The sequence below is a fragment of the Ochotona princeps genome, chromosome 16 (assembly GCF_030435755.1).
Source record: "Ochotona princeps isolate mOchPri1 chromosome 16, mOchPri1.hap1, whole genome shotgun sequence".
Lineage (NCBI taxonomy): Eukaryota > Metazoa > Chordata > Mammalia > Lagomorpha > Ochotonidae > Ochotona > Ochotona princeps.
Window position 1 is genome coordinate 49,691,970 of NC_080847.1, and position 60,948 is coordinate 49,752,917.

Sequence of the window (60,948 nt, forward strand, 5' to 3'; positions counted from 1 at the left end):
TTCCCAGGTGCGTGAGCAGGGAGCTGCCACTCCAGGATGGGCCGCAAGTGTCTCAAGTGGCATCTTAACCCATGGTGCCACAGCATACACTCCTGAACAGAGTTTTGCTAGATGGCTCAAACATTTACCTGTGGAAGGTAAATTATAGCATTGTTTCAGAGTTGCCACCTGTTAGCTCTGGCACTTTCTATGCAGCTCCCTGTGTACAGCAGAAGATGGCTCCCAGTGCCTGGGCCCCAGCCACCCACGTGGCAGACCTGGGCGTACTTCCTGGCTCCTGTAAGGCATGTGGAGAGTGAACCAGTGAGTAGAAGCTTCCTACCTCTATGCCTTTAAAGAAAAGCGAAAACAGGGACCACCATGATGGTCCAATGGGCTAATCCTCCCCTTGCAAGTGCCGGGGTCCCATATGGGCATTGGTTTGTGTCCTGGTGTGTTCACTTCCCATCCAGCTCCCTGCTTGTGACCTGGGAAGGCAGCAAGAACAGCCCAAAGCTTTTGAGAACCTGCACCTACATGGGAGACCCAGAAGAAGCTCCTGGCTTTGGATCAGCTCAGCTTCAACTGTTGCAGATGTTTGGGGAGTGAACCAGCAGAAAATATATTGCTGTCTGTCACTGCCTTTCCAATAAAAATAAATATTTTTTAAAAGAAAAGGCAAAAATAAAAATTTTTTATTTCAAATACAGGTTTCAGAATGGGAGAAAATGTGTATTTGCAAAGCCTCAACACAAATGAGATATTTTCTCTACAAGAAGAAGAGAAACCCGAACAGGAAAGTGGGTAAAGGCAGCCTAGAAGGCCCCCCAGCACGCCACCAAGGGTGTGCACAGGTGACCCATAGGTGACCAGAGAAAGGCAAAATCCAGAGAGCAGCAAAGCCAGTGTCGCCCACAGCAGGTGCTCAGGCCACGGGTGGGGAGTGAGGACACCTGAGTCCCCACTCCAGACCCAGGGAGGCAGGCAGTGGGGGAACCGGGGCTAGCTCCTGGCTCCCATCTCCTCGTCTGGGGAGCAAATTAGCAGAGAATTATGCTCTCCATGTTTTCGCAAACTTTTTTTTTTTAATCTTCAGAATCTTAAAAAGAGCTGGGGGACTGCTGAGTTAAATTTCCCTCTTTCATTGTCTCTGTCTCCACGTCTCTTCCAGCCTTCTGCTGAACCATGCTTTTTTTTGTTTGTTTCTTTGTCTTGTTTTATAAAGGATTTTTTTTTTAACCGGAAAGGCAGATTTCCAGAGAGAAGGAGAGACAGATTTTCATCTGCTGGTTTACTTCCCAAGTGGCCACAATGGTCAGAGCTGAACCAATTTGAAACCAGGAGCCAGAAGCTTCTTCTGGGTCTCCCATGTTGGTACAAGATTCCAAAGCTTTGGGCCATCCTCGACTGCTTTCCCAGGCCACAAGCAGGGAGCTGGATGGGAAGTGGAGCTGCTGGGATTAGAACCGGCACCCATATGGGATCCCAGCTCATGCAAGGGGAGAATTTAGCCACTGAGCCATTACACAGGGCCCTGAACCTTTTTTCAACAGGGAGCCAAAGCCCAGGGTACAATACATGAATAGTTTCAGGCACCACAAATTGGAAAGGCAGCCTCCCCCAGCTCCCAGCTCCCCTCCCCAAACATGCTGCCCTGGGTCCAAGGTCCCATGTCTCTTCTCAGGAAGAAAAACAGATGATCAGTGGATATGTCCTCAGCCCCAGTTCCCACAACGCGAGTGTCTCCGTAGCCATGACAAGCAACCTTGTTCCTGGTGCAGGATGCCCTGGAATAGCGTCCTGGGTGAATTTACTGGCAAGAAGGACAGCTGTGAGCTGAGCCCTGCACGGCGTCTGCCAGAGGAGACAGTGCCTGCACGGATTTTTGGTTTGCACGTAAAGAGTTAGGATTTAAGTTCACTTCTGCCAACTTCCTGAGGCCCCTTGTCTCTGAGCAAACAAGCCTCTTCGTGCTCCTCCGGCCCCCTCCGCTGCCCCTTCAGCTGTCCTCATAAACCACTCTACTCCGCTGGCCTTCAGGATCAAGGCCACCCACACCACCGCCTGTCTGGTTCCCTCTCTCCCTGCCCTGCTTTATTCCTGCCTCTCTCTCGCCCCCTGCAGGAGGAAGTTGGCCACAGCCACTCAAAGTTCTACAACCCACACTAGGGGTTCCCCTCCAAGCCTGGCTGCACCTCCGCAGGACTGGGCCTTGTGGAAGCCCACCCACTCCTGAGGTGGGAGAGCACCAAAAAGGGCCAGAACCACAGTCCAGGGGGCCACCCTGAGCTGGGGACCCACAGGGAACAGGTCTGCTCCGGGCATCTCCACTCAGCCAGGCTTGCAAACCACCCCGAGTGCCAGATGGTGAGGGGAGAGACCTGACAGCTTCCGGAGCCCCTCCCCATCCCTAGCAGAAGCGAGCAGTGCCTGAGACACATGCTTGGTCAGTAGCAGGGCTGTGCCCTGTGCATAGGTGAGCTTGGAGTGCAGGTGCAGGATGAGCAGCACCAGGAATAACCCGGTGGTTATAAGCATCCCACATGTGTCCTAAGTCTTGCCTTGTAGGAGATGAACAGTGAATGCCCCCACTGTTGCTGGGCTGAGGCAGACAGCCTGACCACAGCTCTCTTATCCAGGGCAGAGACACAGCCAACTGGACTTCCCATTGCTCTGGCTCCCTCCTGTCCTGATTCCTGGGACTCTGTGCTTGCCTCCGAGGGCATGAAAGCTGCTGGGATGTAACCAGGTGAATGGAGTACAGGCTGACTTGCAAACTGGGCAGAAACCCACATTGTATCCGAGGCCCTTGGAGGGGGTCAGGAGAGATTTTAAGGAGAGGGGAGCTGGGGTCACCCAGCTGACAAGAACCATCCTGAGAGCCAGACACAAGGAGCCAGGGTCCTAACCTGGGCTGTTCTTTCTGGGGGGTTGGGAGGGAACATCAGCCAGTTAAGAACAGGAACATGGGACCCAGGCTGCTGGGGCTCCCATCCCAGCTCCCCCACTTCCTGGATGTGTGACACTGGACAAGTCCCTTCAGCTATCTATGCTTCGGTTTCCACATCTGCCCAGTGGACATAACAGGGAGACCCGCCATCAGGTGTGGATCTGGCAGCTACACACAGAGCTTCAGCCCACAGTGAGCACCCCTTCACGGCTTTAGTATTTTGGTCACGGAAATGGTGACGCTCTGCAGCTTTGCGAGTGCCCAGGGCTGACTCTGAGCTCCAGCCTCGCACACCTAGCAACCCCTTGACCTGTCCACTTTGGAATGCTGGGCACTTGGCTCCTCCATGTGCAGCACTTAATGTCCACTCGCTGCCACCCCTGGAGCTCCCCACACACACTCTCATTGCCCCACATTCACTGTGCCAGCAGCCTTCTTGTTTTTGCCTAAGCAGCCTAGGCCAGAGCCTGCACATAACCAGCTCCTTTGTCTTCTCCAGGTGACTGCTCAGAGGCTGCCTCCTCTAAAGGGAATGCCCCCTGCCCTCCTTCTTCCTTGGCCACCACAACCAGAGCCTCCCCTGGCAAGTGCTCACCCCTACAAATCCACCAGCCATCTGGGTCTCCCACGTGGGTACAGGGGCCCAAGCACTCACTTGGCCATCCTCCGCTGCTTTCCCAGGAGCACTAGCAGGGAGCTGACTCAGAAGTGGAGCAGCAGGAACTCCAGTACGGGATGCCACTGTCACAAGTGCAGCTTAACCCATTGGGCCACCACGTCTGTCCCTTTCCTCAAAGCCCAGGTCTGGCCCCTGAAGACACCGAGTGCTGTGTGTGTGGTGACCAGGACAGAGGGCGTGGCAGATCCTCGTTGGCTCTCGTTGCTTCACACAAAGTGTGGCGTCTGTTCAGAGGAAGAGCGGCTCTCAAGGTGGGTGGGGTGCCCTTTCCTCTCTTGCCCGTCTGGGCTGCCAGCAGACCCCCCAGCCCTGAGGCACACTGCCTGTGTTTACACAGATGACAGCCTGGGAAGGCACTCCAGAAAGTTCTTTGAACTTCAAAAGACATTTCATAGGAAATCAGAGGTGCAGAGGAAGAGCCCCCATCTTCTGATTGACCCCCCGAGGCCTGGGCAGAAGCTGGGAGCCAGGAACCACCGCCAGATCTCCCCTGGGGGGAGTGTGGGGAGCAAGGACCCGAGCTCACCGCACAGGAGCAGGAAGCGAGTCGGGCGCTGCAGCTGGAATCAAACCCAGCTACACAGATTCGAATGCTTATGTCCCAGACTTTTTTTTTTTTAAGATTTATTCATTTATGGAAAGGCAGAGTTACAGAGAGCAGAGACAGAAAGATCTTCCACGCGCTCGTTCACTCGGTTACGATAGCTGGGGATGGGCCAGGGTAAAGTCAGGAGCCTCCTCTGGATCTCCCCGGTGGGTTCAGTGGCCCGAGCACTTGGGCCATCCTCCGCTGTCTACCCAGGCATAACAATAGGGAGCTGGATGGGAAGCAGGGCAGCTGAGATTCCAACAACTTAACCTATAGCACCATGATGCCACCCCCTACATAGAATTTCTTTTTTTAAAATGTTTGAGGGGGCTTGGCAGCGTGGCCTAGTGGCTAAGGTCCTCGCCTTGATCCCATATGGCCGCTGGTTCTTATCCCGGCAGCTCCACTTCCTCTCTATCTCTCCTCCTCTCAGTATATCTGACTTTGTAATGAAAATAAAATAAATCTTAAAAAAAAAAAAAAAAAAAAAGTTTGCGGGACGGGTGCAGTGGCCTAGCAGTTAAAGTCCTCACCTTGAACGTGCCGGGATCCCATATGGGTGTCAGTTCTGATCCTGGCAGCTCCACTTCCCATCCAGCTCCCTGCCTGTGGCCTGGGAAAGCAGTCGAGGACGGCCCAAAGCCTTGGGACCCTGCACCTGCGTGGGAGACCTGGGGGAGGTTCCTGGATCTTGGCTTCGGATTGGCGCAGCACCGGCAGTTGCAGCTGCTTGGGGGAGTGAACCAGCAGAAGGAAGATCTTCCTCTCTGTCTCTCCTCCTCTCTGTATATCTGACTTTCCAATAAAAATAAAATAAATCTTTGAAAAAACAAAGTTTTCTTCTCACCATCTGAAGACTGAAGGCCAGGACGGAAGGTGCCAATCAATCACATGACAACAAGGCAGGAGCCAGCTTCCTCTTCTCTCTGCTCACTAATCCTGTTGGGGAGCCCCACCTCGTCTGTCACCTAACATCTCAGGGTCAGCTGCCAGGTCAGGGGACAGACAGGAGTGAGTGAAACACAAAATCATGCGGCGCGACATGAATGAACAGAAGAGTCATGAGACAGAGTGACAAAGGCCAGGCTGCAGGGGCCCTCGCTGGGAAAGGCAAAACCAAGCCAGAGTCCAGGACAGCAGGTTGGTGAGGGGCCAGGGGCTCCGCTAAGCAGAGTGGAGTGAGCTTTCCGGGGGTGGGAGGGGTGGAAGATGGCTGTCTTCTGTCCTGGTCACTGCTGTCTGCATATGCAGTCACACGTCAAACTTGCGCAGTTCAAATGGATGGCTTCTGTGGCGGGTGATCCACACCTCCATAAGAAACGAAGCAGGGGGCCCGGCGGCGTGGCCTAGCGGCTAAAGTCCTCGCCTTGAAAGCCCCGGGATCCCATATGGGCGCCGGTTCTAATCCCGGCAGCTCCACTTCCCATCCAGCTCCCTGCTTGTGGCCTGGGAAAGCAGTTGAGGACAGCCCAATGCCTTGGGACCCTGCACCCGCGTGGGAGACCCGGAAGAGGTTCCTGGTTCCCGGCATCGGATCGGCGCGTATCGGCCCGTTGCGGCTCACTTGGGGAGTGAATCATCGGACGGAAGATTTTCCTCTCTGTCTCTCCTCCTCTCTGTATATCTGGCTGTAATAAAAATGAATAAATCTTTAAAAAAAAAAAAAAAAAAAAGAAACGAAGCAGGAAAAATACAACGATCTTTATATTAAAGAGGTAGAGACAAGCTCCCCAAACGTCCACCACAGCCAGAGCTGGGTCAGGCTGAAGACAGGAGCCTAGAAGCCAGGAACTTAATCGGGGTTTCCCACATGACTGGCAGGGACCCGAGGATGTAAGCCCTTACTGTTGCCCCTCAGGATCTGCCTTGGCAGGAAGCTGGACACGGGAAGCAAAGCCAGGACAAAGCCACGGCCCTCGGCCCTCTATCACAGCAGACAAAACAGATTGCACCCCCAAGCCCCGTCTGGCGGAGTAGACAGGGCTCATACATCGAACTGCCCACCTGTCCCTGGGACTGGGGCTGGGCCCCCGCATGGTACCCGGCTTGGGGCTTTCCCATCTGCTTAATGCCTGCTCAGGATACTGAGTGGGAGCGTGCTGGCTTTTACTAAGAATTTCCAAGTTTTTTCCAGGTGGGGAGAGCATGGTGCCTCCACGCTACCGTTCCAACACCGAGCGGCAGCATTTGTGTTTCAAGCAGGTGCCAGTGGCCTGGCTTCACCCCCCCAGGGAAGGACTGCAAGTACAAGCTGGTGGGGAGGAAGGGGAAGGTCCTAGGTTTGAGGAGTTGTGGGAAGGGAGGCAACAGGAGGGAAAAGCTTGCCTGGTGGGGGGCAAAGTTCCTGAGGGAACCAGAGAGCCCTGGAGGACTTCGAGTGATGGGGTTAGGTTTGGCAACAACCTCTGGCTGTGCGGGTGGGTGACATGGTTTCTGGGTCGGTGTCAGCCTGTAGTGCTCATCACGCTCCCGTCATGGTCTCCCCGACTCCCAGCCCCTCCCTGCCCTGAATTCTGACCTGGGCTCTGCTCTGACTGCGCCCGCCCCACGCCCCACACTCCTCCCCTAGGTGTCAGGGCTGAGGCAGGGAGGGCGGGCCCCAGGGAAGGGGTACAGGCTCCGGGGCTTGTGGTGGCCAGGAGCGGCTCTGGCTGAGTGTGTGTGTGTGCAGGTATGTTTGTGTACACGTGTCACGGGTTCCACCAGAGCTTATTGGGAATTTGCTGCCAACTTCCTAGTGCAGGGGGAGCTACACCACGTAGATGCATGAGTGTGTTGTCCCTCTCCCTTCCCCAGGCTCTGGTAAACCCCCAACCCTCCCCACAAGGAGGCTGCCCCTCCCTTTCCTGCCTCAGTTTACCAGTCCCCATTCTGCAGGGCTGCCAGGAGGTTCAACAAGTTCAAGGTGGACACTCATTAGCATAAGGCCATGACCACTTCCTGCTTGTGTCCATTTGCCAGCCCCAGTTTCTCCCTGGGGCCTTCTGTGTCCCTGTCTCAGCTGAGGCTGTGAGCGAAGGAATCCGGCTCACCCCGGCCAGCTGTGTGGCCTCCATTCAGTTGCTAGACTTCTCTGTGCCCATTTCCTCTCTGGCAGATGGGGTGTGATGCAGGCATCCACTTCCTAGGGTGGTCGTGGGCGGCAATGGAGCCTAAAGGATATGCAGGCACCCCCTGGAGTCCTAGGCACCTTGTCATGGGGTGCGGGCCCTGGGAGTGTCCCAGCACACATCCCCAGGGAATGTGGGCTGGCAGGTGCCCATGGGAATATCTGGGACAAGATGGGACCAGGCCAGGGAGGGCAGCCTTGTCGGCTTTGGCGTCTGTGAACCAAGCACAGCAGTGGCAGCCCCTGCAGGGTGGTGGCTGTGTAGGGGGTTGGAGCACATCAGGTGCCCAAGCATGTGCAGACCTGTTGCAGCCATCTCTAAAATGCCGAGCAGAGGATAGGGCACGCGCCGGCCTCTGTTGGGGCGAGATGACCAGGTGGCCGTGGCAGTGCTTGCCAAGGGCGCACCCCACTGCTCACCATCCTGGGGCCGCCCAGGCACTCCATTCTCTGAGCCAGGTGGGGCTGTGATCACAGCAGGAAGTGGTCATGGGCATCTGGCTCCACAGGTTCCACTGCACCCCGCAGCCTCCTGTCCCCACCATTGCCCCATTCCTTACCCCCTACACTGTGACCTCCAGGCAGAAGGGCAGAAGGCGAACTTGCAGAGAGAGACCCCGAGGGGTCGGTAATGTCTGCCCAGCTGGGCCTCCTAGGTCTCCCTGGCCCCTCATCACTGCTTCCTTGGATCTCCCACCAGGGTCCCAGGAGCCTGCGGGAGTATGGGGGGGCAGAGAGGGAGGGAAGAGGGGGAGCCTTTATTATTAACCGCCCCCGCCCGATCTGCCATGGATCTTAATGAGGCGGGTGAGCTTCATTAGAGAGATACAGGCCTGCCATTAGCCCCATTGTCTCAGCCTCTCCCACCTTCCGGCCTGGTCCTCAGTTGGCCCCGGAAAACTGGGGCAGGAAGTGGGGAGAACTGAGGGACAAGGTGTGGGGGCCTGGTCCCCTGGGTGAGAGAGAGGAGGGCCTGGACCCCTGGGTGTGAGGGAGGAGGGCCTGGACCCCTGGGTGAGAGAGAGGAGGGCCTAGACCCCTGGGTGAGAGAGAGGAGGGCCTGGACCCCTGGGTGAGAGAGAGGAGGGCCTGGACCCCTGGGTGAGAGAGAGGAGGGCCTGGACCCTTGGGTGTGAGAGAGGAGGGGTTGGACCCCTGGGTGTGGGGGAAGAGGCCCTGGACCCCTGGGTGTGAGAGAGGAGGGGTTGGATCCCTGGGTGTGGGGGAAGAGGTCCTGGACCCCTGGGTGTGAGAGAGGAGGGGCTGGGATGGACCCCTGGGTGTGAGGGAGGAGGGCCTGGACCCCTGGGTGTGAGGGAGGAGGGGCTGGGATGGACCCCTGGGTGTGAGGGAGGAGGGCCTGGACCCCTGGGTGTGAGGGAGGAGGGCCTGAACCCCTGGGTGTAGGGGAGTAGGGCCTGGACCCCTGGGTGTGAGGGAGGAGGCACAGGGTTTGTAATGTGGGAGGGGGCTTGATCTCCAAGTCTGAGGGAGGAAGGCTGTGAGTTCAGATCTAAGGGAGGTGTGGCTGACCCAGGGTCTGAGGGACGAGGCGGGGCTTGTGATCCACAGGGGGCCGGCCTCCCGAGTCTGAGGGAGGAGGCCCCCGAGGGCGCAGATCCTCCACCCTCCGCCCCGCCACGCCCCCTCCGCCCCCAGTTAACCCGGAGTCCCAGCGCAACCGGGCCAGTCGCCCAGGCCGGAGGGACGTTGGCATGGAGGAGGTGCGGGACGACGAGGTGCTGCGGACCGAGACGGAGCCCGCGGGACCCGCGGAGCCCCAGGAGCCGCCCTCGCCGCCCTCGCCACCGCCGCCGCCGTCGCCACCATCGCCCGCCGCCCCGGAGCCCGAGTCGCCGTCCGAGGCCGGCGCCCGGCAGCTGCTGCTGGACGAATGGGGGCCGCTGGGCGGGGGGCTGCAGCTGCCTGCGCGCCTCACCTGGAAGCTGCTGCTGGTGCGGCGGCCGCTCTACCGCAACCTGCTGCGCTCGCCCAACCCGGAGGGTGCGCGCCGCAGCCGGGGACCCGCGCCCTCGCCCTCCGCCCGCCCACCCTCCGGCTCCCTTCCCGCCTCGGCGCCCCTCGGTCTCACCCGCCTGTGCCTCTCGCTCTTCGTCCCTCCGGCTTTGGCTCACCTCCGCCCCTCTCCCTCCAACCCCTCCATCATTGGGTTACCCCCGGATCTGACTCACTCTCCCTGCCTGGCTGGTCTGGCCTAGCCTGAGCCGGTGCAGGTTCCTGCCCTTCCAGTGCCGCCCTGGAATTGGGGGTGGGGTGGAAGGAAGGGGCAGGGAGTTGGGGGTCACTGGCCTGAGGCTGCACCGCCCCTCCAGCGCATCCCTGCACCATTCCAGGCATCAACATCTACCAGCCAGCGCCTCCTACTGGTCCCACCAAGCAACCCCTGCAGGCGCTGGGTGAGTTCTGGGGGCTGGGCTACAGGACAGGCCCACCCTGTCCCCCCATTAAACTAACCCGGCCTGCCTCCGCCTACCAGGCAATTTCCGCGGATGGCACATTGGAACGGAGCAGCTCCAGCAGGGACTCAGGTGAATCCCAGAGCCCCCATGGTCCCCTTCACTCGGGCTAAGAGAGACTGACTTGAACCTCTCTGGAGCTCCATAGGTGGCTGTCTTCAGAGAGCCTACTGGTAGAGACCAGAGCACCAGTTCCTGCCTGCCACCCCCCACACACCGCAAGCAGACACCAGCGTCCCTGTTATTATTCTTTGGCTTTTTCCCTGGGAGGGGAAGGGTCACCCCAGGCCACTGTGTGTCCTCCAGGACACCTAGCCAGGCTCCTGTGAGAGGTTGCCATCAGGCGATGCAAAGCCACACACGCCCCAACCCACCCCATGTCCCCGGCTGAGACCCTGGCTCTGCTTCTCCTTTGCCATGTAACCGTGTGCACATCCCAGCCGTGAACATTCCTCTAAGCAGTGAGGGGTTCAGAGGGTAGGGCTTTGCCCCTGGCCAGGCTGGTGGGAGCAGAGATAACCAGCCAGCTGGGGCCCCAGGGGAGCGTGGTGACCAGGTCTCCGCCTCTTGCCCACAGCTGGACCGTGAAGCAGCAGTGCGTAGACCTCCTGGCCGAGGGCCTGTGGGAGGAGCTCCTGGATGATGAGCAGCCAGACATCACCATCATGGACTGGTGCGTGCGCCAGGGTGGCGCGGCCCCATCTGGGGCCCCTGTGCTCCGGGACTGTGGCCTCTCTCCTCTTCTCTCCTGGGCTTTGGGTGTGGAAACACCTCAGGGCTGTGACCAAGCCACTCCTTCCTCCTAGCTTCCTCTATCCCTTCTATGACTTCTCCCTGTCTTTGGGGGCGTCCATTACACCTGACTCCACCAGGAAGGCACCCTGATCACCCCCACCCCACCCCACCCTGGCTGCAGAGCCCATGCTGTCACTGGTGACAGATCCCCCAGTAGACTCACTCCCTTGAGGTCACTGCCTTGGGATGCAGAGTGGGTGCAGCGGGTATGTGTGGTACATGGGTGGGGTGTTGACACCATGGTAGTGGCAGGGGTGGTTAAAAGCTTCTGGCCCATCCCCCAGGTATGAGGACAGCCGGCTGGATGCATGCGTCTATGAGCTGCATGTGTGGCTGCTGGCCGCTGACCGCCGCTCGGTCATTGCACAGCACCACGTGGCCCCCCAAACCGGAGGGAGAGGTCCACCTGGCCGCTGGGTCCAGGTGAGGGTTATTGCCTCAGTGTCCCCTCCCCAGACATGGGGAGACCTTGGAGATGGGGGAAGGCGCGGGGTAAGGCTATTGCGGGTCCCTGACCCTACTTCTTCCTTCCTGACCTGGCTGCTGGCGCAGGTGTCCCATGTGTTCCGCCAGTACGGGCCTGGTGTGCGCTTTGTCCACTTTCTGCACAAGGCCAAGAACCGTACGGAGCCCAGGGGACTGTGGCGGACCAGGGTGACCGATTCCTCCGTGTCTGTGCAGCTCCGGGAGTGACCGCGTCTCAGCTGCCCTGCCCCTCCATACCTCCCTGTCCCCCCTCTTCCTGTGCTCTCAGCATGTCCTTGTTCCTGCTGCTCCCCCAAAGCCTGGCCCTGATGTCCCCACTCCTCCCTGAATGTGGTTACTCTCTGAACACCAAGAGGCAGGGGCCACCTGTTACAGGTGCTGCGCTGTGCACCTGCTCATGGCAAGTGCTCCATCAGCTTGTGCCGAAAGAATGAATAAACCCAGAGGCGTCGGAAATTGCTTCACTCCATTCCCATCCCACCAGGCTGCAGGCTGACCAGAAATAAGCACATGTGACCGAAAGTGTCCTCCAGGGGCATGATAGGGATAAGGGAGAACTAAAGAAACCTGGAGGCTTGGGGTCTGGCCACACCTTGATGAATGGGGCCCCTGCAGCCCCATGCACAGATCCTGAGAGGGTCAGGGGGCTCCTGGGTGATTGGGTCAGCTTGGGGAAGGAAAGGTTGTTTCCCTCAAAGCAAGGAAAATATTCCCATATCCAGCCCACAGCCAACAGTGCCCTGTCTGTGTGCACCCCACTCTGAGTGTGCCCATCCCTGGCATCGACCCGGGATTAGGCTGAGCCAGGTCTGACTGGGCTGCTCCCCATCCCACCCAGTCCCCAAGTCTGCTGGGTCCTGAGTGCACTTGACCCCACAACAAGCAGATGGCAGCCAGGGACAGCTTTGCACAGTCTGTATTTCAAGGCAGGCAGGGATGGGGCGCAGGAAGTCCTCTGCTCTGGGTCCCTGGGAGGGGACGGGAGGGGGCTGCAGCTGATGCCTCAGGCAGACGGGTGAGGAGCTCAGCAGAGGGACTGGGGATGCAGGGAGCACCACGCCATCAGGAACACCTGCAATAGAGCTTACAGTTAGCCTCCAGAGTTTACTAGGGGGCTTCAGGGTCCCAGCGCGCCAGAGTGAACCGTGGCCTGGGGAGGCTGGGGCCAAAGTGGGAGTCCTGGCCTGGGAGAGTTGGGAGCTGGACTAAAGGGTTGTTCTTGGAATTTCTGGGAGTAGGGCTGCCTGGGGCTGGCTTGGAAAAGGATCTCAGGGGCTGTGAAGGGTGGATGTGGGAGTGGGGGAAGGGCTGACCTTGAGGGTCTAGGTGGGTAGGGAGCATGTGGGAGATCTTGAACTCTACAGTTTCCAGTTTGGAGCTGGAGCTGGACCCGGCTCTGTCCCAGAAATGCACTTGCAGATGGGTGGGACCCCCCCCCCCGGGGAGATTTGGGAAGGTGTTGTGAGGGTGCTGGAGGCAGGGGAGAGATCCAAGGGGCTGGAGCCGAGGGGAGGAGGGCAGAAGGTCCGGGGACACGCACTTGCAGTAGAGCGCCGAGATGGCGTTGTTCCAGTTGCCAAAGAGGCCGCGGCGGTACTCCTCCAGGCGCGGGTAGGAGCCGGCAGAGAACTTGCGTGTCTTGCCCTCCTTGCCTTTCTGCGACCATACGGTGAGCTCGCAGCGCTGGCCCACGACCAGCGAGGATGCCTTGTTGGCCCAGCTGGAGGGCAGGTAGGGCAGGTCGGTGTCCGGCTCCAGCGACAGCTCAGCGCCCGCGCAGCAGTTGTCGTAGTAGGCGTCGCTCTTGTCGTAGAGTTTGGCGCACGTGCGCGTCCCGTCCTCTAGCTTGAGGTCGGCGGACGCGGGGCAGGCGCCTCGGGAGCCGGGGGCGGTTGCCAGGGCCAGGGCCAGGGCCAGCAGCAGCGGGGACATGGTGGCGGTGCTTTGGGGCCGCGGCCGCACACGCGCTTTTATGGACCTGACTCGTGGGAAGGGAGAAGCTGCGAGATAAGGACTCCTTGCTAAGATAAAGAAACCTTGCTAACCCAGCTTGGAGCTCCTGACCCAGAAACACGTGCGTGTTTACGTGGAACTTAGCGGGCCTTTGGGAAAGCTGGTGTCCCTTGGTGTAGCCTCTTATGGAATCCTGGCTCGGGGTCCTGCTTCGTGTTCATATGCATCCCGGGACGGAGTGGGTGATGGCTCAAGAACTCAGGACTCCCTCCCCACCGCCACCACCACCCACGTGGGAGACCCAGATGATTTTTTTTTTTTTAAGATTTATTTATTTTCATTACAAAGTCAGATATACAGAGAGGAGGAGAGACAGAGAGGAAGATCTTCCATCCGATGTTTCACTCCCCAAGTGAGCGCAACGGAGCCAAGAACCTGGAACCTCTTCTGGGTCTCCCACACGGGTGCAGGGTCCCAAAGCCTTGGGCCGTCCTTGACTGCTTTCCCAGGACACAAGTAGGGAGCCAGATGGGAAGTGGAGCTGCCGGAATTAGAACCGGCACCCATATGGGATCCCGGCGTGTTCAAGGCGAGGACTTTAGCCGCTGGGCCACACAGCCAGGCCCCCAGATGGGTTCTTGATCCCAGCTTTGGCCTGAATTAGACCTGTCCCAGGCGTATAGGAAGTGAATCAATGAATTAAAGACTGTCTCGATTTCTGTTTTTCAAATAATTACACAAATTTTTAAAATTACATCTTTTGGAGTAGCCACTGGATACAACAGGCTAGTTAAGTGCCTCCGCTTGCCATCATCACTTATGGGTGCTGGTTCATGTGCTGGCTGTTCCATTTCCCACCCAGCTCCCTGCTAATGCACCTAGGAAAGCAGCGGAGAATGGCCAAGTGCTTGAATCCTTGCACCCAGGTGGGAAATCCAGAAGAAACTGGTACCTTCAGTTTGGTTCAGTCCTGGCTGTTATGGCCATTTGGGGAGTGAACCAGTGGATGAAAGATCTTTCTCTCTCTCTCTCTCTCTCTCTCTCTCTCTCCCCCCATAACTCTGTCTTCCAAATAAAAGTACATATTTAAGACTAAAAGAATTCTGGGCCCCATGGTGGGTAAAGTCCTCACCTTGAATGCACTGGGACCTCATATGGGCATCAGTTCGTGTCCCGGCTGCTCCACTTCCCATCTGTACCCCTGCTTGTGACCTGGGAAAGCAGTGGAGGATGGCCCAAAGTCTTGGGAGCCTGCACCCATGTGGGAGACCCAAAAGAAGCTCCTGGCTCCTGGCTTCAGATCTGCTCAGCCAGACTGCTTTGGCCACTTGAGGAGTGAACCAGTGGATGGAAGATCGTTGTCTTTCCTCTTCTCTGTATATCTGAGTTTCCAACAAAACTAAATACGTCTTTTTTAAAAATCTGAAAGAACTTTGGCATAAGGAATGCATGTGTACACCCAAGCCCCAATGAGTGCTTGCCATCTTTGCTATAGCACCTGACGGGCAGGCAGGTGCATAGTGAGGCCTCAGTACCCACACAGCAATGACAGATGGCTCTGTCTACAGCCACCCAGCTGAGCCTGCTGCCCGCTGCACCCCGCGATGGGGCAGGGTGGTGCAGTGGTTACAAGCTGAAGGCTGGAAACACCTGCAGTTGGGTCTATGTTGTGGCTCTGAGCGATCTCCAGCAAGTGACCTGGCCTCCCTGAGCGTGGCAGGCTAACGGGAAGGAAGAACACAACAGAAAAGCAGTGGCAGCCAGGACACCGTGTTAGCAGCAATGCACGGCCTTGCTGGGGACAGAGCTTGGCACCACATTAACACTGTATACATTTTTGTAGTGTGGATGTGACCATTGGAAGTCCACAGCAGGTGTCGTGTGAACAGGTGCTGGCCCCGCCCCTCCTGGAAGGATCCCCAAACCTCAATCCTTTTTTCATTTCCCCCTGTGACCCCACAAAATCTAATCTGCAGCCGCTGACTTCCCAGAGCAGCCTCTTGAACCCCAAGGTCACACAGCCCCACCCTCCTGTTACAGAGGGCAAGTGGCTGACTGCAGCCGGGTCACCCCACCCCTGCAAGGAGCCAGGCGGCAAACCTGCAGTGGCAGTGAGGGTGGGGAGGCTCCAAAAGGGAGGCAGAACCAGGGGCATGATGCAGCTGGCATCACACAGGGCCCAAGGAGACCCCAGTGCCGGCCCTACATCTGCAGTCCAGGGACATACACGTGGACAGGCGAAGGACGTCCCTCCCTGGTGGTCATCCCTCACTGGTGGAAGAGACAGACGCCGTACCCCACCCCCTGCAGCCAGTGTCCCCCACAAGCCCCCAGGCGTCCTCTCCTCTTGCCTTACACACTCACAGGTGTGCACTCACATGGCGTCCTCACAGCGCCAGGACATCCTTGCTACTCGTTAGCACACAGGGCAAACAGCAGGTAAGTCAACAGTTTCTTATTACACAGGCTTTTTTTTTTTTTAGGAATGTTCTGCCCTGAAGGGCCTAGGAGCCCTTGAACAAGTCAGATAGCAAATCAGTCACGGGAACATGGAGTTCAGAAAGGACTGTTTGCAAAGGCCTCTGGGAATGCCAAGGGGTGACCCGTTGGTGTGGGCTTCATGGGGTGCCTCTAACAGGAAATCCTCTTCTGGGCTCTCACAACCTGGTTCAGCTTGTCTCAGCCACCCACTGGCAAGGGAGAAGGCTACATGGGGAAAGGCCCCCAAAAGAAGAGAGAAACTTGTTTCCACCTGCAGGGAAACAATGTAAGAGGTCGGTGGTGGAGGAGGCATACTGGATGTGTCAGTGTGTGTCAGTGTGTCTGGAAATTCAGGCAGAGATTCCCACTAGGTCTAAAATTCACACTGAGAGGCTCATGACAGCTGCACAGTGAACTGGCCCTGGATTGTGCCTGTGTGCCTGTGTGATGGAGGGAAGTCACACCCCCTAACAGCGGCCGGTATGCGATCCAAAGTCCGCTTCCCAGGGCTAGGGTCTTCTGGGAATTTCCCACAAGCTCAAATCCTCGGCCCACCCTCGCGTTCTCCAGCGGGGCTGAGTCTCAGGGAGCCTGCCTGGGGATTCTGATGCAAGTTCAAGATTTGATAAGAACCCAGGGCTTTGGGTCAGGAATTTTCAACCTTGGTCCCTCCATTTCAGAATACATATGTGTCCTTTTCCTGCTTGCAAGAGCATTCTTTTTGCAGTTACTAAATTTATTTGAAAAGCAGAGCTACAGAGAGAAAGACGGAGAGAGAGATCTTCCATCGATCAGTTCAAACACAAATGCCTGAAATGGGTGGGTTGGGCCAGGCTGAAGCCAAGAGCTAGGGTCCTGGAGTTTCATCAAGGTCTCCCACATGGTACCAGGAACCCAGACACCTTGGGCCATCTTCTGTTGTTTCCCCAGGACATTAGCAAGGAGCTGGAATCCGAAGTGGAGCAGCTGGGAGTCAGAACCGGTACCCACATGGGATGCTGGTGCTGCAGGCAGCGGCTTAACTCACCGTGCCACAGCACCAGACCCAAGTAATACATGTGCTATTATTTTTTAAATTATTCATTCTTACTTGAAATTTAGAGTTACAGAAAGAGGGAAATAGAGAAATAGAGAAAGAGAGATCTTCCATCTGCTGGATCACTTCCCAAATGGTCACAAGAGCCAGTGCTAAGCTGGTCCAAAGCTAGGAACTAGGAGCTTTTTCCAGGTCTCCCATGTGGATACAGGAGCTCAAACACGAGGGACATCCTCCACTGCTTTTCCAGACCACGGAGCAGAGAGCTGGATTGGAAATGGAGCAGTTGGGACACGAGCCAGCAACCATTTGGGATGCCAACGCCACTGGTGGGAGCTTAGCTATCATGCCATGGCACCAGCTCCTCGCTCCCCACTCCCCAGAGAATCTCTCATAGCAGCTTTTAGCCTGCCATTCACGACTCTAGTATCCCAGATCTGAGTCACTGGGTTGGGTAAACAGCTCTGGCTCCTACTCATGTGTACCCTGGGAGGCAGCAGGAGTGGCCAGAGCACTCATGGGAGACCTGGAGAAAGTTCCTGGCTCCTGACTTCAGATCGGCGCAGCTCCAGCCATTGCGGCTGCTTGGGGAGTGAATCATTGGACAGAAGATCTTCCTCTCTGTCTCTCCTCCTCTCTGTATATCTGACTTTCCAATAAAAATAAATAAATCTTAAAAAAAATAAAGAATAACTATTTGGGAGTCTGTTGTGGTGCCTGGTGAAGCCATACCTGGAGAGAAATGGGGTCTTTTCCAACCCATGAAAGGTTGAGGGTCATCTGGTTTCAGGGCGTGGCTGGCCCCCACTGTCTCAGCCGCACCTGTGACAGGTGAAGCGCATTGTCTCTAGCCTTTTGGTCTACACCAGAGCTGCTCAACCTTGCAGGTGCTTGTAAACCCCCTGCTGGGAGAGGAGCAGTGTGGTCTTGAGGTTGGGTTCTGCTACCCGTGTGGAGGGCAGGCCTGGCTGCTGGAGGCCATTGAAGAGAAAGGCGCTCTTTTCTTGCACAATGAAGCAAGAATTCAGCCCAGATTTGGAACCTGCCATGGACAGGGCCAGAGAGCGGGGAGTGGCAGGGACCCCTGGGGTTGGCAAGGGCAGAAGAAGGATCAAAAAAAAAAACACAAAAAAACACCAGTGAACAAAGGAGCCCATTGGTCGCTGGGCCTGGGGCTCCCCCAGCGTCTGGCACAAGCTGTGGTGCAAGGAGCCCTGTGGGTGGGCCAGTGGCACCCTAAGCCAGCTTGGGAGGCAGAGAGGCAAGGTGGGTAGCATCTCCCAGGAGCCAGACCCCAGGGAGGCAGCGACAGAAGAGCTTGCCAGAGATCAGCCCTCCCTCTCCCACCACTGCTGCAGTCAAGGGAACCAGGTTCGGATCCTACCTCTGGCGCCTGTGTGCTGTGTGCGCCTGGACAAGCGACTTGGCCTCCCTCATAGGGAAAACAAGCTCAGCCACGCCACGACCAGGTCAGCGGTAGGGTCACAGAACCTGAACTCTCCTGCAGGGCTCTCCCCCTTTTTAAGATTTATTTATTTTTATTGGAAAGTCAGATATACAGAGAGGAGGAGAGACAGAGAGGAAGATCTTCCTTCCACTGGTTCACTTCCCAAGTGGCCACAACAGCTGGAGCTGCGCTGATCCGCTGATCCGAAGCAAGGAACCAGGAACTTCCTCCAGGTCTCCCACAAAGGTGCAGGGTCCCAAGGCTTTGGGCCCTCCTCGACTGCTTTCCCAGGCCACAAGCAGGGAGCTGGATGGGAAGTGAAGCTGCCAGGATTAGAACTGGTGCCCTCATGGGATTCCTGCGCGTTCAGGGAGAGGACCTCAGCCACTAGGCCACCACACCGAACCCAAGGCTCGCTTTTTTGTTTTTGTTTTTTACACTTGTTTGATATTGGCTGCTGGTGCTGTCTCTGGTTTCCCTTCAGCTCTAAGTTCCAATTGCAGTGCTTTGGTTAGTCTTTTCAAATGCCTGCTGATACTCAACATTTAGCTTTAGGGAACCTTTTTTTCATATGTGACTTTATTTTATTTTTATTTTTTAAAGACTTATTATTTTTTTTTAAAGATTTATTCATTTTATTACAGCCAGATATACACAGAGGAGGAGAGACAGAGAGGAAGATCTTCCATCCATTGATTCACTCCCCAAGTGAGCCACAATGGGCCGGTGCGCGGAACCTGAAACCTGTTCTGGGTCTCCCACGCAGGTGCAGGGTCCCAATGCATTGGGCCGTCCTCAACTGCTTTCCCAGGCCACAAGCAGGGAGCTGGATGGGAAGTGGAGCTGCCGGGATTAGAACCGGCGCCCATATGGGATCCCGGGGCTTTCAAGGTGAGGACTTTAGCCGCTAGGCCACGCCACCGGGCCCTAAAGACTTATTTTTTTATTGCAAATTCAGATACACAGAGCGGAGGAAAGATTGAGAAACTGGGCAAACAGAGACTCATAGATGGACTATGTGAATCAGTGGATTTTTCAATGACTTCATCGAGCTTGAAGCGGCAGGATTAGCAGCAATTCATGAGTTTTGAACTATCAAAGCCACTTGAGCAAGACCCTCGGAGCATGCCCCACATCGGGGACCTGGGGTGGGTGGGAGACTGGGTGGGGCTTCTCCCTTAAAAATCCCTCTTTACCTCACATACATGAAGGAAACAATGTGGAAATAACAGTCTTACCCACTTACCTGTAGCCCTTGAACCTTTTTACCCCAATTAACTATGTAAAGATTGTCAAAAATAATAACTTTTTAAAAAAGAAAAAAAGTTTCTACAAACAAAAATCTAACATGTTTGTTCTTGGAATCAGAATCCAAGGCTGGGTCAGACAACTCTACTGCTCAAAACTTCCTGCCCAAAGAGGGAAATGCATCTCAAGGAAAATGACCAATGTCTGCCCTCCTTCTGCTGCCCCCAGGCGTGGCCATGTCCCTAGTGATGAGCCCAGAACGGGCATGCAGCCAGCTGTGCCTGCCAGTGTGAGGTTCCCCCATGGCTCTCTCCAGGGCATCCAGACAGGGTCTTACCCTGCATCTCAGTGCATAGCTGTCACCGCCACACCACAGGCGTCCCCTGCTAGAGGCAGAGCTGGGATCAAATCCGGGAACTCCCATGCAGGATGCAGACAGAGCAGTTCGCCTGCTGAGCCATTCACTGCCCTTCTCTGCAGTGTTTCAAAATTGCCAGTGTCATGGGACAACAAGTTAAGCCACCACCTACAGTCCCAATATCCTGGATGGCAGAGTTACAGCAAGGGGAGAGAGGAAGACCTTCTATCTGCTGGTTCACTTCCCAAATGGCTGCAATGGCAGGAGCTGAGCTGATCTGAAGCCAGGAGTCAGGAGCTTCTTGCAGATCTCCCACATGGGGTACAAGGGCCCAACGACTTGGGCCATCTTCCACTGCGTTCCCAGGACATTGGCAGGGAGTTGGATCAGAAACAGAACAACCAGGACTCAAACTGGTAACCATATGAGATGTCAGCCCTGCACGCAGAAGCTTAAAGTGCTATGCCACAGTGTCAGCCCCAGGAAATGAATCTTTTTATAAGCCATCATTCAGCTCAAAATAGCACAGCGGGGTGAGAGCCAGGTCTGTACCCTCCCTACTCCCACCTGGTTCTTTGATTTAAGCACAGTGGTTGCTGTTGGACCCTGCGGGAGAGTCCTCTTAGCTCTCCCTGCTTTAAGTCCTCTACTAGGAGACTGGAAACCAGACCAGGAATGGTAATGCCGGGCATAGCCGCGAGGGGGCAAGTCTGGTGGCAGGGCCGGCCGAGGTGCACCTGCTACAGCGCCCATCTGTGGGAGCCAGTGGCTTGGACCCCACCCAGGTCCTGATGACAGCTGACAGACGCCCTTCCCCACCCTCACCTTGAAACCAGGGACAGCCCACAAGCAGAGGCGGCCTACAAGCGGAGCCTCCCCTTGGACAGATGGGACCTAGCCTGCCTTTGGCTGTGCCTACCGAGGGCTTCTCAGATCACGATTCAAAAACAGATCCTGAAGATGCTGCAGCTTGAAGCCATGCGCCTTGCTGGTTTGTTTCAAAGGCAGAGAGCTATTGGGCAGGGAGTGGTTGGGGGTACTGGGGCTGCGACTGGGTTGGGCCCAAGTCGGGAAGGAGCTCCCAGCACTCGGGCCATGCTCTGCTGCCTTCTCAGGTGGGTTGGCTAGGCAAAGCCTCCAGGACTTGAACAGACACCCAGATGTGGGATGCTGGCATCGCCAGTGACAGTTTAGTTCACGTCCCCTCCACGGAGGCCCATCTTGCATGCCGTGGTGGATTCCATGTTGGGGTGCAGGGGTTGCAGGGGGCTGTGTGGGCCATGCACTTGAGGTCCCAAGAGAAGAGGCAGAACAGGTTGAAAGTGACAGAGGCCTCCAGGCAGTCAGGGTTTTCCTGTGGGGTAAAGGGCAGGGGTCAGTGGCTGTCTGCCATCTCCACCAGCGCCATCACCCTACCATCCATCTCCACCACCTACCATCACTCCCACCCTCCATCTCACACACCCACCATCACCCCAAAGCTACATATGCCCCTCCCTCCATCTCCGCTAACCCCCACCCCTCATCCCAAATCTGGGTTCCACCCCTCCCCCACCTTGCCTTCTTAGAGACCTCCTGGAGTTGGTGCAGCCACTGGGGGAGGCAGCCTCGGGGCCTGGGCCCAGCCAAGGGCTAAGGAGGTCTGTCAGGGAGCTGAGGGCAGAAGAAGAGGACTATGTATGAAACAGGGCCTAGGGCGCAGGGAAGGGCAGGAGGGGGCAGAGCCCTGTCCACAGCCAGGCTGCTCCCCTCGACTCTCCCAAACTCTCACACAGGCCCGGATCTGGGTGTGGATGTGCTGCAGCATGTGGAGGGGCTGGTCCAGGACATCACTCAGGGCCGAGTCCTCTTTGGCAGTTGTGGTTTCTAGAACATTCTGTGTTAGGGCCAACTCAGTCTCCAAGGCCACAGGATACTCCCACTGCTGAGGAAGGAGACATGCAAGACAGAGGGCTCCCAGGGAGGAAGAGCACATGGGGGAGGGGCAGGGGCACAGAGAAGGAGGAGGGGGCAGGAGAGGGACACAACTGGTGTGGCCACTGGGAGTCAGTGAGGACAGTGAAGGCTGTGGCCTCAAGGGCATGAAGAGGAGAAGCTGTGGGGCCAGGTGAGGACTGGCCTACCTCTCCCTGCCTGCCCACCTGTGGCTGCTTGGAACCTGTGCCACTTCATCAGCAGCCAGCGCCCAGAGCAGGTAGGAGGGCAGGGCACAGAGCCCAGGGGCATCCCTGAACATTCCCCTTAGACACCCAGATGGGACTGGGCACCCCAGGAGGGTGCCATAGTCCAGAGCACCCCACTGCAAGGAGAGCAGGAGACAGCCACGGTTGGAGGGTGCAGATTATCCCACAGCACGTGGGGGCAGGCTAGCCCATGAGAGGGGGTGCAGGATAGCCCACATTGTGGGGTTGCAGGGTAGTACACAGCATGAGGATCTAGCACATAGAGGGAAGAAGAAGGTTAGCAGGTTAATCCATATTCCTTTACCCAGGAATGGGTATCCTGGGGCCCCCAGGAAGTGCTAACATGTGTCCAGGGCTGGGACTGGCCTAGCCAGAGGGGCAGAAGTCCATCACTGTAGTGCCCTCTTGTGGGCCACAAGGGGACAGAGGCTTGCGCTAGGGCTCACAGCAGCCCCTGGAATTGGGGCATGGAACTGCATGGCATGGCAGGGCTGTGCAGGTGCACCCCCGAACAGGTAGAAGCCCTGAGACTCCTGGTGGTGCCAGGTGACTCAGCAGGAGACTCATGATGACTTGATGACATGCGACCCCCCACAGTCCACTAGTGCCTCCCCTCGTAATGATGACAAACAGCAGAAAATACACAACAAGTATTTTTTATTAAACGACAATAAATAACCCAGGAGGTAGCATGGCCATGCCACTCAGAGCATCAATCTCGTTCTCTTTCTCTCTCTCTCTCAGACACACACACATTCAAGTAACAGTATCCAGGGGTAGAATAGCAGATGACTGACAGGACATTTCCTCTTCTGATCTCTCAGGCACCTGAAACCCACCCCGGGGCTCCCACCGCAGCACATTCAACCATCCACCCTGAGGGTTCCTCAGTCGCCCAGAGCAAAGCAGGATGGGGAACAAGGACTGTTGGTGCCTAACAGGCAGAGTCAGGTGAGGATGGACCGCGCCCTCCGGAGACCCGCCTTCTCCTCCTGCAGCCCCAGGAGCCACACTGCCTCGGCCCGCCCACGGCACCAAGACGGGGCGCCGCTCACACGCACGGCCCGTCCTGCGCCACCAGCCTGAGGTCCCAGGTGAGCAGCCGCAGCAGGTTGAACACGACAGCGGCCTCGTGGCAGCGAGGAGGGTCCTGGACAGGGGACACAGGCACAGTCAGGCCTGGTGGGCTCGGGCGCGCGCGGTCCCAGTCCTCGTCCCCGCTCCGACACTGCTTGGAGGCCAGGTGCGGCTCCCCGGGGCTGACCTGGCGCCGCAGGCACTACCGCACTCACCGCCCTGCGCGTCTGGGCTCGCCTCCGCGTCGCTCGGGAGGACTTCCTAGAGGAGCGTGGTCGCACCAGCTCGACCTGGAGGTGCACGCGAGGGAGTGAGGCTCTGAGGCTCGGCCAGCCTTCCGCAAGCTCCCCGCGCGCTCTGCCCGGCACTGCCGCCCACAGAACCCGACCCGGAGCCACACTGGGGGACCCTTTCTGGCGCCAAGCAGCCAGGGGCTCTGGGTGCAGGCGTCACTTACGCAGGCCGCCACGTCTCTCCTCGCCGCCACCAGCAGCTCCAGTGTCGGGCCGACGCCAGGGAAGCGCTCGAGCCGGTGCAGGCTACTCAGCACGGCCTGGGCGTCAGCGAGGCCGCGGGCCACGTGTCGGAGTCGGGCGCACGACTGCGGGGAGTGGCGGCGGTTAGCTCGGGCCGCGCCAGGTGCCCACGCCCTCCCTGCAGGCCCCGCACTCACCGACGGCCTCGGCGGATCCCGCCTCACTCGGAGGGAGCAGGTGCGGAGTCTCCAGCCCAGCGTCTCTTCCTCCTGCGGGTGGAATGCCGGCTTACCGTCCTGGGTCATCAGCCCGGGACCCCAAGCTCGTGCTCGGGACCCGTGCCGTCTGGGGTTCCTACAGCCCAACCCTGAAGGCCGCTTGTTCTCCATCGTGTCCGCACCAACCCACGCGCCCTTCCAAAGTCGATCGGGGCCAAAGGCCTCTGGGACCCTCTTTCCGATCCTGCACTGGGTCCCCCAGCCCCAGGTACCCCGCGCTGGCCGAGCGCCCTGTTGTGCGTGTTCTGAGCTGTGACCCTGTTTTGGTGGGAAGAGCGGGGTATCTCTCAGGCCGAGCTCAGTGTCCTGGGAGAGGAGCTGGCGACCCCGGAACCCTGGGCCCTGGGTGGGGCTGTTTGTGACTCACGTAGCTGTTTCTCAGCTCCTGGGTGGCCTTCAGCACCTTGGGATCCAGGGAGCGGTAGTGCGAGAGCAGGCATCGTCGGGGTGCCATCTCCACCGGCTTTGCCGTCACGACCAGCAGCACCCACAGGAAGCACAGCCCCGCGGCCACCGCCGCCGCCGCACCGCCCGCACCCATCTCGGCTCCTGCGGGAGGCCAGGGGGCACGTGGGCCTGGGGCTGGAGGCACCCCGGGGAATCCCGCCCTCCGGTGGTGTCCTGGGACCCCCTGGGCTGGTGTTCGGCCTTGCCCCCGCACCTGCTGAGAGTGCTCACTGGGTGTCGCGTTCTGCAGCAGGTTCTGTCTGTCAGTGTCCTCTGGCCTCTGGGTAGAGCAGGGACCACGTCGAACTGTGGCTGTAGTCTGTCCATGGTTGCTTTTAAGGTCCTGGGAGATTTACCGCGCTTTCGTTACGTTGCTAAACCAAGACACCATTTCGGAACGTCAGCGCGGGCTGCTGGCCAGCTCCTGGCAGAGCAGCTTCAGAACTTTCCTCTTTCGCCACCGTGTTCATCAATGGCTCATTCCAAGCGCCTGTTGAGTAACTTGGGATGAGTAATGTCTAAGTCCACTCTTCTGTATGTATCTGCATTCCGGTGATGAACCAAAAATGCACCTTTTGCTCTTCCTGCGCAGCTGCAGCCTGGCCGAGCCCTCACTCCCTGCTCTGCCAGGCAGAGGCTCCCCAGCTGCTCCCTGCAGCCTGTTCCCTTCCATGTGGCCCTGCTTCAGTGTTCCTATGATGCACTTCTGCCTTAATTTTTTTTAAGATTTATTTATTTATTTTTAATTGAAAGACAGACATACAGAGAGGAGGAGGGACAGAGAGGAAGATCTTCTGTCCGATGGTTCACTCCCCAAGTGACCGCAATGGCCATTGCTGAGCCAATCCAAATCCAGGAGCCAGGAGCTCTTCCGGGTCTCCCACATGGGTGCAGGGTCCCAAGACTTTGGGCCGTCATGTTCTGCTGCTTTCCCAGGCCACAAGCAGGGAGCTGGATGGGAAGTGGAGCACCCGGAATATGAGCTGGTGCCCATATGGATGTCAGCCTTGCAGCTGCAGAAGCTTAATGTAATACACCACAGTGCCAGCCCCCAAAGATTTCTTTTTTTTTTTTTTTTTTTTTTTAAGATTTATTCATTTTATTACAGCCAGATATACACAGAGGAGGAGAGACAGAGAGGAAGATCTTCCATCCGATGATTCACTCCCCAAGTGACCACAACGGGCCGGTGCGCGCCGATCCGATGCTGGGAACCTGGAACCTCTTCCGGGTCTCCAAAGCATTGGGCCGTCCTCAACTGCTTTCCCAGGCCACAAGCAGGGAGCTGGATGGGAAGTGGAGCTGCCGGGACTAGAACCGGCGCCCATATGGGATCCCGGGGCTTTCAAGGTGAGGACTTTAGCCGCTAGACCACGCCGCCGGGCCCCAAAGATTTCTTTTTTAAAAACACACATCCTGGAAGGTTGTGATGCCCTTAGCCACTGGATCAAGCTGTAGCCTTATCTCTAACCCTGCCCTTTTCAGTGTTCTAGACTCCAACTGTTCTTGCCATCGTGAAATCGGTCTTGAGTCATTTGCTGCCAGAAGTGTCCTAATAGATATACACTATGGGACTGCAAACAAACAAAGTAACAAAAAGCACATGTGTCCAGAAACTGAAGGGCTAGAAGTTGGTAATGGAGGGAATGGGATGCTGGGATTTGTCTGGCTCAAAGAAAGTTCCAGATACAACTTCTTGACAATCATGGTTCAGCTCTGAGCAGGACGCTTTGGATTGTTGACCTGAGTCCAACAAAGAAGTCGAAAGTTGCTTCACGACTGTCCTAATGGATTCCTCTGCACCTTCTGTGAGCAGGATTGTGGGAGTTTAGGAAGTAACATGGAAAGCTGCCTCTTGTGCGGGGTTTGGAACTCCCGCTTAGCAGCCCATATCCCTCCTGTGTCCTGTATCAGACAGTGCCCTGCAGGGGAGCCGGTGATGGCCCAAGTACAGGGGAGCCCTGGATGCAGGCAGCAGAGTGAATGGCCTGGCATTGCTGGTGCCGGCGTTTGGAGAGTGAACCACTGGATTGAAGATGGCTGTTCCTCTCGGCCTGTCTCCCTGCCTGTCAATTTGTTTTCTGGAAAAACTCTCTGGAGAGCACACGTGTGGATAGAACTCAAAAATGGTCCAGATTCGAGGCTGTGGACACCATCAGCTGCCTCCCAGGGTGTGTATGAGCCGGAAGCTGGAGTTGGATCAAACCCGAGCTTTCCAGTGTGGGGTGTGGACACCCCAACTGGCCACCTCACCACTAGGTCAGACACCCACTGTTCGCTTTCTTTCTCTCTCCACCCTCCCTCCTTCCCATCCTTCCTTCTTTTCTTTCATATGTGTTTATTTGAAAGGCAGTGTGACAGAGAAAGAGGGAGGGACAAAGAGAGATCTTCCATCTGCTGCTTTACTGCATAACCTCAAAGGCCTGGTGACAGTTTCCCTGAGACATGCTACAAGGTAAGGGTAAAATGAGAGACAAACTAGCAGAAGAGGAAGGATGATGCTGCCAAGACTTTGGCTTCCGTGGTAACTTTCTGAATGCAACGTGAAACCCATTACCTGTGAAAGAAGATGGAAGGCAGATTTTGTTGGAATGACCTATCTTTGCTCTTTTTGGGGAAGACCACTGTCCCTCCCTCCCCCTGAGAGCCAAGGCCCCAACACGGGGAAAATGTTTTGTCTGGCCAAGAGGGGGCTGGTGGTGCCGTAAATGCCTTGGGGAGTGGTGAGGGGAGCTTTCCTGGATGGCCCCTCATCCCTCTCCGCACTCCTCCACTGCTCTGAGCTGCTGTTTGCTGCTGTTGTCTGTAGCCAACTGTGAGCCCAGAGGTCTGACCAGGAAGAGGAAGGGATGAGGTATTCTCCGCACCCCCCTCACCATCACCACTTGCTTCCAATCAATTTTTCTGTTTTCCTGGGCCGCTCGTTTCCATACCCTCCCTCTCCCCTTCCTGTCTGCCCCTCCTCCATGCTGACCCCAGGACCCCCGTAGTCACTTCTCCCATCCCTTTGGAGATGCGCCTAGCATCATCTACCTCCAAGTCATACTAAATGGCCCCTCTGTTTCCTGCTGAGCCCTGACTGATACATAACAATTAAAACTTTGGGGAAATGCAAATTGAGATGATAGTAAGACATTAAAAGCAAGCTCCCTGATTGTATGTAGCATGGTTCCAATTTGAGTGGAATTGCTAGCAGAATGGGTAACAAAAAAAAAAAAAAAAAAAAATTAAAAGGGGGAGGGTGCAGAGAAATCGTTACAGATAGTTTTTAACAAACTGACTTCCAGGAGGAGGGATTCAAGGTTTACTTTAACTCTCCAGGTTGTCTGTATTTTTTAATTCATGAAACTTTACATGGAAAAAGCACTACTCTCTAACCTAAAATGCAGAATAAATGAACATATGAAAATTCCTAAAAAAAAAATAGACATATGGACAAATTGCTCCAGGCATGGGGTAAGGAATACAGTTGTAAAGGTGTTATAGATCGCATTTCTTCTTCCTTTATACTTCTTTTGCTCAAGCTTTGGCCAATGAGCAACCATTGCTAGCTTGTCAGGAAAAAAAAATTTTTTTTTAATGAATTTTATTTTTTATTGGAAAGGCAGATTTACAGAGAGAAAGAGATACAGAAAGATCTTCCACCTGCTGGTTCACTGTGCAAGTGGCCACAACGGCCAAAGCTGAGCCAATCTGAAGCAAGGAGCCTCTACCAGGTCTCCCATGCAGGTGCAGGGCCATCCTCAACTGCTTTCCCAGGTCACAAGCTGGGAGCTGGATGAAAAATACAGCAGCTGGGACACGAACCCGGTGCCCATATGGGATTCCAGCGGGTTCAAGGTGAGGACTTTAGCCTCTAGGCCATCAATCCGGGCCCTTCAAATATTTTTCTTATAAAGGGTTGATTGAGGCCAATGGAGAAAAGGGGTATGTGTGTGACTCTGCCTTTAAAATCAATCAAGCAAGCAAGATTTTAAAGAATTGATTGGCACAGAAATGGTCTGAATGTTCACTGGGAAGAAAAATGAGGAAAAATGGAACTCACAAAGGCAGAGGGGGGCCCAAGCAGAAGGAGGAGACAGGGACACAAAGGAAGGTACGGGCGGGGGGTTTGGGGGACAGGGTAGGGAAAGTTCTGCACAGGCAACAGGCTGGGGTGCTATCCCACCTGGACGCGTTTGACAGGCTGTCAGTGGAACATCTGAAAGAAGGATTCAGCCTGAGTCTCCCTCCGGTCCCTCTCCAAAGCTAGGATGCGACAGGTGTGAATCAGAAAAAAAAAACAAAAATCAAGTCTGACTCAGAGTAACCCCCACAGACTACTTACAACAATATAACAATGAAAAATACCCCCAGGCACCAAGGAAGCAGGAGAGACTGGGAGGAGACACGTTGCCAGCAGGAGGATTGGCAGCAAGCCATCATAGCTGGCACCGGATCACAGGAGGATAAAGTCCATTGCCTGTCAGAGTTTTCGGCCCGAGGTCCACGCTGACGTTTGGAAAAGGTGTCCCGTGCAAGGGAAAGCCCGCGTCCACTTCGATAAATCTCCCAGGACCTAAAAAGCAACCATGGACAGAACACAGCCACAGTTCGACGTGGTCCCTGCTCTACCCAGAGGCCAGAGGCCACTGACAGACAGAACCTGCTGCAGAACGCGACACCCAGTGAGCACTCTCAGCAGGTGCGGGGGCAGGGCCGAACACCAGCCCAGGGGGTCCCAGGACACCACCGGAGGGCGGGATTCCCCGGGGCGCCTCCAGCCCCAGGCCCACGTGCCCCCTGGCCTCCCGCAGGAGCCGAGATGGGTGCGGGCAGTGAGGCGGTGGTGGCCGCGGGGCTGTGCTTCCTGTGGGTGCTGCTGGTCGTGACGGCAAAGCCGGTGGAGATGGCACCCCGACGATGCCTGCTCTCGCACTACCGCTCCCTGGATCCCAAGGTGCTGAAGGCCACCCAGGAGCTGAGAAACAGCTACGTGAGTCACAAACAGCCCCACCCAGGGCCCAGGGTTCCGGGGTCGCCAGCTCCTCTCCCAGGACACTGAGCTCGGCCTGAGAGATACCCCGCTCTTCCCACCAAAACAGGGTCACAGCTCAGGACACGCACAACAGGGCGCTCGGCCAGCGCGGGGTACCTGGGGCTGGGGGACCCAGTGCAGGATCGGAAAGGGGGTCCCAGAGGCCTTTGGCCCCGATCGACTTTGGAAGGGCGCGTGGGTTGGTGCGGACACGATGGAGAACAAGCGGCCTTCAGGGTTGGGCTGTAGGAACCCCAGACGGCACGGGTCGCGAGCACGAGCTTGGGGTCCCGGGCACGAGCTTGGGGTCCCGGGCCGATGACCCAGGACGGTGAGCCGGCGCTCCACCCGCAGGAGGAAGAGACGCTAGGCTGGAGACTCCGCACCTGCTCCCTCCGAGTGAGGCGGGATCCGCCGAGGCCGTCGGTGAGTGCGGGGCCTGCAGGGAGGGCGTGGGCACCTGGCGCGGCCCGCGCTAACCGCCGCCACTCCCCGCAGTCGTGCGCCCAACTCCGCCACGTGGCCCGCGGCCTCGCTGACGCCCAGGCCGTGCTGAGTAGCCTGCACCGGCTCGAGCGCTTCCCTGGCGTCGGCCCGACACTGGAGCTGCTGGTGGCGGCGAGGAGAGACGTGGCGGCCTGCGTAAGTGACGCCTGCACCCAGAGCCCCTGGCTGCTTGGCGCCAGAAAGGGTCCTCCAGTGTGGCTCCGGGTCGGGTTCTGTGGGCGGCAGTACCGGGCAGAGCGCGCGGGGAGCTTGCGGAAGGCTGGCCGAGCCTCAGAGCCTCACTCCCTCGCGTGCACCTCCAGGTCGAGCTGGTGCGACCACGCTCCTCTAGGAAGTCCTCCCGAGCGACGCGGAGGCGAGCCCAGACGCGCAGGGCGGTGAGTGCGGTAGTGCCTGCGGCGCCAGGTCAGCCCCGGGGAGCCGCACCTGCCAGCTGCGCCAAGCAGTGTCGGAGCGGGGACGAGGACTGGGACCGCGCGCGCCCGAGCCCACCAGGCCTGACTGTGCCTGTGTCCCCTGTCCAGGACCCTCCTCGCTGCCACGAGGCCGCTGTCGTGTTCAACCTGCTGCGGCTGCTCACCTGGGACCTCAGGCTGGTGGCGCAGGACGGGCCGTGCGTGTGAGCGGCGCCCTGTCTTGGTGCTGTGGGCGGGCCGAGGCAGTGTGGCTCCTGGGGCTGCAGGAGGAGAAGGCGGGTCTCCGGAGGGCGCGGTCCATTCTCACCTGACTCTGCCTGTTAGGCACCAACAGTCCTTGTTCCCCATCCTGCTTTGCTCTGGGCGACTGAGGAACCCTCAGGGTGGATGGTTGAATGTGCTGTTGTGGGAGCCCTGGGCGTGTTTTGGGCGCCTGAGAGATCAGAAGAGGAAGTGTCCTGTCAGTCATCTGCTATTCTACCCCTGGATACTGTTACTTGAATGTGTGTGTGTCTGAGAGAGAGAGAGAGAGAGAGAGAGAGAGAGAGAGAGAGACATGGCCATGCTACCTCCTGGGTTATTTATTGTCGTTTAATAAAAAATACTTGTTGTGTATTTTCTGCTGTTTGTCATCATTACGTGGGAGGCACTAGTGGACTGCGGGTGGTCGCATGTCATCAAGTCATCATGAGTCTCCTGCTGAGTCACCTGTTCATACATAAAGTGATGGAGGGGCCACACACTCCATTTCACGAACTTGCCATCAGTCCACCCTCCATCTCCCTCACCTGTGATCATCCTCACTTGCCATCACCCCAGCTGCCGTCACCTCCACACTCAATCACCCCACCCATCACCCCACCTGCCGTCACCTCCACACTCAATCACCCCACCCTTCATTCTTCCCATCCAGCATCACCCCCACTCTCCATCTCACACATATCCATATGCCCCTCCCTTGATCTCCCATTCCCCTCACCAGCCCCCTGCAGTTCTGGGCAACAAAACTTCCCCACCTTGCCCTCTTCCAGGACTCCTGGAGTCGGTACATCTAGTGGGGGAGGCAGCCTCGGGGCCTGGGCCCAGCCATGGGCTAAGGAGGTCTGGCAGGGAGCTGTGGGCAGAAGAAGAGGACTATGTATGAGACAGGGCCTAGAGTGCAGGGAAGGGCAGGAGGGGGCAGAGCCCTGTCCACATCTAGGCTGCTCCCCTCGACTCTCCCAAAGACTCACACAGGCCCGGATCTGGGTGTGGATGTGGTGCAGCATGCGGAGGGGCTGGTCCAGGACATCACTCAGGGCCGAGTCCTCTTTGGCAGTTGTGGTTTCTAGAACATTCCGTGTTAGGGCCAACTCAGCCTCCAAGGCCACAGGACACTCCCACTGCTGAGGAAGGAGACATGCAAGACAGAGGGCTCCCAGGGAGGAAGAGCACATGGGGGAGGGGCAGGGGCACAGAGAAGGAGGAGGGGGCAGGAGAGGGACACAACTGGTGTGGCCACTGGGAGTCAGTGAGGACAGTGAAGGCTGTGGCCTCAAGGGCATGAAGAGGAGAAGCTGTGGGGCCAGGTGAGGACTGGCCTACCTCTCCCTGCCTGCCCACCTGTGGCTGCTTGGAACCTGTGCCACTTCATCAGCAGCCAGCGCCCAGAGCAGGTAGGAGGGCAGGGCACAGAGCCCAGGGGCATCCCTGAACATTCCCCTTAGGCACCCGGATGGGACTGGGCACCCCAGGAGGGTGCCATAGTCCAGAGCACCCCACTGCAAGGAGAGCAGGAGACAGCCACGGTTGGAGGGTGCAGATTATCCCACAGCACGTGGGTGCAGGCTAGCCCATGAGAGGGGGTGCAGGATAGCCCACTTCATGGCCGGACAATGCAGGCTAGCCCCCAGCATGAGGGTACGATCTAGCACATGGCAGGATAGAGAGCGGTTAGTAGGTTAACGCATATTCCTTGAGGTAGGAATGAATATCACAAGGCTCCCATGGTGTGAGGTGCTAACAGGTGAACAGGGACGGCGGGTGGGCGAGATTGAGGGCAGGGAAGATGGAGGGAGGGTTGATGGCAGGCTAGGGAAATGGAAGGTGGGATGATGGCAAGTGGGGGAGATGGAGGATGGGGGTGACAGCAGGTCGGAGAAATGGAGTTTGGAATGGTGGTAAGTGGTGGAGATGGATGGTAGGGTGATGGCGCTGGTGGAGATGGCAGACAGCCACTGAGCCCTGCCCTTCCACCCCACAGGAAACCCCTGACTGCCTGGAGGCCTCTGTCACTTTCAACCGGTTCTGCCTCTTCCTTTGGGACCTCAAGTGCATGGCCCACACAGCCCCCTGCAACCCCTGCACCCCAACATGGAATCCACCTCGGCATGCAAGATGGGCCTCCGTGGAGGTGCCGTGAACTAAACTGTCACTGGTGATGCCAGCATCCCACATCTGGGTGTCTGTTCAAGTCCTGGAGGCTTTGCCTAGCCAACCCACCTGAGAAGGCAGCAGAGCATGGCCCGAGTGCTGGGAGCTCCTTCCCGACTTGGGCCCAACCCAGTCGCAGCCCCAGTACCCCCAACCACTCCCTGCCCAATAGCTCTCTGCCTTTGAAACAAACCAGCAAGGCGCATGGCTTCAAGCTGCAGCATCTTCAGGATCCGTTTTTTTTTTTTAAGATTTATTTTATTTTTATTACAAAGTCAGATATACTGAGAGGAGGAGAGATAGAGAGGAAGTGGAGCTGCCGGGATTAGAACCAGCAGCCATATGGGATTAAGGAGAGGACCTTAGCCACTAGGCTACACTGCCGAGCCCCAGGATCTGTTTTTGAATCGTGATCTGAGAAGCCCTCAGTAGGTACAGCCAAAGGCAGGCTACGTCCCATCTGTCCAAGGGGAGGCTCCGCTTGTGGGCCGCCTCCGCTTTTGGGCTGTCCCTGGTTTCAAGGTGAGGGTGGGGAAGGGCGTCTGTCAGCTGTCATCAGGACCTGGGTGGGGTCCAAGCCACTGGCTCCCACAGATGGGCGCTGTAGCAGGTGCACCTCGGCCGGCCCTGCCACCAGACTTGCCCCCTCGCGGCTATGCCCGGCATTACCATTCCTGGTCTGGTTTCCAGTCTCCTATAGAGGACTTAAAAAGCAGGGAGAGCTAAGAGGACTCTCCCGCAGGGTCCAACAGCAACCACTGTGCTTAAATCAAAGAACCAGGTGGGAGTAGGGAGGGTACAGACCTGGCTCCCACCCCGCTGTGCTATTTTGAGCTGAATGATGGCTTATAAAAAGATTCATTTCCTGGGGCTGACACTGTGGCATAGCACTTTAAGCTTCTGCCTGCAGGGCTGGCATCTCATATGGTTACCAGTTTGAGTCCTGGCTGTTCTGTTCCTGATCCAACTCCCTGCCAATGTCCTGGGAACGCAGTGGAAGATGGCCCAAATCCTTGGGCCCTTGTACCCCATGTGGGAGATCTGCAAGAAGCTCCTGACTCCTGGCTTCAGATCAGCTCAGCTCCTGCCATTGCAGCCATTTGGGAAGTGAACCAGCAGATGGAAGGCCTTCCTCTCTCCCCATTCTGAAACTCTGCTTGTTGCCCCTTGACATTGGCAATTCTGAAACACTGCTTGTGGCCTGGGAAAGCAGTCAAAGATGCCCCAAGGACTTGGGACCCTGCACCTGTGTGGGCGACCTGCAAGAAGCTCCTGCTTCCTGGCTTTGGACTGGCCCACCTCTGGTTGTTGCAGCCATTTGAGGAATAAACCAACAAATGGAAGCTCTCTTTCTCTGCTTCTCTTGGTAACTCCTTTATTAAAAAGTAAAGATTTATTTATTTTTATTGGAAAGGCAGATATACAGAGAGGAGGAGAGACAAAGAGTAAGATCTTCAATCCGATGGTTTACTCCCCAAGTGAGTGCAACGGCCAGAGCTGAGACAATCTGAAGCTAGGAGCTGCTCTGGCCCTCCTGCATGGGTGCAGGGTCCAAGGCTATGGGCCATCCTCAACGGGATTAGAACCGTCGACCACATGGGATCCTGGGGTATGCAAGGCGAGGACCTAAACCACTAAGCCATCCAGCCAGGCCCCTCTGGTTAATTCTTAACTGTCTTTCAAATTAAAAATACACATAAGTCTTAAACATTAACACCTTACAGGTCCTCTTTCTGAGACAGCCTTTTGCCACTGCAATTCCAAAGTGCGGTGAGCAACACCCAAGACAGATTTCTCTCCAGCAGAGAGAAGGTGCCACACTTCCCACAATAGCACCACGACACATGCTTGGTACACTGGCTTGGGTCCCACGCCCATGATAAACCAAAGGGGCCAGGGACACAGCTGCAGGCCAAAGCAGTCACATGACATCATCATCCAAAATCACATGAATGCCCACTGCAGCGAGGGGTGCTTGGGCTGTGGGGGGGATGTGCATGCCATGCAGGCTCCTCCAGGGCTGCCATAGGAGCTCTCCTGGGCCAGCTTGAGATTCTTCATTCTCCCTGATGAAAATCCGGCGTGTCTGATTCAAGACAACATGGGATGGACAGTCACAGGTTCCTGGGCTCAGCGCTTTGGCTCAACTGGCTAATCCTTGACCTCCAAGTGCCAAGATCCCATATGGGCGTCAGTTCCTGTCCCAGCTTTCCATTCAGCTCCCTACTAGTGGACTGAGAAAGCAGTAGAGGACAGTCCAAACTCTTGGGAGCCTGCACCCATGTGGGAGACCCAGAAGAAGCTCCTGGTTCCCGGTTTGGCATTGGATCAGCTCAGCTCAGGCCATTGGAGTGGCTTGGGGAGTGAGCCGAAGACAGAAGATGTTTCTGTCTCTCCTCTCAACAAATCTGCTTTTTCAATTAAAAAAAAAATTTTAAATTGAAGCAGGAATGCATCATAGGAGCACTGAAGCAGGGCCACATGGAAGGAAGAGGTTGCAGGGAGAGCTGGGAGCCTCTGCCTGGCAGAGCAGGGAGTGAGGGGCTGGCGAGGCTGCAGCTGCGCAGGTGTGTTTCAGCTTCATCGCTGGGAAGCAGCAAATCACAGAAGGGTGGACTTAGGCATTACTCATCCCAAGTTACTCAACAGGCAGTTTTCAAAAACATCGCTGGCCCCACTGTATAGGAAAATTGTTTACTACAGGCTGTGTAATACAATTGGACAACAGCCAGTGTTACTATCAGGGTGTGGCAACGCTCCAGGTGAATTTTAAAACCTTAAAAGCAACCATGGACGGACTACAGCCACAGTTCGACGTGGACCCCGCTCTACCCAGGGGCCAGAGGACACTGACAGACAGAACCTGTTGCAGAACGCAGCACCCAGTGAGCACTCTCAGCAGGTGCGGGGGCAGGGCCGAACACCAGCCCAAGGGGTCCCAGGACACCACCGGAGGGCGGGATTCCCCGGGGCGCCTCCAGCCCCAGGCCCACGTGCCCCCTGGCCTCCCGCAGGAGCCGAGATGGGTGCGGGCGGTGCGGCGGTGGTGGCCGCGGGGCTGTGCTTCCTATGGGTGCTGCTGGTCGTGACGGCAAAGCCGGTGGAGATGGCGCCCCTACGATGCCTGCTCTCGCACTACCGCTCCCTGGATCCCAAGGTGCTGAAGGCCACCCAGGAGCTGAGAAACAGCTACGTGAGTCACAAACAGCCCCACCCAGGGCCCAGGGCTCCTGCCCGCCAGCTCCTCTCCCAGGACACTGAGCTCGGCCTGAGAGATACCCAGCTCTTCCCACCAAAACAGGGTCACAGCTCAGGACACGCACAACAGGGCGCTCGGCCAGCGCGGGGTACCTGGGGCTGGGGGACCCAGTGCAGGATCGGAAAGGGGGTCCCAGAGGCCTTTGGCCCCGATCGACTTTGGAAGGGCGCGTGGGTTGGTGCGGACACGATGGAGAACAAGCGGCCTTCAGGGTTGGGCTGTAGGAACCCCAGACGGCACGGGTCGCGAGCACGAGCTTGGGGTCCCGGGCACGAGCTTGGGGTCCCGGGCCGATGACCTAGGACGGTGAGCCGGCGCTCCACCCGCAGGAGGAAGAGACGCTGGGCTGGAGACACCGCACCTGCTCCCTCCGAGTGAGGCGGGATCCGCCGAGGCCGTCGGTGAGTGCGGGGCCTGCAGGGAGGGCGTGGGCACCTGGCGCGGCCCGCGCTAACCGCCGCCACTCCCCGCAGTCGTGCGCCCGACTCCGACACGTGGCCCGCGGCCTCGCTGACGCCCAGGCCGTGCTGAGTAGCCTGCACCGGCTCGAGCGCTTCCCTGGCGTCGGCCCGACACTGGAGCTGCTGGTGGCGGCGAGGAGAGACGTGGCGGCCTGCGTAAGTGACGCCTGCACCCAGAGCCCCTGGCTGCTTGGCGCCAGAAAGGGTCCTCCAGTGTGGCTCCGGGTCGGGTTCTGTGGGCGGCAGTGCCGGGCAGAGCGCGCGGGGAGCCTGCGGAAGGCTGGCCGAGCCTCAGAGCCTCACTCCCTCGCGTGCACCTCCAGGTCGAGCTGGTGCGACCACGCTCCTCTAGGAAGTCCTCCCGAGCGACGCGGAGGCGAGCCCAGACGCGCAGGGCGGTGAGTGCGGTAGTGCCTGCGGCGCCAGGTCAGCCCCAGGGAGCCGCACCTGCCAGCTGCGCCAAGCAGTGTCGGAGCGGGGACGAGGACTGGGACCGCGCGCGCCCGAGCCCACCAGGCCTGACTGTGCCTGTGTCCCATGTCCAGGACCCTCCTCGCTGCCACGAGGCCGCTGTCGTGTTCAACCTGCTGCGGCTGCTCACCTGGGACCTCAGGCTGGTGGCGCAAACGGGCGGTGCGTGTGAGCGGCGCTGGCGCCGCCGCGAGAGGGACTTGGTGTTCTGGGCGGGCCGAGGCAGTGTGGCTCCTGGGGCTGCAGGAGGAGAAGGCGGGTCTCCGGAGGGCGCGGTCCATTCTCACCTACCGCTGCAGCCTGGGCTGCAGCAGTCCTGGATCCCCACTGTACTTTGCTCTGGGCAGCTGCGGGCCCCCGCAAGGTGGATCGGGGAATGTGCTGCTGTGGGAGCCCCGGGGTGGGTCCTGGGCTCCTGATCGATCCGAAGAAGTGTCCTGGCAGTCATCTGCTATTCTACCTCTGGATACTGTTACTTGAGAGAGAGAGAGAGAGATGCTCTGAGTGTCATAGTTATGTTGCCTCCTGGCTTTTTAATTTCTGTTTATTAAATCTCTTTGTCGTGTACCTGATGCTTCCTTGCTCCGACCAGCAGAGCCAGTAACGTGGACAGGGAGTGGGTTTGGGGATGAAGCACTGACAGGAGACCTGTGATAGTAAAAATCTCTGCGAAGTCTCTCTTCATTGCTCCGTCACCTCTCCTTATATACCCCCCCTCCACAAGTCCTAATGTAGCCAGGAAATTAGTCTAGGTGTTTTAGCCACAGTAACTCCTTAGCCCACAACACTTCCTGATCATCTTTGCGGTGTTTGGGGTGATACTAATAAGTGGGGGTGTTGATGATCACACCAGCAGGTCATCAAGTCATCATGAGTGTCCGACAGCACCACTTGTTACCCTTGATGCTCTCCCATGTGTTCATGAATTCACCTGTACAGCCCAGCTCAGCCTGCCAGGCACAGATGTACACTGACGTCAGCTACACGTTTTTATACTTGATCTTAGGCAAATGGCACAGAAGCAATACATACACATTTTTAAATCGTGCTTTAGTTCTGTACCTGCTTAAGCACAGAGACCAAGAATACCTTCCATCCATTGTTTATTCCTCAAGGCTCCCATCAGGCAGATCTCAGGGACCAAGACTGAGCCAGGGTACCCCACATGGGTGGCAGGAGGCCACCTGTTTCAGCCTTCCTATGCTGCCTCCCTGCTGGGCTTCAGCTGGAGGCCAGAGAGGGGAGCAGGGCTGGGCCTGGACCAGGTTCTGCCTCATGGGATGCATGGGCCTGTGGGGTGGCCTAAGCTGTACCCCAAGGCCCTCCCTAAAGTCAGGGTCACACCACACCCAAGCTCGGGAAGGGTTAATAAGTGGTCTGCACCAGGGAGTCAAGCGGAGAACAGCCATAGCTGTGGCATGACTGTGTGTGTAGGAATGTGTGTGTATTGTGTGAGGGAGTGTGTGAGAATGTACCAGTGTGTGTCCCAGAGAATGTGAGTGTAACCTGTGGATCCGCATCCTGCCACTCGTTCAGCCAGCCCCTCACCCAAGCTCCGGTCTGAGGCCCCAACCAGGCCACTGCACAGCCGCCCTTTCTGCTGTGCCTGGGTGTGTCCAGGCAAAGCTCAGTGCGATGTCGAGGGATTGTAGGGGTCTATCCCTCCAACCTGTTGCGGCATGCATGGGTGTGACCAACGGATACAGCTGGGGCCTGACTCCTGCTCTTCATGACGTGGGGTGTTCCTGTGTTGCGTCCCTGTGGCTCAGGCTCTCCCTGCAGCTGGGATGAGGGGGGGAGAAAGTCAGGGGGTCCTAGAGGACTTTGTACCCTCTCGCCCAGGATGTCGCCTGGGTGTTGGGGCAGCTTGTAGGAGGCTGGGCTGAGAATCCACCTCCGGGTACCTCCCTACTGACTGGCTGTGTGACCCAGAGTGTCCCCTGACCCCTGAAGGTCATGGAGGCCTCTCATGCCCAGTGGCTGTTGGCGGTACTGAGTGCCACCAAACAGAGCCTCGCAGAGCCCGGACAGCCTGCAGTGGCTCTGACCTTGGCCTAGAAGGCTCCACAATCAAGCTGTGCCATCTTCACCCCAAAGCCATCATGTCACCCAGTACCACCTCTGGGTGCACACTGCATCCTGCCCTCTCTGCTGTATTGCCTGACAGGTGCCACACACACACACACACACACACATACACACACAGAGTAACTGCATGACACTTCTGGAAAGGGTGCTGGCCCTGATCCTGCTTCCCAATGCATAGGCCCTGCTGCCCCCTCCGCTCCCACCAGCTGTGACTGCCACACAATAGGGCTGGAGTGCACCACCCCAAGCCAGGGGACTTTCACATTCTAGTGAGGGCCTCAGACTCCCAGGTCCTCAATTGCTTTCCCAGGCCACAAGCAGGGAGCTGGATGGGAAACAGGGCAGCCAGGATTAGAACCGGTGACCATATGGGATCCCGGTGCGTTCAAGGTGAGGACTTTAGCCGCTAGGCCATCACGCCAGGCCCTCAATTAAACAAATATTTTATGGGATTCAGTGACCACCTGCCCTGTAGGCATTCCCTACAGGAGACTTTCCTAGTGCCAGCTGCTTCAAAGATCCAGCTCCCCAGGAATGCACATGAGGCCAACTCCTTGGGCTCCTGCACCACATGGGAGACCCAGATGAAACTCCTGTCTCTCCTAACTTCAGCCTGGCCCAGCCCATTTCTGGAGTGAATCTGTAGCTAGGTTTTCTCTCTCTAACTGTGCCTTGGAGTTTCCAGCAAGCTGTGGGGCACCTGCACCTTCTTCATAGGTGGGAGACGGTGGGGAGCTGCTCTGCTGCAGTCTTCCACCTGTTGCCTCCGCTCCCCCTAGACTCCCCCTGCTCTTTGAGCCTCCTGTAGCAAGCTCCCGCACCTCAAGATAACAGCACCCGCTGGGATCCCAGCACCCTCACCCCCAGCCCGGCTCCCTACCACCCTCGCCCCCAGCCGAGGATACCAGCACCCTCGCCCTCAGTCCGGGATTCTGCCACCCTCACCCCCAGCCCTGGCGTCCTGCAGGAGGCAGAGCGAGGGCTGGTTCCCCGCCCAGCCCTGGACTCCGCCCTCCGGGGCAGGCACCCTCCCTGACCTGGAGGCTAAGCTCTCACCTGAGGCCCACTCTTTTTCTCCCGCTACTCCGGATTCCCGCGCCCTGCTCTGCTGCGGACTCCGCGCCCCCCCTCCCCCGGCCGGGCGCTGCTGGCGGCCAAGCACTGTCGGATTTTCACATTTCCTGCATCAGCCAAGCCCGCGGTGTGCGCAGGCTGAAACTTGTACCACCGACCTCTGGCAGGGCGCGTGTCCCCGCCAAAGCTCTAGAGCCAGACAGAAGCGGGGACGCTGCACAGGCCCCATTCGCCAGGGAGACCAAGGCTGGAGACCCCAACAACACCGAGACAGACCCCAGGTCACATCCTCAGCCTGGTCGCTGGGTCTGTTGAGCCACAATGCCTACCTGTTAGTGCCTGTCAGCCTGGCCCAGTCCTACTCTTGGAACTATTTGAAGAGTGAACAACAAATGCCAAGTGCGCTCTCTCTCTCTCTCTCTCTCTCTCTGTATAAGTATGCTTTTCAACGAAATCAATAAATATTTTTAAAAGAGCACAGCTCCACCTTTGGGAACGATGCAGGTGCCTCGTGACAAGGAGTGGAGCTGGGCTGTGGGCATCCCTGGGCGTCACAGCTGTGCCCAGCATCGGTCAGCAGCAGTCCCTGTTGCCCTATGACATTCTGAGCGTATGTGGTGGCCTTGAGTGTCCAGTGCCCAGGGCCGTGGCTGCTCTTGATTTGGCAGGGTTTAACGAATTTGAGATTTTGACTTTCACAGTGGCTTTGACGAACCTTCATTGGCAGCTGGGGTAGGTAGAGGAGAAACAGGATCGCTATCCATGGTCCTGAATCCGTAAGCCCGCCTGCGTCCCTGCCTGTTGGGGCAAGCAGGGAAGCCTTGGTCAGGTTTTGTTCATGAAGACAAGTCACATGAAGTGCGGTCACAGGACTGGGTTTAACAGTGACAAATGGCCAAAGAGACATCACGTAGCGCCGTATCTTTGTGGCTGCCCCAGGATCCCTGCTTGAATTCCCATAACCTCCCCCTGATGTTGGTGTTGTCATCCACACACAGCTGAAATGCAGGGAGACAGAGAACAGATGGGAAACCAGCCACCCAGAGCCACACAGCTTGGGGGTCAGGTGTTGAACAAATCATTTTTAGGCTTCTGAGTCCACATCCTTATGTGGAGTCTAAAAACAGACAACAGAAAGACCTACCTCTGAGAAGTAGGATTTGAATCCCCTGTGAAGTGAAACACACAGGGTCTCCCTCATGATGTAGGCAATTGTACCCCAAAACGCCTGGAGAAGGGGTGTTGGTTTCAATCCCTCTGGCAGGCCCAGCACACGCAGCCTGTGTGGGGTTTCCAGCCTGACCAATGATCCTGAGTGAGTGAATCTTGTATGGTTACCTCCAAATAGCCCAAATTAGGGGTTCTCCGATGGCTCAATTGGCTAATCCTCTGCCTCCAAATGCTGGCACCCTACATGCATACTGGTTCATGTCCCAGATGCTCCACTTCCCATCCAGCATCCAGCTTGTGGCCTGGGAAAGCAGTCGAGGACAGTCCAAAGCCTTGGGACCCTCCATCTGTGTGGGAGACGCAGAGGAGGCTTCTGGCTCCTGGTTTTGGATTGGTGCAACTCCAGATGTTGTAGTCACTTGGGGAGTGAGCCAAAGGACAGAGTGCTTTCTCTCTGTCTCTCCTTCTCTCTGTCAATCTGACTTTCCAATAAAAATAAATAAATCTTTTTAAAAAATAAAACAAGTGACCCCCAACACTGTTCACATCCCAAACCCTGGAACAGGTGAGCAGGGTCTTTGCACAGGCAATCATGTTACAGAATTCAAGGTGAGCAGAGGATGCTGGGTGCCATGGGCTCTAAGTGGAGTCACACATACCCTCCTGAGGGGGAGCCAGATGTGTGAGGATGGAGCAGGGAGCCTGGGGTGATGGAGTGAGGAGACCACAAATCAAGGGTTGAGGGTGGCTACCAGAGCCTGGCAGAGGGGAGGCAGGGAGGGTGCCTCAGAACAGGTGGCCATGGGGGTGCTGAGATCTTGGCCCAGTGGTATTGAGCTTGGACTCTGAACCCCAGAACTGGGCAGTAACAATTGCATTGGCTTGAGCCCCCACATTTGTGACTATGAGCTAAAGTAGCCTCAGGTTGAGCCCAGTGCTTTAACCTAGAGGCAAAAGTCCTTGACCTTCACAAGCTGGGATCCCATGTGGGTGCCAATTCTAATCCTGGTGGCCCCGCTTCCCATCCAGCTCCCTGCCTGTGGCCTAGGAAAGCAGTCAAGGATGACCCAGAGCCTTGGGACCCTGCACCTGTGTGGGAGACCTGGAAGAGGCTCTTGGCTCCTGGCTTCAGATCAGAGCTCAGCTCTGGTGGTTGCGGCCGCTTGGGGAGTGAACCAGTGGAAGGAAGATCTTCCTCTCTGTCTCTCCTCTTCTCTGTATATCTGCCTTCCCCTCCCCGCCCCCAAAAGTAGCCAGAGGGAACTAACATGGTAACCAGTACACTCTCTTCCTGTGAGACCTTTAGCCTGTGATGCCTCGGGGGTGACAGGGAGAGGGTCGGGAGGCTTGGGGGGCCTGGGGGGCTCTGGGTCTGGGCACATAAGGTTCTTGTGCATCTGCCCACCACCTCCTCCAGTGTCTACAGGTCCCACGTGGCAGATCCATGCCTGGGGAGTCCTCCAAGACTGCCTTCCATCTCCCCTGTCGCCAATTCTGCAGGCCTCAAAGCCAAGCCTCCTGAGACTTCCTCACCCTGCCTCGGGAGTCAGGAGTCCCAGGCCGAGCCCCCAGTTCCCAGCACCCCTGTTGTATTTCCTGTGTGTCCTTCTGGCTCCAGGGGTGTCCCCCAGTGGGATTCCTCCCCCTCCGTGTCTCACTCCTGCTCACCGTGGGGGAGCATGCTCACCACTGCGCCATGCAGCACAGCTGGTCTGCGCATTACCCCCACAACGTCAGCCAAGGGCGTTCGCCATGCTGGTCACTAGCAAAGGACCCTGTTCCAAGGACCATTGATGAAGTCTGCTTGAGCAAAGCACTTCCAGTACGAAAGACCTCAGAGTTGGTTCCCCCGAAACAGACTGAATGGCAGGCAGCAGGTGATTGGATAGGACTTCCACAAGAGAGCCTACCATAGTAGGAGGGAGACCTTATTGTGGGATGTCAGATCAGCCCAGCTCTGGCCATTGTGGCCCTTTGGGGGAGCGAATTAGCAGATGGAAGATCTCTGTATAACTGTGTTTTTCTTCTTCTTTTTTTAAAAAGATTTATTTATTTTTATTGGAAAGGCAGATATACAGAGAGGAGGAGAGACAGAGAGGAAGATCTCTCGTCTGATGGTTCACTCCCCAAGCGACCACAACGGCTGGAGCTGAGCCAATCCGAAGCCAAGAGCTTCTTCCAGGTCTCCCATGCAGGTGCAGGGTCCCAAGGCTCTGGGCCGTCCCTCACTGCATTCCCAGGCCACAGGCAGGGAGCTGGATGGGAAGCAGGGTTGCCAGGATTAGAACCAATGCCCATGTGGCATCCCAGTCATGCAAGGCGAGGACCTTAACCACTAAGTTATCATGCCGGGCCTATAACTGTGCTTTTCAAAAAGAAGTAAAATGTTAGGAGAAAGAATTAGATGACTTCAACAAAATATCCTACAGAAGCACTACTTTGGACTCTCTAAAAATGCCAGTGCTGGGGCAGGGGTGTGGTGGTTCCGATGGCTGCTGATACCTGGGCACATGGGCGGAGTGCCCAGGGTTACAGACTCAGCTGCAGCTGCAGGGTCAGTTTCCTGACAATGCACATCCTGGCATGGAAGCTATGAGGGGCTCAGAGACTGAGCTCCTGCTGTTGGCTGGGACCCCTGAACTGGGTCCTCAGCTCCTGGCTTCAGCCCTGCCCAGGAGCCAACATGGACAACTGGGGGAATGAGCCAATGAGGGCAGGCTGTGTGTGTGCGTGTGGGTGGGTGTCTTGTGTGTGAGTGTTGGTGTGTAGGTGTGTCTATGTGTGTATGTCTATGTGTGTGTGAGCATGTCTCTTAGCCTCCCAAATGAACAAATTTCTTAAAAAGTTAACATCACAGTGCTCACTTTGGCAGTACATACACTAAAATTGCAACGATACGGAGAAGAGTAGCATGGCCCTGCTGCAAGGATGACATGCAAGTTCGTGAAGTATTCCATATTAAAGAAAAAAAGTTAACATTACAAAAAATGTGTAGACTCATTCCAGAGCAAAGCAAAACAACACTCAGTACACGGACACCTGTTCTCAAAGTCCCACCCCTGCCTGGGTTTCCAACACACACATAAATACATACATGAACACACATGCACACGGGCTACTTCAAACACTTCATAAAATGGAGTTACAATTATCTTTGATGCAAAAACTTTTTCAAAGATATTTATTCATTTTTATTGGAAAGTCAGACATACAGAGAAGAGGAGAGACAAAGAGGAAGATCTTCCATCCACTGATTCACTCCCCAAGAGGCCACAATAGTCAGAGCTACGCTGAACTGAAGCCAGGAGCCAAGAGCCTCTTCAGGGTCTCCTGCACAGGTGCAGGGTCCCAAGGCTCTGGGCCATCCTCGACTGCTTTCCTAGGCCACAAGCAGAGAGGTAGATGGGAAGTGGAGCAGCCAGGATTAGAACCGGCACCCATACGGGATCCCAACAATGCAAGGTGAGGACTTCAGGCATTAGGCTACTGCGCTGGGCCCAATGCAAACACTTTTGAAGTCCATTCAGTTTTTTCCTAACATGCATTGCCTTGAATTTTTTAAAGTCTTCTCAAAGATTATGTATATATGTATATACATATATATACAGATAATATTGCATGTATTTTTATCATTCCAATTTTAGTACGTGTGCTGCTGAAAGCACTGCATATATTTTTAAACATTTATTTATCTGAAAGGAAGAATAACAGAGAGAGGAGAAACAGTGAGAGAGACAGATCTTCTACCCAGTTGCTCACTATCCAAACGGCCACAACAGACAGATCTGGACCAGGCAAGCCTTTTTTTTGTTTTGTTTTGTTTTGTTTTTTAAAGATTTATTCAGTTTATTACAAAGTCAGATATACAGAGAGGAGGAGAGACAAAGAGGAAGATCTTCTGTCTGATGATTCACTCCCCAAGTGAGCTGCAACGGTCGGTGCTGCGCTGACCCGAAGCTGGGAACCAGGAACCTCTTCTGGGTCTCCCACGTGGGTACAGTGTCCCAAGGCTTTGGGCTGTCCTCAACTGCTTTCCCAGGCCACAAGCAGGGAGCTGGATGGGAAGTGGAGCTGCTGGGATTAGAACCGACGCCCATATGGGATCCCGGGGCGTTCAAGGCGAGGACTTTAGCCACTAGGCCACGCCGCCGGGCCCAAGATTTATTTATTTTTATTTTTATTACAAAGCCAGATATACAGAGAGGAGGAGAGACAGAGAGGAAGATCTTCTGTCCAATGATTCACTCCCCAAGTGAGCCGCAACGGGCCAGTGCGCGCCAATCCGAAGCCGGGAACCTGGAACCTCTTCCGGGTCTCCCACGCGGGTCCAGTGTCCCAATGCATTGGGCCATCCTCGACTGCTTTCCCAGGCCACAAGCAGGGAGCTGGACGGGAAGTGGAGCTGCCGGGATTAGAACCAGCGCCCATATGGGATCCCGGGGCGTTCAAGGCGAGGACTTTAGCCACTAGGCCACGCCGCCGGGCCCAAGATTTATTTATTTTTATTTTTATTACAAAGCCAGATATACAGAGAGGAGGAGAGACAGAGAGGAAGATCTTCTGTCCAATGATTCACTCCCCAAGTGAGCCGCAACGGGCCAGTGCGCGCCAATCCGAAGCCGGGAACCTGGAACCTCTTCCGGGTCTCCCACGCGGGTCCAGTGTCCCAATGCATTGGGCCATCCTCGACTGCTTTCCCAGGCCACAAGCAGGGAGCTGGACGGGAAGTGGAGCTGCCGGGATTAGAACCAGCGCCCATATGGGATCCCGGGGCTTTCAAGGCGAGGACTTTAGCCGCTAGGCCACGCCGCCGGGCCCCAGGCAAGACTTTTATCCAGGGCCTCGTGACTAAATCCTCGCCTTGGACATACCGGGATCCCACATGGGCATCAGTTCATGTCCCAGCTGCTCCACTTCCCATCCAGCTCCCTGCTCGTGGCCTGGGATATCAGTGGAGAACAGCCCAAAGCCTTGGGGACCTGCACCCACATGAGAGACCCAGAAGAGGCTCCGGACTCCTGGCTTTGAATCAGCTCAGCTCTGGCTGCTGTGGCCACTTTGGGGAGTTAACTAGTGGATGAAAGATCTTTCTCTCTGCTTCTCCTTCTGTCAATCTGCCTTTCCAATAAAAACAATCTTATTTACACAGTAAATAGGGACCTAAACACTTGGGCCATTTTCCACTTCTTTTCCAGGCACATTAGCAGGATTCTGGATTGAAAGCAGGTAGTCAAGACTTTATCCAGTGCGCTAAAAGGGGGTTATGAGCATTGCGAACAGTGCTTCCACCCACTGCGCCCTAATGCTGGCCCCAAGCAGTATCAGTGTGTACCACAGGATGTTTTAGAATATGCATGCATTGGGCAATGGCTGTACTGAGCTAATTAACTCAGGCAACACCTCTATTCTTATCTTTGGTGTGTGGTGAAACCATTTTAAACATCATCTGCTGGACCCAGCGGCGTGGCCTAGTGGCTGAAGTCCTTGCCTTGAACACTCCAGGATCCCATATGGGCGCCGGTTCTAATCCCGGCTGCTCCACTTCCCATCTAGCTACCTGCTTATGGCCTGGGAAAGCAGTCAAGGACGGCCCAAAGACTTGGGACCCTGCACCCGTGTGGGAGACCTGGAGGAGGTTCCTGGCTCCTGGCTTCGGATTGGCATAGCACCAGCCGCTGCACTCACTTGGGGAGTGAACTAGTGGAAGGAAGATCTTCCTCTCTGTCTCTCCTCCTCTCTGTATATCTGACTTTGTAATGAAAATAAAATAAATCTTTAAAAAAAATACACATAATCGGCTGGCCAGCACTGTGGCCTGTGACACTGGCATTCCATTAGACACCAGGTGTTCCAGCTCCCTGCGCCTAGGAAAGCAGTGGAAGATGACCCAAGAGCTCGGGCTGCTGCCACCCATGTGGGAGACCCCGATGAAGTCCTAGCTCCATTCCAGGCCAGCTTCCAGCTCAGGCACACCCTACAGGCAGCAGGTGATGGCTCGAGTGGCTGGGTCCTTGTCGATCATGCAGGTGACCAAGATTGAGTTTCGGTCTCCTGGCTTCCACTTGGCCCAGCCCTGGCTATTCAAGGTGCTCCGGGAAATGACTCAACAAATGGAAGAGCTCTCTCTCCGCCCAAGTCTTTTGGATAAATAAAAGCAAAGTGGCAGCTAGAGACGACCTCGGCTACGGGAGCAGGTGCACAGGGTGGCCAGGGTGAAGTCCAGTTACCGCTCAGGGAACAGCCAGCTGCCAGTACCTGTGGCTAGGCACAGAGGTCAGCTCCTGTAGAAGACTGCAAGAAAAGGAGGCGAGGAGGCAGCACGCGGCAACCTCCTGAGGGAGAGAAAAGGGCGGGAAGGTGAGAAGAGGCAAGGAGGAACGCCAGCCAAGGCCCTTCCTCCCGCAGTGTCCCTCCAGCTCCCTCTACTGGCCAAGCGGAGCAAGTACCTGGCAAAGGAGAAGCAATTAATGTAAAACTTAACACAAACTTTCACACGTGAGGAGACGCTTGCTCCCTCGGGTAAGAGGCCAAAACTCACACTCCCAGACTCTCTTGCATCTCGGATGTAGTTCTACAGACACGTGACCTGGAGGAGACGCCTGACTGGAGCTCCATCTATCAAATGCATCCGCAGAAAGTGTGCGAGAGAATGCGAAAGCCTGGGCGCGGGTTATTGTCACAATGGTTAAAATACCTTGGCCGCCCTGCACTGCTAGGGTGTCTAGTTCAAGTCTCAGCTCACCCTGCTAATGCGCACCTGGGAAGGTAGCCAACGGGGTGACTCCAGTGTGTGGGTGCCTGCTTCCCACGTGAGGGGCCCAGATCAAGTTGCTGATTTGGGGTTGAGTCAGACCTGGATTTTTGTGGCAGGAGAGTGAACCCGTGGACCTCTCTCCCTATGGTAACTCTTTCAGATAACTAACTACTAAATAAACACATCTATTGCTTTTTTTTAAAGATGTATTTATTTTTATTTGAGAGGCACATTTACAGAGACAAGGAGACAGAAAAGAAAGATCTCCCATCCACTGGTTTACTCCTTAAATGGCCACAATGGCCGGAGCTGAGCCAATGAATCCAAAACCAGGAGCCAGGAGCCTCTTCCAGGTCTCCTATATGACTGCAGGAGCCCAAGGCTTTGGGCCGTTCTTCCCTACTTTCCTAGGCCACAAGCAGGAAGCTAGATCAGAAGTGGAGCAGCCAGGATTCGAACTAATGCTCATACGGGATACTGGCACCATTAATCTATCATTTTTTTAAAAAAAAAAAGATTTTATTTATTTTTATTACAAAGTCAGATATACAGAGAGGAGGAGAGACAGAGAGGAAGATCTTCCATCTGATGATTCACTCCCCAAGTGACCGCAACGGCCGGTGCTATGCTGATCCGAAGCCGGCAACCTGGAACCTCCTCCGGGTCTCCCACGCGGGTGCAGGGTCCCAAAGCTTTGGGCCATCCTCAACTGCCCTCCCAGGCCACAAGCAGGGAGCTGGATGGGAAGTGGAGCTGTCAGGATTAGAACCGGCGCCCATATGGGATCCCAGTCATGCAAGGCAAGGACTTTAGCCGGTAGGCCACGTCGCTGGGCCCATAATCTATCCTTTTTAAAGACTGAGATGATAATAACAGTGACGTGATTGTGAGAGCTAAAGAAATAAATAATAGTACCTGAGATATAAATGCTCAATAAATATTAGATTATTTTTCAACTGAGCCACTAGGGGAAGTAGCCATAAAAAGAACTGTCATCGTCCACCTTTGCCAGGGAAGCCCCAGGTTGTTGGAGCTTTGGAGTCAAGTCCTGATGGTTCCCTGTCCCAGCAGCAAGCATGGGTGTAGCCGTGCGTTTTTCTCCTCAAAGCAGCTGGTGTGACTTCTGCTGTGTGCAAGCAGAGCCCTGAGAGAAAGAGGCAGGCAAGGGCCTATTGTTCCAGAGGCAGCAAGGAGGCCTGTGTGGCAGAGAGGAAGTGGAGAGGGCACAAGGTCAAAAACCTCCGAGAGCTTTGCCAGGGGTGGCAGGGGTGGGTTGTTGGGTGTTGTTTCCTAAGATGAGACAGAGGGGCTGGCCCAATAGCTCAACTGGCTAATCCTCCACTTCTAAGTACCAGTATCCCATGTGAGTGCTGGTTCTAATCCCGGCTACTCCACTTCCCATTCAGCTCCTTGCTTGTGGCTTGGGAAAACAGTGGAGCAAAGCCCAAAGCCGTGGGCTCCTCCTCCCATGTGGGAGACTCAGAAGAAGCTCCTGGCTCCTGGCCTTGGATTGGCTCAGCTCAGACTGTTGCAGCCATTTGGAAAGTGAACCATTGGATGGAAGATCTTTCTGTCTCCTCTTCTCTCGTAAATCTGCCTCTCCAATAAATTAATTTAAAATTTTTTTTATAAGCAAAAAAGAGAGAGAGAGAGACAAGGATCTTCCATCTGCTCGTTCACTCTTCAAATGGCCACAATGGCTGGTGTTGGGCCAAGCCAAAGCCAGGAGCTTGGAGCGCCTGTGCGTCTCCCACGTGGGTGTAGGATCCCAAGGACTTGGGCCATCCTCCACTTCTCTCCCAGGCTCCTAGCAAGGAGCTGGATGGAAAGTGGAGCAGCTACCTCAGAGTTGCGAGTAACAGCTTATTTTGCTATTGCACAATGCTAGCCCAGCAAGGGGTTGGATTTTTTTTTTTTAAGATTTATTTATTTTTATTACAAAGTCAGATATACAGAGAGGAGAGTGAATCATCCGTCCGATGATTCACTCCCCAAGTGAGCGCAATGGCTAGTGCTGCCAATTCGAAGCCGGGAACCAGGAACCTCCTCCAGGTCTCCCACACGGGTGCAGGGTCCCAAGACTTTGGGCCATCCTCGACTGCTTTCCCAGGCCACAAGCAGGTAGCCAGACGGGAAGCAGAGCTGCCGGGATTAGAACCGGCGCCCATATGGGATCCCGGGGCATTCAAGGCAAGGACTTTAGCCGCTAGGCCATGCCGCTGGGCCCTGGGATTTTTTTTTTTTTTTTTTTTAATTTGGACTGAAATGGAAGTCATGAGAGGGATGGGGGATGGGGTGTAACTTCCAACTACACAGGGGATGAGGGTGAGGGGACCAGGGAGAGGCTGCCTCCATTGTCCAGGCAGGAGGCGACAGCAGACAGCCAGGGTGGGGTGAGGGGAGAGGTAGGTGACACCACAAGTGCAGGCGGCAGGATTTGCCAGTGCTCTGAAAATGTTATCGTGTATGTGTGAGAGAGAGAAAAAAATTACAATGCACAATGAAGCCTCAACCACCCACAGCGCTGGGCGTGGGGCTGGCACCAGGGAGCCACGCGGCCGTGGGCACAGGCACCAAGCACATGTCACGAGGCCGAGTCCCCGCCACTCAGCGTTATTTATGGGCCACGTTTGTGACAAGTCATCCAAACCCCTCATCATCCCACTGCTGGCACTCCCACGAGACTCCCACACCTGTCCCCTAAGATTCGGAGAGAGGCCTCCTCCTTGTCCTCCAATCCCGTTTCTTCAAAAAAAAATCTTCCTCCTTACTGTGTGCTCCCACTGTGCCTAGCAAATGGGGGTGACTCAGGCCAACTTCCCCTACTCCCACCAGGCCGTGGGATTCCCCCCCCCCCCCCAATTCTCCAGGGATCTCCTTTTCCCGCGGAATTTCCGCCGCCTGGCTCTCACCTCCTTTCTGTTTCTCTTTCATATTCCGGATCCTCCCATCTGTCATCTCCTGGCCACCACCCATGCTGGGGCTTCCCCAGCCCTGTCCTCGTGTCAGTTGGGGTGGCTAGGGCGGGGAGGGGAGAATTGCTGGGTTCGAGTCAGTAGGGCTGGCCGGGGGTGGGGAGGGTGTCTGCCTCTCTGGTCACGTCACTGGTTCCTGGCAGCAGCAGTGGCAATTTCATTCGTCTGAAGCATTACGTACTAGTAGCCACTCTTGAACTTGAATGGGGATTGCCAAGTCCCACCCCGAGGACTGCTCCCCAGGGAGGAGCTCAGTGTATTTGCATTTCTGGCAAGTTCCCAGGTGAGGCTGATGCAAGCCACCGAAGTCCACATGTTGGAGAGCCACTGTCTTGCATGCATTTCGGCTCCCGGGCGGGCATGAGAGTCTGGCTTAGGGTTCGGGTTGGGATGCTCACGACCACTTACTTGCAAGTGCAGAACCTGGCTTTAGCTCCCAATAGCAGCTCCTGCCTCTAGCTTCTTAGGACCACAGACCCTGAAGGCAACAGTGTTGCCTCAACAGATTGGGGCCCTCATACAGTTGTAGTAATGAACACACTAACAGTGCTCAGAACTGTTGTAGCTATGTATTATTATTACTATTGTTATTACCACTTCCAAGCGTTTCTAATATGCAGTCAAGGCTAAGAAATACTAAGCGAGGGCTAGCGTAGGAAACCACCTGCCATGCCAGCATCCCATACTGAAATGCTCAATGAATCCCGGCTGCTCCCTTCCAATCCAGCACCCCACAAATACGTCTGGGAAAGCAGCAGAAGATGGCTCAAGTGCATGGCCCGTGCCACCCATGTTAGAAACCCAGATGGAGTTCCAGACTGCTGGCTTCCGCCTGGCATTTTCATTAATTTTTTTTTAATTTACTTATTTCTTTGAACGAGTTACTGAGTGAGCAAGGGGAGACAGAAAGAGTGACAGAGAGAGAGGCAGGGAGAGAGAGAGAGAGATCTTCCACCTTCTGTTTCCTTCTGCTAGATGGCTGCAGTGACCAGGGCTGAGACACGGGAGAGGCAGAAACAAGAAACTCCATCCGGGTCTCCCGTGTGGGTGGCAAGGATCCAAACACTGGGGCCACTCTCCACTGCTTTTCCTTTGCTATCATCAGGAACCTGGATCAGAAAGGAGTCGCAGGACACCAGCCAGCATCCACATGGTTTTACCTGCATGCCCCAACACTCACTCTCTCATGAACTTTTGGAATCAATGCCAACACCCATATACTACCTATATACAGAATAGATAGGGAAGTGGACACATGCTGTTTTGACTAGTTTTTATCTGTCATACGGTCACAAATATTTTCCTGAAATCAGTGACTTGTGGGCACAGGGTGGTAGCATAGTGGCTAAAGTCCTCACCTTGCACGCCTGAGATCCTTATATGGGCACCGGTTTGTGTTCCAGCAGCCCCACTTACCAGCCAGCTTCCTGCTTGTGGCCTGGGAAAGAACAGAGTACAGCTCAAACCCTTGAGACCCTGTTCTTGTGTGAGAAACCTGGAAGAAGCTCCTGGCTCCTGGCTTTGGCTCAGCTCAGCTCTGGCCATTGCAGCTACTTGGGGAGTGAACCAGTGGATTAGAGGATCTTTCTGTTTCTCCTTCACTCTATAAATCTGCCTTTCCAATAAAAATAAATAAACCTTTAAAAAAGAGAGAAATCAGTACATTGCTTCCTTATTCTTTTTTTTAAAGATTTATTCATTATTATTGCAAAGTCAGATATACAGAGAGCAAGAGAGACAGGAAGATCTGTCCAATGATTCACTCCCCAAGTAAGCACAATGGCCGGTGCTGCTCCAATCCGAAGCCAGGAGCAAGGAACTTCTTCCAGGTCTCTGCTTTCCCAGGCCACAAGCAGGGAGCTGGATAGGAAGCTGGGCTGACAGGATTAGAACCGGCGCCCATACCGGATCCCGGCGCTTTCAAGGAGAGGACTTTATCCGGTAGGCTACCGTGCTGGGCCCTGTTTTCTAATTCTCTTAACAAAAGTCTTTCACAGAGCAAAATTTAAAATTAACAAAGTGTTATTAATCCCTTTTTTTTTTTTAAGGCTTGTGCTTTTGATGTCAAGTCCGACATTTCTTTACCTAACCCAGGTTATGAAGATATTCTCCTGTGTTCTCTTCTAGCAGTTCAGACATAGAGCCCTAGGACACATCTGAGTTAATTTTTGCATAGCACGTGAAGTTCAATTAGGTGTCAGCTTGTTTGTCTGCCTGTTGATGTCTGACACGCCCAATACCATTTCTTGAAAAGATCACACTTGCACTGCACCCTTGCACCTTTGTCAAAACTCACTTCCACTTGCTCATGTGATGCTACTCTGGGTCCTCTTCCATTCCATTGAACTGTGTCTGTACTTCCGCCAAAACCACAGTTTTTAAGATTTATTTATTTTTATTGGAAAGGCAGATATACAGAGAGGAGGAGAGACAGAGAGGAAGATCTTCCATCCATTGATTCACTCCCCAAGTGGCTGCAATGGCTATAAGTAAGCCAATCCGAAGCCAGGAGCCCAGAACCTCTTCCAGGTCTCCCACAGGGGCGGAGGGTCTCAAAGCGTTGGGCTATCCTCAACTGCTTTCCCAGGCCACAAGCAGGGAGCTGGATAGGAAGTGGAGCTGCCAGGATTAGAACCAGCGCCCATATGGGATTCTGGTGCGTTCATGGTAAGGACTTTAACGACTATGCTATTGCACCGGGCTCACCACACTGTTTTGATTGCTCTGGACACATAGCACAAGTTGAAATTAGGTCGTGGGCTCGTCTTAAGCTATTATTTCAGGGGACAGGCATTTGGCAAAGCAGGTGACTCACTACTTGAGATATTCACATCTCATATCAGGGAGTCTGATTCAAGTCCTGATTTCTCCATTTTAAATTCAGCTTTCTGTTTATGCATATCTGAGAGGCAACAGGTGTTGGCTCAAGTGTTTGGGCTCCTGACACCTACATGGGAGACCTCGCTGGGGTTCTGGGTCATGGCTTTGGTTTCACACAACCTTCACTATTGCGGGCTTTTAGGGAATGAGCCAGTGGATGAAAGATTTCTCTTTGTCTTTCTGCCTTTCAAATAAAGTAACCATAAGTTGTAACATTTTAAAAAACAGTAAAAAAATAGTTTTCTAACCCTTCTAGCTACTTTACCTTTCCATATAAATTGTATCTAAGCCTGTCTAGACATACACAAAAGACTTGCTGGGATTGTGACATGAAAAGCATTGTATTCTAGGTCAGTTTTCAGAACTGGGTTCTTCATTGTTTTTGAACATTCTAATCTATGAACATTGTATACCTTCTCTTCACTTATGTCTCCTGTGTCTTCATCAGTATTTTACACTTTGTAGCATGCAGATATTGCTCAGGTTTTTGGTTAGGTTTATATCTAAGTGTTTTTAGTAATTGTAAATGGAAGAATACATTTAGTTTTCATTGGCAAATGTTTATTGTTAGCATAAATATAATTTGTGTGTTCACCTTGTGTCCTCATTAAGCTTACTTATTAGTTCTAGGAGTTTTATAATTTCCTTAGGACTTTATACATAATCATGCCAGCTACAAATAGGAACTGTTCTATTTCTTCCCTTCCAATATCTATGCATTTTATTTCTGCCTTATTGTACCGCCTAATATTTCCTGTACTATATTAAATGAAAGTGGTGAAATCTCTCACACATTAGGATAGCTATTTAAAAACAAACAGAAAATAACAAATGTTGAACAAAATGAAGAAATCGACACACTGTAGGTGAGACATAAAATGTTACAGCCACTATGAAAAGCAATGTGATGATTCCTTAAAAAATTGAACAGAATTGTCATGCAACCTGGCCATTCTATTCCTGATTTATACCCAAAAGAAATGAAAGCAGAGACTTAAAGAGATACACGCGCACCCACAACCATGGTAGGACCATTTGCAATAGTCAGGAGGTAAACACAACCCAAGGATCCTTTTCCTTAAAAAGGAAAGAAGTTACATGCTACAGGGGTGTGTTTTCATGACAACTAATGGGAAATAAGTGAAATAAGCCAGTCACAAAGGAAGAAATACTGTTTGGGATGCTCACATGCAAAGATGGAGGTGGCATCGTGGTTACCAGGATGTAAAGGAAGTGAGATGGGGAGTATTCCTCCACAGGAGCAGTTTCATCTTCCCTGAGGTGAAGGCAGTTCTGGGGCTGGGCAGTGGTGATGCTCGCACAGCCCGGGGAACACATCTCAGGCCTCTGGGCTGCACACCTCCATGTGCCCACCATTCCCCAAGTTCTGCTCTGGCACACCTGGGTTGGCATTTCTTTGTGCTGTCCTGGGGAGGGTTTGCTTCCACGGCATGGGAAATGTTTTCAGACCCTGAGCTGCAGGGGTGTGTGGACACCTGTGTGTGTGGTCATCTGTCATTGTCCCAAGGTCCCCAAGGACCTTTGTCTGCTTTCTCTCTTTGATGCAATCTCGAATCCACTCGCTAGTTACTTTCCATGGTTCAGGATGAATCATTTCTATTTAGCTATTTTCTAATTCATAGAATTAGTTTAGGTTTTTCCCCCTTTTGTCCATTCTGCTACTTGGTTCCTTTTTTTCTTTTAAACAGAAGTAAGCTTTTCATTGGAAAGTGTCCACTCAGTTCTTCCCATCTCCAGTTTCTTTGCTGAGACTTTTGATTTTTAAACTTTTTTCAAGAGTGTCCTTGATTGCTTGCAAAAGCATTTTTACACGAGTTACTTGGTTTCTTGAAACATTTTTGTTCTCTTATTCCTTATTAGAAAGGCAGGGAGGAGACAGAGTTCTCCCACCCACACATGCCCACGGCAGCCAGAGCTGCACCAGGCTAAAGCCAGGAGCCCAGGACTCAGCTGGGTCGCTCACATAGTCGGTAGGCTTCCAACTCCTGGAACCATCATCTCTGTCTTCCAGGAAGCTGGCAGGGAAATGAGAGCTGGGACTCCAACCCTGGCACCCTAATATGGACAGGGCATCCCAAGCAGCAGCCTAACCTCTGCACCCCAATGTCCACCCCACAAGAATCACTTTAAAAATATAACAGATGGGGCTGCTGCTATAGCCTAGTGGCTAAATCCTCACCTTGCATATGTCAGGGTTCTAAATGGGTATCAGTTCATATCCTGGCAGCTCCACTTCCCATCAGCTCCCTGCTTGTGGCCTGGGAAAGCAGTCGAGGATGGCCCAAGTCCTGGGGCTCCTGCACCTACGTCAAAGACCCAGAGAAACTCCTGGCTCCTGGCTCAGCTCTGGCCGTTGTGGCCACTTGAAGAGTGGATGGAAAATCCCAAAGCCTTGGGACCCTGCACCCATGTGGGATACCCAGAAGAAGCTCCTGGCTCCTGGCTTTGGATTGGCTCATCTGTGGCCATTGTAGCTGCTTGGGGAGTGAATCAACAGACAGAAGATCTTTCTGTCTCTCCTGTTTCTCTGTCTCTCCTCTCTGTATATTTGACTATTCAATAAAAATAAATAAATCTTTTAAAAAATAGGGTAATATATAAACAGGCATATATATATTTATACATACATATATATATACATTTGTGTGTGTTGTACCCTGGGCAGTACAACATGAGCGGTACATGAGCAGTGCAACGACAACAACAATAATTTGCAGTCTCGGTTGGGTGAGGTCCTTGAGCAGTGAGCGGGACAGGAGGGCTCCATCACATGATTGGCAGTGGATGCCAAGTAAGTGTGGGAACACAAGAGTCTCGCAGTGATCAGCTTTCCCCAGAGTGACAACCTCAAGGGAGCCAAGCAGGAGGTGCACAATCTTCTCTGATTTACCTCGAACGTCTGGCAGCACCTGCGCTCACGTGCAAGCCCCACAGACCATGTTAGAATCCAGGGCAGGGGGTAAGAGGGTCCAATGTATCAAGGACAGTCTTCCGCCACCTGCCCTCTAGCCACAAAGTATGTACACTCCTTCCACGTGCAAAATATACTCAGCTCTTTGTACAATTCTGCAAGTCTCCTCTGTCCCAACAGGCTGAGCAGGACGTCAACATCTGGGAGCTGGGGTAGCAACACTAGCCCCAGGATTCAGGGGCCAGCGCTCCTCGAGGGGAGGGAAGCAGGTGCAGCTGTTTGGAAGGACAAAGGATGGGTATTTCGAACCAGGCTGCCCATGATGGAAGCCACTAGCTACAGCCAATGCTGACATCCACATCCAAAGAAAACACACACGAACACTCGCTTCCTCTGCTGTGCACAGACCCGGTCTGCGCTCTACAGGCATCCCCCAGTGTCCACAAGGGATCGGTTCCAGGACCTCCATGGAGACTAAAACCCTTGGGAAACAAAATTTCTCGATGAAGTTTCTGCAAATGAGTTCCTGGCTCCTGACTTCAACTGTTAGGAACATCTGGCGAGTGAGCCAGCAGATGGAAGAGTTGTGTGTGCGCGCATGCACGCGCACACGCGTGTGTGTCTGTAACAATATCTGCCTTTCAAATAAATAAACTTTTAAAAGGCCAGACTCTTCCAGAATGCTCTCTCACAGTCCTCCCCAGAACTAATGCTCTCTGGGGCAGGGAAGGGGGAGCCCCCTGCCAGGTGAGGGGACAGCTCATGTTTATCATTGTAATGGTGCAAGGAACTGCTGGTGAGGCTGTTGGGAACAGGATGGGAGTTCCTCTGTGGAAATCGGGAAATCGCTCCAACCCGTGGTGGACGCATTCTCTCTGCCGTGTAGACAGCCTCCTCCACACCCTGCACCCCAAGCCCTGGGCCACGCTGTCTCCCCTCACTCATACTCAGGGTTTCCTGAGTCAACAGCTTCCAAGACCGCCCCCTCCCGGGCCCTTCGGTCACCAGTGAGATTCCTAGCAATCCTGAGTTAGGAATTTCAGTTTCTCTTTCCTTCTTGGTACAGCTCCAGGCTTGCCTGGCCACACCCACACCTGTTGGCTCACCTGGCTCAGCGACTTGGCCACGCACACTCACACCTTTAGAATCAGCCTGGGTGTTGCTATTTTCATTTTAGATACATCATCTGGGACTGCACGCTGCACTGGGCTAAAAAGGCACAGCCATGCAGCCCAGGACACAGAGTAGCCATGGCTGCTTCAACCAACCTGATCCTGCTCACGCTGGGTGTGATGGCACTGGCCTCGGCCAGGGCTGGCCCCTTGCCCACCACTCAGCCCAGCACCACTGGAAAGGCCTGCCACATGGACAGGTTCAAGTCCCTCTCTCCACGGGAACTGCAGGCTTTCAAGAGAGCCAGGGATGCCTTGGTAAGTCCCTTCATCCATCCTTCCTCCTGAGCCTCTGCTGCTGCCTGATGCTGCAGGCTAGCCTCTAGCTCTGTGTCCTGGGCTAGCCTCCAGCTCTCCCCTCATGGGCTAACCTGTATCCTTGCTATCCAGGAAGAGTCGCTGTCACTCAAGAACCACAAATGCACCTCCCGCCTCTTCCCCCGGGCCTGGGACCTGAGGCAGCTGCAGGTGCGTGGACGGTTGAGATCCTTTTCCAACCACCTCTCCCACCTCACCTATGCTTCCCCTGCATCCTTCAGCAGCCCCATTCCCTGGCTTACCTCTCCCCTGCTGGTCCTGCCCCGACATGCCTCCCCAGTGCCTCTCTCACTTCTCCTCTTTTCTGCCTCCTCATCTCTTCTTTTTCCCTGTCTCCCCCAGCCTGCAGCCCTGCCTGACTGGACCTTTTCCTGCCCTCCTCCCACCCTCAGCATCCTCCTTTCACTTTCTTCTTCCAGCTTCAACACTTCACTTCCTTCCTGCACCTGTCCACGCTGCCTCTCACCTGTCTCTCTGACCTGCTCTCACTTGTGCCACCTGCCGTCCGCCAAAACTCTGCAACCTGCCCACCCTCTCCAGCCCTTCCCATCTGCACCTTACTCACCTGGCTCTGCCTCCTAACTCCTCTAACACCTGTCTTTTCTTGCATTCCAGCTGTGGGAGCGTCCCGTGGCCTTGGAGGCTGAATTGGCCCTAACACGGAAGGTTCTAGAAGCCGCAGCTGCCAAAGAAGACTCAGCCCTGAGTGATGTCCTGGACCAGCCCCTCCGCATGCTGCAGCACATTCACACCCAGATCCGGGCCTGTGTGAGTCTTCGGGAGAGCTGAGGGGAGCAGCCTGGATGTGGACAGGGCTCTGCCCCCTCCTGCCCTTCCCTGCGCCCTAGGCCCTGTCTCATACATGGTCCTCCTCTTCTGTCCACAGCTCCCTGCCAGACCTGCTCAGCCCATGGCTGGGCCCAGGCCCCGAGGCCGCCTCCCCCACTGGCTGCACCGACTGCAGGAGGCCTCCAAAAAGGTGAGGCGGGGGAGGAGCCCAGACCTGGGGTTGGGGGGAGATGGTGGGTGGGGAGATGGTGAGTGGGGGAGATGATGAGCAGCCACTGATTGCCCTTCACAGGAAACCCCTGACTGCCTTGAGGCCTCCGTCACCTTCAACCTGTTTCGGCTCCTCACGTGGGACCTAAAGTGCGTGGCCAGCGGGGCCCTGTGTGTCTGAGAACACGGACTGTCCTCGTGCCCTCCTGCCCACCTGCCCGGAGCGGAACCTCAGCCCTTATTTATGAAATGAGCCTCCCTCCCTGCTCACTTACCTTAAGTTATTTCCTCTTACCTGTATTTATGGAGCAGAGCCCTGGCTGGGGTCCAGAGCCAGGTTTATTTTTCTACTTTTATACAATATACGCAAATAAAAAGCCAAACATTTAAACTTCCTGTAGCAGGTGATTCCTTCAATGTGTGTGTGTGCGTGCGTGATTACAGATCGGCCATAGGGTATAAGGTGTAGGCAAGATTCACATTTTGGGAGTGTTGGGGAGTGGGGGGCAGCGTGGGGGCAGGGCCTGTGAGCTCCTGAGCAACTGACCTCCGTGACTCTGGGAACACCAGTCCAGGACAGCATCTGCCTCAAACACTGTCTGACCTGAGATGTGGACGCATCGCACCAGTATTCTAGCCGTGTGTGTGTGTGTGTGTGTGTGTGTGTGTGGTGATACCCACGTGACTATATCTCCCTGACTCTTTTCCATGAATATCTGGGACAGAAGGGGATTCGAATCAGTCAGGGGCCTTTACCCTTGTGCATTTGGGTTCCTGCCACACACGTGGGAGATCGGGGTTGGGGGGTGTTCTGGAGCCTGACTTTGCTCTGGCCTAGCCCCAATCACTGCAGCCATTTGGCTGCAACCAACCAATGGAAAATCTCTGTCTCTCTTTGCCCCTCCCTGTCTCTCTCAGTAACTCTGCCTTCTAAATAAATAAATAGATCCTTAATAATAATAAATAAAATAAAAGTGAAAATAAGTAAGAGTAATGTCTTGGAAAGTCAGATTCTTTATATTTCTGCTAACTGATTTTTTTAAAAAGATTTATCTATTTCTGTTGGAAAGGCAGATCAGATTTACAGAGAGAAGGAAATACAAAAGATCTTCCGTCGGCTGATTCACTCCCCAAGTGGCTGCCACAGCTGGAGTTGAGCCAATCTGAAGCCAGCAGCCAGGAGCTTCTCCCAGCTCTTCCACATGGATGCAGGAGTCCGAGGCCATCTTCCTGGGCTTTCCAAGGCCACAAGCAGAGAGCTGGATGGGAAGTAGAGCATCTGGGACATGAACTGACACGCATATGGGGTCCCAGCACTATTATGTGAAGTTTGAGCCATTGCGCCAGGCCCTGTTAACAGATCCTTATTCTGGTTACCTCATGGTCACATACCAACAATATCTAAGACAGACCAAGTCATCCCCAAATTTAGTGGAGGACAACTGACTACGCTTGCTCCAGGTCACAAATGTGAACATCCCGGAGTGGTTAGCTTGCTTTGCCTTGCAAGGCCTGGGTCTTTGATCTTCTTCCATGCATCTTAGGAACCAGGGAAACCTGTCGCAGAAACTCCCTAGAGCCACATGTGCTCGTCTCAGAGGCTAGAATTTAGTCTCATGCCCAAACCTCAACGAATCTCTGTCAAGAAAGATGGAACATGGTAGGCAACTGGTCCAGCAGTCAAGATGCCCACGTCCAGGTCAGAGCGGGTCAAGTGCCAACTTCACCCTCCAGTTCTGCAGCTACGCACCCTGGGAGGCAGCACGTGCTGACAGCTCCCGTCCCTGGGTCCCTGCCACTCTCAGGGAGACCCTGATTGAGTTCTGGGCTCTCTTTTTCTATGTGTATGTGTGTATCCTCTCTGTATTTCACATACAATGGGAAAAAAACATAACAGAAAACTGCATATTTTAAAAAATATTTATTTATTTTTATTGGAAAGGCAGATATAGAAAGAGTAGGAAAGACAGAGAGGAAGATCTTCCATCTGATGAT

At 55.1% G+C, this 60,948-nt stretch overlaps 6 protein-coding genes and 1 non-coding gene across 7 annotated transcripts; 5 read left to right on the top strand and 2 right to left on the bottom strand.

The window, feature by feature from the left end:
- The first annotated feature begins 8,970 nt into the window (after nucleotides 1-8,970).
- Nucleotides 8,971-11,343, top strand: NCCRP1 (NCCRP1, F-box associated domain containing). Its single transcript, XM_004595179.3, has 6 exons — nucleotides 8,971-9,310; nucleotides 9,661-9,723; nucleotides 9,804-9,855; nucleotides 10,361-10,456; nucleotides 10,863-11,001; nucleotides 11,131-11,343. The coding sequence occupies exons 1-6, from the start codon at nucleotides 9,022-9,024 to the stop codon at nucleotides 11,269-11,271; spliced, it is 780 nt and encodes a 259-aa protein (XP_004595236.3). The 5' UTR covers nucleotides 8,971-9,021; the 3' UTR covers nucleotides 11,272-11,343.
- A 989-nt stretch (nucleotides 11,344-12,332) lies between these two features.
- Nucleotides 12,333-12,996, bottom strand: SYCN (syncollin). Its single transcript, XM_004595180.3, has 2 exons — nucleotides 12,605-12,996; nucleotides 12,333-12,339 (listed from the first exon to the last, which is right to left on the bottom strand). Exons 1-2 carry the CDS (start codon nucleotides 12,994-12,996, stop codon nucleotides 12,333-12,335), a joined length of 399 nt encoding a protein of 132 aa, XP_004595237.2.
- A 9,825-nt stretch (nucleotides 12,997-22,821) lies between these two features.
- On the bottom strand, nucleotides 22,822-24,142 carry LOC131482256 (interferon lambda-4-like). Its single transcript, XM_058674866.1, has 5 exons — nucleotides 23,969-24,142; nucleotides 23,521-23,592; nucleotides 23,305-23,448; nucleotides 23,063-23,137; nucleotides 22,822-22,920 (listed from the first exon to the last, which is right to left on the bottom strand). Exons 1-5 carry the CDS (start codon nucleotides 24,140-24,142, stop codon nucleotides 22,822-22,824), a joined length of 564 nt encoding a protein of 187 aa, XP_058530849.1.
- A 4,710-nt stretch (nucleotides 24,143-28,852) lies between these two features.
- Nucleotides 28,853-30,195, top strand: LOC131482257 (interferon lambda-4-like). The gene is made up of 5 exons (XM_058674867.1): nucleotides 28,853-29,023; nucleotides 29,420-29,491; nucleotides 29,564-29,707; nucleotides 29,875-29,949; nucleotides 30,097-30,195. The coding sequence occupies exons 1-5, from the start codon at nucleotides 28,853-28,855 to the stop codon at nucleotides 30,193-30,195; spliced, it is 561 nt and encodes a 186-aa protein (XP_058530850.1).
- Nucleotides 30,196-35,422: 5,227 nt separating this feature from the next.
- Nucleotides 35,423-38,649, top strand: LOC101524510 (interferon lambda-4-like). The gene is made up of 6 exons (XM_058673920.1): nucleotides 35,423-35,593; nucleotides 35,989-36,060; nucleotides 36,133-36,276; nucleotides 36,444-36,518; nucleotides 36,666-36,803; nucleotides 38,545-38,649. The coding sequence occupies exons 1-6, from the start codon at nucleotides 35,423-35,425 to the stop codon at nucleotides 38,647-38,649; spliced, it is 705 nt and encodes a 234-aa protein (XP_058529903.1).
- A 5,130-nt stretch (nucleotides 38,650-43,779) lies between these two features.
- LOC118757746 (U6 spliceosomal RNA) lies at nucleotides 43,780-43,886 on the top strand. The gene has a single exon (XR_004995353.1). It is a non-coding gene; the product is annotated as a U6 spliceosomal RNA (small nuclear RNA).
- Nucleotides 43,887-57,714: 13,828 nt separating this feature from the next.
- Nucleotides 57,715-59,134, top strand: IFNL1 (interferon lambda 1). Its single transcript, XM_058673921.1, has 5 exons — nucleotides 57,715-57,894; nucleotides 58,027-58,104; nucleotides 58,570-58,722; nucleotides 58,841-58,933; nucleotides 59,036-59,134. The coding sequence occupies exons 1-5, from the start codon at nucleotides 57,715-57,717 to the stop codon at nucleotides 59,132-59,134; spliced, it is 603 nt and encodes a 200-aa protein (XP_058529904.1).
- Nucleotides 59,135-60,948: the final 1,814 nt, after the last annotated feature.

What these genes read in the sequence shown, in the direction of transcription:
- NCCRP1 (XM_004595179.3), top strand. Translation starts at nt 9,022, where the DNA reads ATGGAGGAGGTGCGGGACGACGAGGTGCTGCGGACCGAGACGGAGCCC. An exon ending in GCGCTCGCCCAACCCGGAGG is followed by an intron (nt 9,311 to 9,660) that starts GTGCGCGCCGCA and finishes GCACCATTCCAG; the next exon opens with GCATCAACATCTACCAGCCA. An exon ending in CAGCTCCAGCAGGGACTCAG is followed by an intron (nt 9,856 to 10,360) that starts GTGAATCCCAGA and finishes TCTTGCCCACAG; the next exon opens with CTGGACCGTGAAGCAGCAGT.
- SYCN (XM_004595180.3), bottom strand. Translation starts at nt 12,996, where the DNA reads ATGTCCCCGCTGCTGCTGGCCCTGGCCCTGGCCCTGGCAACCGCCCCC.
- LOC131482256 (XM_058674866.1), bottom strand. Translation starts at nt 24,142, where the DNA reads ATGGGTGCGGGCGGTGCGGCGGCGGCGGTGGCCGCGGGGCTGTGCTTC. An exon ending in AGGAGCTGAGAAACAGCTAC is followed by an intron (nt 23,593 to 23,968) that starts GTGAGTCACAAA and finishes TTCCACCCGCAG; the next exon opens with GAGGAAGAGACGCTGGGCTG. An exon ending in GAGCCCAGACGCGCAGGGCG is followed by an intron (nt 22,921 to 23,062) that starts GTGAGTGCGGTA and finishes TCCCCTGTCCAG; the next exon opens with GACCCTCCTCGCTGCCACGA.
- LOC131482257 (XM_058674867.1), top strand. Translation starts at nt 28,853, where the DNA reads ATGGGTGCGGGCAGTGAGGCGGTGGTGGCCGCGGGGCTGTGCTTCCTG. An exon ending in GGGATCCGCCGAGGCCGTCG is followed by an intron (nt 29,492 to 29,563) that starts GTGAGTGCGGGG and finishes CACTCCCCGCAG; the next exon opens with TCGTGCGCCCAACTCCGCCA. An exon ending in GGAGAGACGTGGCGGCCTGC is followed by an intron (nt 29,708 to 29,874) that starts GTAAGTGACGCC and finishes GTGCACCTCCAG; the next exon opens with GTCGAGCTGGTGCGACCACG.
- LOC101524510 (XM_058673920.1), top strand. Translation starts at nt 35,423, where the DNA reads ATGGGTGCGGGCGGTGCGGCGGTGGTGGCCGCGGGGCTGTGCTTCCTA. An exon ending in GGGATCCGCCGAGGCCGTCG is followed by an intron (nt 36,061 to 36,132) that starts GTGAGTGCGGGG and finishes CACTCCCCGCAG; the next exon opens with TCGTGCGCCCGACTCCGACA. An exon ending in GAGCCCAGACGCGCAGGGCG is followed by an intron (nt 36,519 to 36,665) that starts GTGAGTGCGGTA and finishes TCCCATGTCCAG; the next exon opens with GACCCTCCTCGCTGCCACGA.
- IFNL1 (XM_058673921.1), top strand. Translation starts at nt 57,715, where the DNA reads ATGGCTGCTTCAACCAACCTGATCCTGCTCACGCTGGGTGTGATGGCA. An exon ending in AGAGAGCCAGGGATGCCTTG is followed by an intron (nt 57,895 to 58,026) that starts GTAAGTCCCTTC and finishes CTTGCTATCCAG; the next exon opens with GAAGAGTCGCTGTCACTCAA. An exon ending in TGCAGGAGGCCTCCAAAAAG is followed by an intron (nt 58,934 to 59,035) that starts GTGAGGCGGGGG and finishes TGCCCTTCACAG; the next exon opens with GAAACCCCTGACTGCCTTGA.